The sequence below is a fragment of the Kogia breviceps genome, chromosome 3 (assembly GCF_026419965.1).
Source record: "Kogia breviceps isolate mKogBre1 chromosome 3, mKogBre1 haplotype 1, whole genome shotgun sequence".
Taxonomy (NCBI): Eukaryota; Metazoa; Chordata; class Mammalia; order Artiodactyla; family Physeteridae; genus Kogia; species Kogia breviceps.
This window is the reverse complement of record NC_081312.1, coordinates 65,185,882-65,248,763: the sequence shown is the minus strand read 5'-3', so window position 1 is coordinate 65,248,763 and position 62,882 is coordinate 65,185,882. Positions and strand designations below refer to the sequence as shown.

Here is a 62,882-nt window from a genome sequence, read left to right as displayed (position 1 = left end):
TCATTCACTATTTCACATGCATATATGTTGACTAATCAACTAGATTGGACAGCCCTCCAGGGAATCTACTTTTTCTGTATGTTCAATAGTGTCTAGAGTGGTACAATTGCATATTGGTCATGCTCAAAAAATCCTGGTTGAGCGATTAACCAATAAAGATGTGGCAAGATTCCCAAGTCATTGCTTAAAGAGAGGAAACGCCTTCATTCTCTACGTGATAAGAGTGACTGTAAGTGAAAGTAGAATCTATTAATTTGATCATACTATCTTCCGTTATTATTGGGGGCAATAGCCTGCGGGCACCCAAGACCTTTGACAGAGTTAAACTAGAAATAAAAACTATCTGAGACAAATGGTCGATGCAACAGAATGATCTTTGGACCTATAAGATTGAGGTAGGAAATAGATGGGCACCTGGGCCACACAGCTGGTGCTTGTCACATGTAGTAAAATAGAAACTCTGTTCTCCCCCAGACACTCCAAGGACAAAGTTAGTGGCGGAAGATGAGCTCTGCTAAAGTAAAGAGATAAGCTGCCCGCTCCTGAGGTCAAGGAAAACTTCCCTGTCTGCACATGCACAAGAAGGCTCCTTGGGGGTCAGAAAGGGAGGGGGCACCACCCCATAATGTGTGTGGACATGTACCCACAGGCCTCTACTGTGGGATCCACCTTAGCAAAAAGTTGCACACGCATCTTGGGGAGCATTCTAGGACCAGTCAGGTGTGAAAAAAGAAACAAGATAATTAGCCAAATGTAAACAAAGACCAGGAAGGACTGTCCTGTGCAAGTGATTTAAATCACCTCTTTATTGAGATCCTCATTCAAGATGCCTGCATTCCTCTCTGGGTGTGCATCTCTGCCTAGCTTCTAGCTTCTAACTTACTGCACTCCTCATTAGACCGAACACCCGTACTCTTTCTCTCTGGATGTGTATTTCTGCTTTGCTTCTGTCTTTTTATTATTATTTATTTATTTATTTATTTATTCATTCATTCATTTATTTAGGCTGCTTTGGGTCTCTGTTGCTGGGTGTGGACTTTCTCTAGTTGAGGTGAGTGGGGTCTACTCTGTTGTGGTGCGGGCTTCTCATTGCGGTGGCTTCTCTTGTTGTGGAGCATGTGCTGTAGGCTCACAGGCTTCAGTAGTTGTGGAACCCGGGATTAGTTGCTCCGCGGCATGTGGGATCTTCCCGGACCAGGGATCAAACCCGTGTCCCCTGCATTGGCAGGCACATTCTTAACCACTGTAACACCAAGGAAGTCCCTTGCTTCTGTCTTAAATAAATAAACTGTTTCTCTGTGTGCTCTCCCATACATTGTGCTGTGTCTCTAATAATAACTTTTGTACCTGTTTTTATAGCTTTTGCCTCCTTGAAACATTCTTGCTTTCAAATGGGGGAGAGAGCCAGGGCCACTTTCCTTCTAGCTTCTAGCCCCTGGTGGTCTAGTGACTAGGATTCCTGGTTTTCATCCAGGCTGCCCAGGTTCGATTCCTGAGCAGGGAACTAAGGTCTCTCTTTAGGGCTGCTCACTGCTGTCCCTCCGAGATCAAGATTATACACTGTGGTTAGATATTTGCAACCTAACATGAAAATGAAACTAAGTCCTCCTAAAACTGAGTTCCTCTGCCGAGTTTATGATTAACCTCTCTATCCAAAACATTATTCCCCAGAATGTTATTCCTCTTCTTATCCAACACCTCTTCTCCTCAAGATGGAGGAGTATCAAAGAAAAGGGGGAAGTGTAACCCAGCAGGACACTATGGGGCCTTCCCAGGACAGACCCCTCCCCCATATCCTCTGCTGTAGCTCCTCTCTGGAGTACCAGATAACAGTATCTGATGCACATTTCCTGAATTGCTTTACAGATGATAAAACTCTCACCAAAAGGGAGACTAACTACTTGATGACCCTGGCACATATACATAGCCCCCAAGCCTACTGGAACCTAAGAATTGATAATGTAACCCCTATGACACAGCCCTGTTACCTCACCATCAACCAATCAGAGAATTGTGCATGAGGTGATCACACACCCTTCCATCTCCCTCCCTCAGCTGGCCTTCAAAAATGCTTTCCTGAAACCCATTGGGGAGTTGAGGCTTTTTGAGCACTAGCTGTCCCAGATTCCTTGTGTGGTGCCTTACAGTAAATGCCATTCTTTCATTCACCACAATCCAGTGTCGGTAGATTGGCTTTACTGTGTGCTCGAGCAGACCCAAGTTTGGTTCAGTAACAAATCAAAAGAGAGTAAGCCAGGACTTCCCTGGTGGCACAGTGGTTAAGAATCTGCCTACCAATGCAGGGGACATGAGTTCGAGCCCTGGTCCAGGAAGATCCCACATGCCACAGAGCAACTAAGCCCAGGCACCACAACTACTGAGCCTGCGCTCTAGAGCCCGAGCCACAACTATCAAGCCCATGTGCCACAACTACCGAGCCCACATGCCACAACTACTGAGCCTGCGCACCTAGATCCCGTGCTCCACAACAAGAGAAGCCACCTCAATGAAGAGTATTCTCCGCTCACTGCAACTAGAGAGAGCCCGCATGCAGCGAGCAACACCCAACGCAGCCATAAATTAATTAATTAATTAATTGAGTGGGCCATGGGAAATAGAAAAGGGAAAGTTGCAGAGATGAATGTTGGCAGCACCCACTTCCAGCCCTCAGACACTAGGGAAAGGTACCCCAAATCATGTTTTAAAACATAAGAAAATTTCTCTGTGTACACACAAGCCCTAAGAGGGAAGTTAATGGAAATACGCTTTTTTTTTCCAGTGGCTGGTCCAGTAGCTCAGATGGTGGCAGCACGTTGTGGAATGGTAACAACACTTCAGATTCATCACTTTGATAATTGTGATTTATAAAAATAAATTTCTATTTGTCTTCCTCCTGTTCCTGGCACAGAGTTCCTAAAACCCTTGGAATTTCCAGGTAGGAGAGCAATCAAGGTAACTGTTGTTATGGTAATGAGGTCACTCAGAAAGCACCTAAGGATGAGGGCTGGTAGCCAATAGAACCAACCAGGGGATTAGAGGGTTGAACTTTTAGTCCTACTGTCCTCACCACCCATCGCCCAACTTCCTGGGAAGAGAGGGGCTAGAGATTGAGCTCAATCATCAATAGCCGATGATTTAATCAATTGTGCCTATGTAATGAAACCTCCGTAAAAACCCAAAAGAAGAGGGTTCAGAGAGCTTCTTTGATGGGCTCACACATGGAGATGTTGGGAGAGAGCAGGGAAACTCAACGCCCCTTCCCCCACACATTGCCCTGTGCCCCTCATCCATCTGGCTATTTCTGAGTTATATCTTTTTATAATAAACCAGTAATCTAATAAGTAAACCGTTTCCCTTCCATGAACTACTGACGCCAATTAATCAAATCCAAGGAGAGGGTTGTTGGATCTTCCCATCTATAGCTGATGGGTCAGGAGCCCAAGTGACAGCCCAGACTTGTAACTGGTTGACTGAATTGGAAGATGAGGGGAGACAGTCTTGTAAGACTGAGCCCTTAACCGGTGGGATCTGATGCTATCTCCAAGTAGACAGTGTCAGAATTAAGTTATAGGACACCCAGCTGGTATCAGAGAATTGCTTGGCCATGTGTTTAAAAAACACACACACATTGGAATTGGTGGCAGAATCATAGCTGCTGATGAAATCGAGCAGGATCCTGTGGGGCTCCTGGGTCCAAAGCCTTTCCGTGTCCCCCGTTTCTTGTTTGTAGGAAATAGGCTTTATTCAGCCTCCAGTGACCTTCCCTGAGTTCCAAAGGACAGGTTCAAACAGTTGCTAATCAGGGAAGGGAGGGGATGCAGAGGCAAGGGAGGAGCAGTCAAGAAACAATAGTGCATCTTGGGGCAGGGTCTTGGGTCCTCCTCAAGGAATATACATAACAATATCTTTGAGCTCTTCTGCAGAACTAAGGCCCACACCCAGGTGGAGGGTGGCCACTTCCGGCTGAGCACAAGGTTCCTGGAACACCACCCTGTTACCTCACCACCAACCTATCAGAAGGAAATCACACACCCTGCAGCCCTCACCCTCAATTTTGCCTATAAAAACTTTTTTCAGAAAACCAATGGGGAGTTCAAGGTTTTTAAGCTCTCCTTCCTCCTTTCTTGGCCTTGCAATAAACCTTTCTCTGCTCCAAACTCCGACGATGTTTTAGTTCATTTGGCCTCACTCTTCAACAGGCACACAAACTTTGTTCCATAACAATGATCAGAAATGGAATCAGAATCATAAGCACTCACGCGACTGCTATTAAGTGACTACTTGATAAAAGGTATTCAGCCAGGTTCTTTGCTTCCCCCAAAGATATATACAAAACCAAGCAAAATAAAACATGCTCACTAACAGCTACAAAGGTAGTTTGTGATGAATTCCTTGAAATTCATAACATAATGGGAAATTAAGGCAAAGGGTAAAATTGAAGTAGCCCTGAATTTTGTCTCGAACAGATAAGGTTTGGGTATAGGTAAAAGGACAGGAGAGTCAAGGTTTTTCCTCCTAAACCAGCTATATCTGTTTTTCAGATATACTGTAGCTGCTAGGTTAAGAGTCTGTAAAAGCAAACCTATCATCACCACAGGACTGACCATTCAAAAAGACAAATCCAGCTGATGGTGGACCAAAGATACCATTGTGATACAAAAAAGTTATACAAAAGAAAGCAGACCAAAAAACTGTGGGAATAAACATTCAGAGCTGCTCAAGACAAAGTCTGGCAGCAAATCCACTCCTTCCACTGGTGTAGCACCAAACCCTGCATTGAGCCACCTCGGAAGTCCTTCGATTGAAGGGGAAGGCATTCAAGGCAGGAGGTTCGCACAGGCAGTTAAATGCAGAGGTTGTGCTCCCTTGATTTTGCAGCCTTAGAAAACTGGGCCATTCCATCACTACTAACAATGTAGGCAGAGGAGCAAAGACAAGAATGCTTTGCTTTTGAAGTTAAATCCCCACAGGAAAGCTGCTTTGCTCTATGTGGGTAGAAACAAAGAGTTGCAAGAAAATGGTCACATCCTCTAGCACTTTTATCTCCTTGCTGCCTAGACATTTTCACGTGGAGAGGGAAAATTCTCATGGAAGCCTGAGAATAAGCAGGCACCATGTCTTATGAGCTTGAATAACACTACCTCTGTGAGGTTTAGTAACATGACCTCTGAAGAGCTGCCCCCAACCAAGAAGTTCTGGAGAGTGCTCTTACCTCTTCAGGTCTTTTCATGTAGAAGTGTATATCCGGTTGGTTCTTGGGGCTTTCTCCTCAGGCTGCCAGGAGGAAGAGGAAAGTTGTATTATTGGAAGCCAAAGGAATATTGTGGTTTAAAAATAAGCATGATTAAGCTTAATAGCATCAGTTTCCATAGCCTTCTCACTCCAGCATCTCGACAGGACAGTCCCTGTTTCTGCTGGTGCCAATCCAGTGACGGCAGCACAGCTGGCTCCCACCATCATGGGTTCCTCCAGCTTCCAGAAGGAACTTCCTAACCTTAAGCCAAAATTTGACTCTCAGGGATTCTGAGAAAACAGCAATAAGAGAAAGGAGAGGAAAAGGGACAGTTGAATAGAAAAATATTTCACTGAGCAGAAATGAGAAGAATTCACTAACTACCTAACATCAGAGAAGTACTTAAAAAAAAGGGGGGGGAGGCAGTCACAGGGGAGCCTAAATCCAAAATACATGTATCTGGAGATACTGTGGAGAATTTCTGATTTTCACATCAGGTAGACTTGAAACCAAGCAGGACCCTGTGGGGCTCCTGGACATGGAAGCCTTTCCATGTCCCCCATTCCTTGTTTGTAGGGAACAGACTCCAGCCTCTATGACCTTCCCTGAGTCCCAAAGGGGAGATTCAAACAGTTGCTAATCAGGGAAGGGAGCGGATGCAGAGCCAAGGGAGGAGCAGCCAAGAAAAAAGAGCGCAGCCTTGGGGCAGGGTCCTGGTTCTGCCTCAAGGGATGCACATAACATTGTCTTTGAGCTCTTTACAGAACTAAAACCCCCAACAAATGGAGTTAGCATTTTTCATTCCAGAGAAGACCACCAGAGGCCATTATTAAGAAACCAGAGAAGCTCATTAGGAGATTACCTGAGACCAGAATAAAGGAGTGCAGGCCCTGCGCACACCCTAATCTTATCAGTGACCTTGCCCTTGAACTATTGCTATAAAAACTCCACCAAATCCTCCCAGGTGGGGACACACAGTTATCGAGGGCAGGAGCCTGCTGTGTCCCCTTTTGCCTGGCAAAGCAATAAAGCTATTCTTTTCTGCTTCACCCAAAACAGTCTCTGAGATGAGATTTGGCTCGGCACCAGTGCATAGAGGCTGGGTTTTCAGCACCAGACTAAAAAGTATAGAAAATTAACATTAACAAATACGGTTTAATAGACATCTATAGGTACACAAATAACATTGTATTCTTTAGAAAATAGAAATTTTCGAATGCATCTGGGACAAAATTTGTTTAGGCATTAGATTACTAAAATACTTTTAAGATTATAATATGCAATAAAAACTGAAAATAAGTTAAAAAACATAGTGTATATATACACACAAATAGTGTGTGTATATATATATATATATAATATATATGTACACACACACACTCTAAAAACTTGAAAATTTTAACAAATTTTCAAAAAAAACAACTGAAAGTTAGAGGTTATTCAGCAATAATGAAAAACTTACTAAGCATAAGCATTTAATTGTAACTTGTGTGTCAAACACTAACCACTTTACACTTAATCTTCATAATAACTCTAAGAGGTAGATGCCCTGATCTCCATTTTCCAGGTGAGGAAACTGAGGCACATAGATGCCAAAAAGCTTGCCTAAGATTATATAGTTAGTGGCAGAAGCAGAATTTGAACCCAGGCTGCCTGGTTCTAAAGCATACATCCTTAACCACTATACTGTGTAATTTCATATAAAAACCCATGGGCATGCCCAAAGCCATAAAGAAGAAAATTCATACCTTTTATTTATTTCATACCTTAATAGCTTTTCTTTTGAATTTTTGAATTTTATTTTTTATACAGCATGTTCTTATTAGCTATCTATTTTATATGTATTAGTGTACACATGTCAATCCCAATCTCCCAATTCATCCCACCACCACCACTTCCCCCACCAGTTTCCCCCCTTGATGTCCATACATTTGTTCTCTACATCTGTGTTTCTATTTCTGCCCTGCAAACTGGTTCATCTATACCATTTTTCTAGGTTCCACATATATGCATTAATATACGATATTTGTTTTTCTGTTTCTGACTTACTTCACTCTGTATGACAGTCTCTAGATGCATCCACCTCTCTACAAATGACCCAGTTTCGTTCTTTATTATGGCTGAGTAATATTCCATTGTATAAATGTACCACATCTTCTTTATCCATTTTTCTGTCAATGGGCATGTAGGTTGCTTCCATGACCTGGCTATTGTAAATAGTGCTGCAATGAACATTGTCATACCCTTAATAGCTTTTTATATTTAAAAAAATAGGTTATTTAACACAAGACTGCAACATGGTGGCAGACTTTAGTAAATGATCCTGTTGTCTCCTCCTGCTCTAAAAACTAGGGCACAGAGTGGGTGAAGGAAAAAAAAATGGAAATGATATTACATTGGCCAAGGATTTACCAGTGTCATGTGGATGATTAGGTAAGACATGCAGACCCGTGTATATACATTGACACAAGCTAAGGATTGGTGTGAATCATGGCTCTGACTAGCAATGCCACAAGTATTACAACATCTGTGAATATTGAGTTAAAATTAGTTCTGCGCATATTGAGTCAAAATTGAGTTCTAAGTGATTACATCTCTAATGACTTTGATTACAGTAACCTGCTAAATTGCTATAAATGGGGGCCTCTAGGATAAAGTGTTTAAGAGCCCAGGCTGTGGCATCAGATCTCAGCTTCAGGCTATGGCTTGGCCACCTGATAGCTTTACGACCTTGGTGGGAAAACAATAGCCCCACTGACTCTACCATTTCCTGGGGTTACTGTAAGAACTAATTTTAAAACACTTGATATGGTGCCTGGCACAGAATGGCTGGAAAACAAGAAACGGTTATTCGCAGACCAAAAACTGACAAACACCCACCTTCCAAAAGTTAAAGTAGGCAGAAATACTTTGTCAGAAGAAATCATAAGACTTAAGATTCTCTGTAATAATAGGCTAGGATATTTGGACAAGCCCTCTTGAAAACAACACACACACACACACACACACACACACACACACACACACACACACACACTAAGGGAATTACCTGGCAGTCCAGTGGTTAGGACTTGGTGTTTTCATTGCCCAGGGTCCCAGGTTCCATCCCTGGCTGGGGAACTAGGATCCCACAAGCCATGCAGTACAGCCAAACCTCACCCCCAAAACAACAAACAAACAAAAACAACAAACAAACACTAAAATCTATGGGTAAAGTGTTAAAAAAGAAAAGAAAAGCAGACATATTTCTTAAAAGTAAGAGGAGCTAACACCATAGTTAGAAATAACCAGAACAAAAGGAACTCCAGAGATAAATGAGTGCAGAATCCACTTTTGTCCTAAGGGGATCTGCTGCTCCCACTAGACTTGAACTTGCATGTGAATGACTTTTGGCTGCAAATGGGACACAAATCAAAGCTCACACTCATACCAGGTGGGATGTCTAGTGGGAGACTCTCCCCTCAGTAGCCTGGGGCCCAAAGGTGAGGATGAACCAAAGGAAGGAGGTTTTCTGTGAGATCTTGCATCCTAAATGGACCCAGACATAAATTCTTAAACTAAGATTAGGGTGGTCCTGGTTTAGAATTGCTTTCTGGTGCCAAGCAGAAGCAAACTCAAATGCTCTCTGGAGGACCTGTAGCTGTGTTCTAGTTCTACACTTCTTCCTAGAGACAGTTCCAAGTACAATAGTCCAGAATCAATGATGAAGATGCATGTTAAAGATGTTACCATGAAGGAGAAAAGCAGAATCAGGCATGTGTGCATGTGCACACATGGACACAAACAGATCTACAAAGGATTCAGACTGATGATAAAAGCATTCTGCTTATTATGCTTAGTGAAATATATAAGATATGCTCCATCTGCAGGGAACAGGAGACTTTTACCAAATGATCTTGCAAGTGAGAAAGAGAACCAAATAAAACTTCTAGAATTAAAAAATGTGCTAACTAAAGTTAACTCAGTGGATAAGTTAATAGCAAATCAAGCACGTTCATGAATAGGGATAAAAATCAAAAGAAATTATCCAGAATGTAGCCCGAAGAGACAAACAGAAAATGCAGAAAAGCTGGTAGGAAATAGGAAGTACAGATGTGAGATCAAGGGTATTCAGTTGGGATCCCCAAGGAAGAAGAGAGTGGGACAACCACATTTGAAGAGATGGTGGCTGAGAATTTACCAAACCAATCCAGATTCAAGAAGGTCAATGAACTCCAATTGGAATAAATAAAAATAAGTCCACACTTACACACATCATAGTAAAACTGCTGATAACCAAAGACAAGGAAGATAACCCTTAAATGAAGTCCAAGAAAAAGCAACAGATTTTCTTAAAAGGAGTGTCAAACTAACAGTAACAAGAGAGAAAACAGTAGAATGATCTTTCCTTTTTGCATGTTGAAAATTGCTGTTAAGCTAGAATTCTATTTTCAGTTGAAATATTTCTAGAATGAAGGTGAAATAAAGACACTTTTAGAAAACAAAAATGGAATTTATCACCTAAATAAAGGAAAATCTAACAGATGCTCTTTAGGTAGCAAATATGACCCAAAGTGAAGATCAGAGATGTGAGAAGGATTTGTGAATTAATCTAAATAAACACTGAATGCATAAACTAGGTTGTGCAGGTTTTAAATATAGAAAAGTCATTGCATTTTCCAGAAGAAGGGTAGTTACCAATTAACTTTAAACATTGATAAGTGTTGTAATTTTCAGGATAAGATCTAAAAGGGATTTTTAAAAGAATGTATAGTATCTAATCTCATAGAGGAAAAATGGAATTATAAAATAATTTAAGAGATGCATGAAAGAAAGGAGTGCAACAAGATAGGATAAGTACAAAGCACAAAATAAGATGTCAGATTTAAGCCCAAATAAACCAATTAAATTCATATTTTAATCGATTTGAAATGTAAGAATAAAAGAATAAAGAAAATCCCTATGAGGTGACATAGGGTGATTTTCAGGATATATTCTTAAGTGAAAAAGCAAGATGCAAAAGTTATGTCACATTTTGTGTGAGAAAAAATAAGAATACACACATTATTGCAAAATTAAACAGAAAGGACAAATGAGAAATAAAATCAGTGGCCTACAAGGGTGTGGAGGTTGGTATCCACAGGGTGGGAGGGATAGAGAAGGGTATGAGACTTTTAAGCAGAACTTTTTACAGAATTTTGACTTCTGAACCATGTTAATCTTTTTTTTTTTTTTTTTTTTTTTGCGGTATGCGGGCCTCTCACTGTTGTGGCCTCTCCCGTTGCGGAGCACAGGCTCTGGACGCGCAGGCCTAGCGGCCATGGCTCACGGGCTTAGTTGCTCCGCGGCATGTGGGATCTTCCCGGACCAGGGCACGAACCCGTGTCTCCTGCATAGGCAGGCGGATTCTCAACCACTGCGCCACCAGGGAAGCCCCCATGTTAATCTTTTATATATTCAAAAAATAAATTGAAACAAGAAATGAGGAAAACCGTAACATTGAAGGCAGATAGAAATAAAACCATATCACTCTGATACATAATTACCCAGAAGGAAAAAAATTTCTGACCACAGTACTCTTGACAATACACACCCAATGTAATATAGTTCAGCCTTAGAACAAAAAGAAATCTTAAACTTAAGTAAGTTTGTTGTTGATTAATCAATTATGAAATATTTTTAGTTTACTGCATGACTGAGCAAATATACTGTTGGGAACCCAGGTTCTCATTGTGGGAGGAGAGAAGTACAAATAGCCAGTGTGGGCAGGACAGAAAAAACCCTGTGGTGTTAGGATGAAAATGGAGACATCGTCAGTATAAACTTGAGATTTCTTAAGTTCTTTCCACGGAAAGGGCCTGGAAGCAATCACATCTCTGTACCAAGGAGCACACCTAGCATCCAGATCTTAGTTTTGAATACTATTCCCCAGTACAAAAGAAAAGCAGGATGTCTTGGAGAAATGCCTGACTTCAGGATGGAGACAGGGAAAGTAAAAAGGAAGCCTGGAAGATCTGGTAGCAGAGAGTTAAAAAGTGCTCAAAACTTATGGGAACTATCAAAAACACACAGGATCCTGTGACTCAGAAACTTAAAAGGAGCTCACAATGGCCAATATGGGAGAATTTAAACTTCAAAATAAATAGTGACAGGAATAGATTGTAATGTTGAATAAAAATAATTCATAAATCCACACTGATTCTAAAATCCCTTTCCTTTAAAAAGGATGGGGTGAGAGGAGCAAAGGGAAAGTTTTCCTTAGAGCAGGTACCAACTAACAGGTGTAGGAGGAATAAGAGAAATAGAAAATCATTATTTTACATTAGTAGAAATCACCAGTGGATGATAAAATATGGGGCAAGAGATTGTTAGGGAGCAGAAATGTGGAGAAATTTGACAGACACCCACCTTAACCAAGTGTTCAAACTTAGTATCAGTAAAAACGGAACTGTGTCATGCACCCCTCACACACCACACTGAGGGGAACACGGCATGGGGCACCCCTGACAAAAAATATGTTTACCTGGGCCTGATTGTGAGGAGGGGAAGAGTCAGACAGATGCAAATATGCAGAAGGATGTCCTGCAAAATAACTTTAAAAAGGAAAAAAGAGAGAAGAAAAGGAAAAAGGAAAGAGAAAAAAAAGAAAAAAACCTAAAAGGCTGGGGACCTGTTCTACCGACAGAGAAAACTAAGTGTGGTTCATGACCCTTAACTGGGTCCTGGATGGAAGAAAAATTGTTAAATACTTTACTGGGACACCTGGGCATACCTGAATGTGGACTGTATATTAAATGATAATATTGCATTAATGTTAAATTTTGGAGAGGATAATTACACTGTGGTAGGAGAATGTCCCTGTTCTTAAGAGATAAAGGCTCAACTCTCATCCAGTTAGAAGTACGTGTGTGTGTATGTATACATATATAAATACATACATGTAAAAATGAATGATATACATATGCATTTGTATATACACATATTCACAGAGTGTAGCAAAGTGTTAATAACTGGTGAATCAAATTGATGTTTATTATTCTTGTAACTTTCCTGTAGACTTGAACTTTTTAAAAATAAAGGTTGGGGAAAATTTAACTAAGATTTTTTTTATCTAAAAGACAAATATTGTTATACTAAGTAAAGGGAGAAAATCCAACTAGTATATGCAGTGTAAAAGCTACATTTAAACCTAAAGATACTAAAAGATTGAAAATAAAGAAGATTAAAAAAAGAAAGCTCAGGTGGCTCTATAAATATCAGACAAAACCAATTTTAAACAAAAAGCATTAACAGAAAGAGTTGTCTCATAATGATTTTTCAAAAAGTTCAATTCACAAAGAAGTGATTAAAAAACCCCTAAAACGTTTACATCGAATGAAGTTTTCAATATATAAACCAAAATTGATACAACTACAAGAAGAAATAGAAAAATCTACATTCATAGTGAAAGATTTTAACCTAAATCTCTGTAATTGATAGACTAAGTGGCCAAAGTAGAATTCAAACGAGAGAGGAAAGAAATCCACACATGCAAGGACCCAAAGTTTAGCAGCCACAACCACCTTCTGAAATACTAAAGGATATCTCTTGCTAAAGAAAAAAGAAAAGAATCCAAAAGGAAGACATGGATACAAAAAACAATGGCAATCAAGAAAGCAATTAGGGCTTCCCTGGTAGCACAGTGGTTGAGAGTCCACCTGCTGATGAAGGGGACGTGGGTTTGTGCCTCGGTCCGGGAGGATACCACATGCCGGGCAGCAGCTGGGCCCGTGGGCCATGGCCACTGAGCCTGTGTGTCCGGAGTCTGTGCTCCGCAACGGGAGACAGCACAACAGTGAGAGGCCTGTGTACCACAAAAACAAAACAAAACAAAACAAAAAAGAAAGCAATTAAACAGATTGATTCAAGATGGCAGACTAGAAGGATGTGCTCTCAGTTCCTCTTGCAAGAGCACCAGAATCACAACTAACTGGTGAACAATCACTGACAGGAAGACACTGGAACTCACCAAAAAGCATACCCCACAACCAAAGACAAAGGAGAAGCCTCAATGAGATGGTAGGCGGGGCACAATCACAATAAAATCAAATCCTATAACTCCTGAGGGGTGACTCACAAACTGGAGAACACCAATACTACAGAAGTTCACGCACTGGAGTGAAGGTTCTGAGCCCCACATCAGGCTTCCCAACCTGGGGGTCTGGCAAGGGGAGAAGGAAATCCTAGAGAATCAGTTTGAAGTCTAGCAGGATTTGATTGCAGGACTTCTACAGGACTGGGGGAAACAGAAACTCGATTCCTGGAGGGAACACACAAAGTAGTGTGTGCATCGGGACCCAGGGGAAGGAGCAGTGACCCCAGGGGAGATTGAACCAGACCTACCTGTTAATGTTGGAGGGTCTCCTGCAGAGGTGTGGGGGGGTAGCTGTGTCTCACTGTGAGGCCAAGGACACTGGCAGCAGAAGTTCTGGGAAGTACTCCTTGGTTTGAGCCCTCCCAGAGTTGGCCATTAGCCCCACAAAAGAGCCTGGGTAGGCTCCAGTGTTGGGTAATCTCAGGCCAAACAACCAACAGGGAGGGAACCCAGACCCATCCATCATCAGACAAGTGGATTAAAGTTTTACTGAGCTCTGCCCACCAGAGCAACAGCCAGCTTTACCCACCACCAGTCCCTCACATCAGGAAACTTACTCAACCCTCTTAGATAGCCTCATCCACCAGAGGGCAGACAGCAGAAGCAAGAAGAACTACAATCCTGCAGCCTGTGAAACAGAAAGCACATTCACAGAAAGATAGACAAGATGAAAAGGCAGAGAGCTATGTACCAGATGAAGGAACAAGATAAAACCCCAGAAAAACAACCAAACAAAGTGGAGCTATGCAACCTTCCAGAAAAAGAATTCAGAATGATAGTGATGATGATCCAGGACCTTGGAAAAAGAATGGAGGCAAAGATCGAGAAGATGCAAGAAATGTTTAACAAAGACCTAGAAGAATTAAAGAACAAACAAACAGAGATGAACAATATAATAACAGAAATGAAAAATACACTAGAAGGAATCAATAGCAGAATAACTGAGGCAGAAGAACAGATAAGTGACCTGGAAGACAGAATGGTGGAATTCACTGCTGCAGAAAAGAATAAAGAACAAAGAATGAAAAGAACTGAAGACAGCCTAAGAGACCTCTGGGACAACATTAAACACACCAACATTCACATTATAGAGGTCCTAGAAGGAGAAGAGAGAGAGAAAGAATGCAAGAAGATATTTGAGGAGATCATAGTCGAAAACTTCCCTAACACGGGAAAGGAAATAGTCACACAAGTCCAGGAAGCACAGAGAGTCCCAGGCAGGATAAACCCCAGGAGAAACATGCCAAGACACATAATAATCAAACTATCAAAAATTAAAAACAAAGAAAAATTATTGAACGCAGCAAGGGAAAAAAGACAAATAACATACAAGGGAACTCCCATAAGGTTAACAGCTGATTTCTCAGCAGAAACTCTACAAGCCAGAAGGGAGTGGCATGACATATTTAAAGTGATGAACTGGAAGAAACTACAACCAAGATTACTCTACCCAGCAAGGATCTCATTCAGATTTGATGGAGAAATCAAAAGCTTTACAGACAAGCAAAAGCTAAGAGAATTCGCCACCACCAAACCAGCTCTACAACAAATGCTAAAGGAACTTCTCTAAGTGGGAAACACAAGAGAAGAAAAGGACCTGGAAAAACAAACCCAAAACGATTAAGAAAATGGTAATAGGAATATACATCTCAATAATTACCTTAAACATGAATGGATTAAATGCTCCAACCAAAAGACACAGGCTCACTGGATACAAAAACAAAACATGTATATATGCTGTCTACAAGAGACCCACTTCAGACCTAGGGACACATACAGATTGAAAGTGAGTGGATGGAAAAAGATATTCCATGCAAATGGAAATCAAAAGAAAGCTGGAGTAGCAATACTCATATCAGATAAAATAGACTTTAAAATAAAGAATGTTACCAGAGACAAGGAAGGACACTACATAATGATCAAGGGATCAATCCAAGATGAAGATATAAGAATTATAATATATATGTGCCCCACATAGGAGCACCTCAATACATAAGGCAACTGCTAACAGCTATAAGAAAGGAAATCGACAGTAACACAATAATAGTGGGGGACTTTAACACCTCACTTACACCAATGGACAGATCATCAAAACAGAAAATTACTAAGAAAACATAAGCTCTAAATGACACAACAGACTAGATACATTTAATTGATATTTATAGGACATTCCATCCAAAAAGAGCAGATTACACTTTCTTCTCAAGTGTGCACGGAACATTCTCCAGGATAGATCACATCTTCGGTCACAAATCAAGCCTCAGTAAATTTAAGAAAATTGAAACCATATCAAGCATCTTTTCTGATCACAATGCTATGAGATTAGAAATCAATCACAGGGAAAAAATGCAAAAAACATAAACACATGGAGTCTAAACAATATGTTACTAAATAACAAAGAGATCACTGTGGAAATCAAAGAGGAAATCAAAAAATACATAGAGACAAATGACAACAAAAACATGATGATCCAGAACCTATGGGAAGCAGCAAAAGCAGTTCTAAGAGGGAAGTTTATAACAATACAAGCCTACCTCAACAAACAAGAAAAACTTTAAATAAAGAATCTAACCTTATACTTAAAGGAACTAGAGAAAGAAGAACAAACAAAACCCAAAGTTAGTAGAAGGAAAGAAATCATAAAGGTCACAACAGAAATAAATGAAATAGAAACAAAGAAAACAATAGCAAAGATCAATAAAACTAAAAGCTGGTTCTTTGAGAAGATAAACAAAATTGATAAACCATTAGCCAGACTCATCAAGAAAAAGAGGGAGAGGACTCAATCAATACAATTAGAAATGAAAAAGGAGAGGTTAAAACAGACATCACAGAAAAACAAAGCATCCCAAGAGACTACTACAAGCAACTCTATGCCAATAAAATGGACAACCTGGAAGAAATGGACAAATTCTTAGAAAGGTATAACTTTCTAAGACTGAACCAGGAAGAAACAGAAAATATGAACAAACAAATAACAAGCACTGAAATTGAGACTGTGATTAAAAATCTTCCAACAAATGAAAGTCCAGGACCAGATGGCTTCACAGGGGAATTCTATCAAACATGTAGAGAAGCACTAACACCCATCCTTCTCAAACACTTGCAAAACTTGCAGTGGAAGGAACACTCCCAAACTCATTCTATGAGGCCACCATCACCCTGATACCAAAACCAGACAAAGATACTACAAAAAAAGAAAATTACAGACCAATATCACTGATGAATATAGATGCAAAAATCCTCAACAAAATACTAGCAAATAGAATCCAACCATACATTAAAATCCAACCATGATCAAGTGGGATTTAACCCAGGGATGCAAGGATTCTTCAATATATGCAAATCAATCAATGTGATACACCATATTAACAAACTGAAGAAGAAAAATATGATCATCTCAATAGATGCAGAAAAAGGTTTTGACAAAATTCAACACCCATTTATGATAAAAACTCTCCAGAAAGTGGGCAAAGAGGGAACCTACCTCAACATAATAAAGGTCATATACGACAAACCCACAGCCAATATCATTCTCAATTGTGAAAAACTGAAAGCATTTCCTCTAAGATCAGGAACAAGACAAGGATGTCCACTCTCACCACGATTATTCAACATAGTTTTGGAAGTCCTAGCCACGGCAATCAGAGAAGAAAAAGAAATAAAAGGAATACAAATTATAAAAGAAGAAGCAAAACTGTCACTGTTAGCAGATGACATGATACTATACATAGAGAATCCTAAAGATGCCACCAGAAAACTACTAGAGTTATCACTGAATTTGGTAAAGTTGCAGGATACAAAATTAATGCACAGAAATCTGTTGCATTCCTATACACTAATGATGAAAAATCTGAAAGAGAAATTAAGGAAACACTCCCATTTACCACTGCAACAAAAAGAATAAAACACCTAGGAATTAACCTACCTAGGGAGACCAAAGACCTGTATGCAGAAAACCGTAAGACACTGATGAAAGAAATTAAAGATTATACAAACAGATAGAGAGATATACCATGTTCTTGGATTGGAAGAATCAACATTGTAAAAATGACTATACTACCCAAAGCAATCTACAGATTCAATGAAATCCCTATCAAATTACCAATGGCATTTTTTACAGAACTAGAACAAAAAATCTTAAAATTTGTATGGAGACACTAAGGACCCCAAATAGCCAAAGCAGTTTTGAGGGAAAAAAACGGAGCTGGAGGAATCAGACTGCCGGACTTCAGACGATACTACAAAGCTACAGTGATCAAGACAATATGGTACTGGCACAAAAACAGAAATATAGATCAATGGAACAGGATAGAAAGCCCAGAGATAAACCCACACACATATGGTCAACCAATCTATGACAAAGCAGGCAAGAATATATGATGGAGAAAAGAAAGTCTCTTCAATAAGTGGTGCTGGGAAAACTGGACAGCTACATGAAAAATAATGAAATTAGAACAGTCCCTAACACCATACACAAAAATAAACTGAAAATGGATTAGAGACCTAAATGTAAGACCGGACACTATAAAACTCTTGAGGAAAACATAGGAAGAACACTCTGTGACATAAATCACAGCAAGATGTTTTTTGATCCACCTCCTAGAGTAATGGAAATAAAAACAAAAATAAACAAATGGGACCTAATGAAACTGAAAATCTTTTGCAAAGCAAAGGAAACTACAAACAAGATGAAGACAACCCTCAGAATGGGAGAAAATATTTGCAAATGAATCAACAAAGGATTAATCTCCATAATATATAAACAGCTCATGCAGCTCAATATCAAAAAAACAAACAACTCAATCCAAAAATGGGCAGAAGACCTTAGACATTTCTCCAAAGAAGACATACAGATGGCCAAGAAGCACATGAAAATCTGCTCCAGGGGCTTTCCTGGTGGCGCAGTGGTTGAGAGTCCGCCTGCTGATGCAGGGGACACAGGTTCGTGCCCCGGTCCGGGAAGATCCCACATGCCACAGAGCGGCTGGGCCCATGAGCCATGGCCACTGAGCCTGCACATCCAGAGCCTGTGCTCTGCAATGGGAGAGGCCACAACAGTGAGAGGCCCGTGTATCTCACACACACACACACACACAAAAGCTGCTCAACATCACTAAGTATTAGAGAAATGCAAATCAAAACTACAATGAGGTATCACCTCACACCAGTTAGAATGGCCATCATCAGAAAATCTACAAACAACAAAATGCTGGAGAGGGTGTGGAGAAAAGGGAACCCTCTTGCACTGTTGGTGGGAATGTAAATTGATACAGCCACTATGGAGAACAGCATGGAGGTTCCTTAAAAAACTAAAAATAGAATTACCATATGACCCAGCAATCCCATTACTGGGCATATACCCAGAGAAAACCATAATTCAAAAGGACACATGCACCTCAATGTTCACTGCAGCACTATTTACAATAGCCAGGTCATGGAAGCAACCTAAATGCCCATGGACAGACAAATGGATAAAGAAGATGTGGTGTATATGTATATATACAATGGAATACTACTCAGCCATAAAAAGGAACGAAATTGGGTCATTTGTAGAGACGTGGATGGAGCTACAGACTGTCACTGAAGTAAGTCAGAAAGAGAAAAACAAATATTGTATATTAACGCATATATGTTGAACCTAGAAAAATGGTACAGATGAACCAGTTTGCAGGGCAGAAACTGAGACACAGATGCAGAGAACAAATGTATGGACACCAAGGGGGGAAAGCGGCAGAGGGTGGGGGTGGTGGGGTGGGGTGGTGGTGGGATGAATTGGGAGACTGGGATTGACATATATACACTAATATGTATAAAATGGATAACTAATAAGAACCTGCTGTATAAAAAAATAACATAAAATTTTTTAAAAATCAATTAAACAAAAATGAAAAAGAAATTCTCCAGAAACTCTTTATTACAGGGAAAAATAATAACCCTAGAAATATTATGAGACTATCTTAATATGAGAGACAGATGGAATAGAGGAAGGAGGAAGTGAAAGCATGCAAACATTATTTTGTGCAAGAGGAAGCTATAGATTCTGGTTAACTCTAGAACGTAGAAAAATATTTATATACACATCAAAAATTTAAGGTTAGCTAGTAGAAAAACACTTTGTTGTTTCTAAACCACCAGAGTAAAAAACAAGAACAAAAGCAAACAAGAAATTGATCAAAAACAGGAAAGGAACAAAACAAAGAAACAACAAGAAGCATGGTAAAACAACATGTCAATCCAACACGTGACAGTAACAGATGCCTTGCATGAGGGGAAGCAAAGCTATGGCTATGAGCTATTTACAAGAGATACTCCTAAAATAAAATGACGGCAAAAAATTGAACATAAAGGGATGAAAAAAACATATCAGAAAATGCTAACTAAAAGAAAATGTGTAGCATAGTATTAATCTGACAAAATAGCGTACAAGGAAATAATTGCTAAGAGACAACAATGAGGGATGTTTTTATTTAAAAAAAATTACAATCCACAGAAATCATAAGAGTGACAAACAGTTGTCCATTATCCCCAGAATTTCAAAGTACATAAAGCAAAAAAGCTTTGTAAAAATATAAGAAGAGGAAAATCCATAACCACAGTAGGTCTAACACCCTTAAAATCCACTCCTATATATTCTGCAGGTTTCTCCTGATAGATTAGCAAAGTCTTACAGTGTGTGTAGTGTGTAAGCTGTTTCTTCCCAGATGTTGGTACATCCCTATCCCTGGAGCATGCAGAGAATTGACCCTAGTTACAGGGCTAATGGTAACAAGGGCTGGTTTTGGTGGGTCTTGAGGAGAACAAGCATCCCCTTTCAAAGCATCTGCCCCAGATGAGGTTAGCATGGGGTTTTCAAGCAAAGGCAGGCTAGTCTCTTCAGATACCAGAAGGCAAGATAGTTCCACTGGCAAGGGAATCCTGGGGTGACTTGGGGTTTCAAGATTGTTAGTTTTATCAGAATCTAACAAGATGTTTCTCTTCCGAGTTTCAGAATCCCATTCTTTCCTAGTCAATGCCCTAAACTTTAACATAAGAAACTTGGCATCACTGTGAATTTAGCAATCATAATTCAACAACCCACACAATTAAATTTTGTATAACATTTCAGCAATTATCAGCCCTGTGGCTATAAGAAATAATCCTTGTAAGGGCTTAAGAGAAGCTCTGTGACATTCTGTAGTCAGACCATGACTTGAGCTGAGAGTTAAAGGACCTGACCTTGTCATTTTCTCTCCTTAAATACTCTAGTACCCTCAGGACAACCCACCCACATCGCAGTCCTCAGTCGTTATCATGACTGCCATTAACAGTCAGTCCAGCAGTTGCTTGGGATTCCAAGGCATTTGCTTCCACTGATATTGCATCATAATGAACCACAGGTGATAGCCTGATTAACTGTGGTGCCGCTACATTACCAGCAGCCCATTTCCCACTGGCAAGGAGCTGAGCACTGCACTTAAGCCCAGACAAATCCCCCAATACTATTTGTGTGTGTGGTTGGAGGGGGGAGGGGGACATCTGTCTACCGGGACCACTTCCGCTATCAATTCTTTGATAGTCAGGGTCCAGACAGAGACAGAAACTGCATAGGAATTTGAACATTTGCAACCATATGGGGATGGTTAATATAACGAACTATTTACAGGGAGTACACACTAAGAAAGAAAGAATACCTTAGGACTGAGGAAGAATAGCCAAGGAAAGAACAAACTTTCCTAGGCTGAGATTCAGATCTCCTTCCAGAGACAAGGCTGCAGCCCACTGCATGGTGGAGAAGCTCTAGATGCCCGCCGGGGGCCAAAGCTGGTCCAGAATGAGTGAGCTGAGGCTGGCGGTCAGGTGTCACAGGCAGAGCACACGGGCTGGGGACTAGCATTACAGCTTGCTAGAGGGCAAGCACCACTCAGTGTCCTACACTTAACGCTGGCAACCATGGGGTACGCTGAAAACTGGAAGGCACTCCTTTCCTCCTACAATGTCCCTCCAGCACCCTCTACTGACAAATTTAGCACTGTTCCAGATGGCAGAGAGTCTGGCTCCATTATCAAGGCAGTGAAGGGTGGCATGGAGCTGATAGTAAATTGGTAACCATCTAACTTACTTGCTGTCCATGGCACCTCCTTTTCCTTCAACCAGTCCCACAGTTGCGGGGGCTCTTTACCTGGCACAGTGCCCTGAACCCTCATTCCCAAAGGGGCTGACAGCATTCCCTGCCCATTTGTGCTGTCTTTTTCACCCCAAAAGCAACACCATTGACCCAAGAATGTCAAACCCGAGCGGCTCACCTTTGTAGCTAGAGTCTCCTTCCCTGATCTCAGGGCGGTACATTTTCCGAGCTTGGAAACACTACAGCAAGAACTAGTCGTGGGTCCAGACCTTGGGCGAGTGTAGAACCACACTTCCTACCCTGTGGGCAGTGGACACTGAGTCTGGCTCAAGCGTGGTGACGGTGGTTTTGCAGGAAAAAAAGGCAGAACTGGTGATGAGCGGGGAGAAATCCAAGCGTCTGAGGGAGGATCAGCTGATCTTTAAGGATGCCTCCAAGCCTGAGCTTGGCTGTTTGTTTAGAAAAGGAACAGCTGCTGTGAAGGAACTCAGCCCTTATGGGTGGTTAAAGGTCACGGATGCTGCTCCTTTAAGAGATGGCAGGGCGTGGCTAACGCAGCCTCCAAATACCTGTTTATGGCTCCCTCACCTGCACGCACACTAATGGGAGTAGGAGAAACACGTGGCTGAGGTTCAGGGCAAATAGTACTGGGACCCACAGTAAACACAGACTCTTCTTTTTTTTAAGAGGCAGATAGACGTAATCTAATAGGGAAAGAAATGACCGTGCTGTGGCTATTCTCCGTGAGGATGAAACTTCAGAATATTGTGACTTTCATTTGTCTAGGTCTCCCCCAAGACCAGGCTCCTTTGTGGGTTTAGAGATGTGATCTAACTTGTCCAGCTCTAAGTGCTCAGGCAGGGTCAGCTGTTACTCACCCACTGCTTCTCTCTTCCCAATGAGTCAAGTGAAGCAGGAGGCAGAGCCCCCCTTGGGGGACGTTGTAAAATGAGGAGAAGTGCCTCCAGCTGCTGCCACCTAGCAGACGCCACACTTGCACCCCTCCTCCACGCTCCCCGAGCCGGGCCTCTCCTCCTTGGCCTGACTGAACCCTGGTTCCTGCAGCCCTGGCTCTCAGAGCCTGGATGGCAAACGGGGAATCTGCTTCACAAGTCAGTGCACGTGTGAAGAGGCCAATCAACAGCCTACCACCATTTTGGTATATTTTTAGTAAAACATAGCTTTCACCTTTTGTTTAAGTGTCAGCTGGAATTACTTCACTTGTTTTTCACAAAACCCGAAAGAGCCCACATGGCTCTGTGTGATCTGGAGGGGCCTGCCCTGCCCAAGTGCCCCTTCTGAGAGAAACAGCCCTAAGCAGCCCTATAGGGATTCTACCCCATCCCCTCCATCCATAATCCTAGTGAACACCTGCCCCCAGGGCAGTCAGTCCAGATTTCTGGTCTGGCCCCAAAAGATGAGCTTTGCAAATCATATTCTTTCCTTGGGAACTGGAAAACTGAAAGCAGCTGGAATGTTCCGTAAGTGGAAAGTCACATAGCAGGAAAGTTGTGTAACTAGGGTGTCAGGAAACGCTTCAGCTGAGGGAGAGTGGAAGAGAGAAAGAAAGAGAGAGAGAGTTTCCTCACTCCTGACTGCTCTCATGGCTCCTGCGCTAGTCCAGTGAGCCTTGCCCTGTTTGTGGGCTGTTCTTGGACGCCCACGACATTTCCTCTGGAATCCAGGCCCCACCAGAGCACTTCCTGGCGGATGAGCATGGGGGCCCTCAATTAGCAACAGAACTTGGAACAAAATCCCGGCCTCCAGACCAAACTGATGAATCTGCCCTCAAAAGCAGGGGTGGCCCTGAAAATTCTTGACGGTTGTGTGGCCGAGGTCCCACTCGTCAGAAGGGAGGTCTGCCCCTTCAGACGGCAGCAGGTGTGTGCCAGTTGCCAGCCGAGGTCAGGCGAGTCATGGGAGTTGGAGGGAGGCCATCGAGAATGGCTTCACGCCCTTCCCCAAATGAAATAATGTCTTAAAATCTCACTGTAAATTATCAGGATGGCACAGTCTTCAAATTGCTCCCATCCAGGCTTGGCTCTGCAAGCCTCACTCCCTGTTCGATGGGGCCAGAGAGGAGTGGAGTGGGGCCCTTAGGAAAGACAAGGGAATCGCCCCTGGTCTGGCATGCAAACCAAATCCGCAGGTGGTGCTAAAACAGTCACTTCAAATTTTGGTTGCTCTCCATGCACATGAGTTAGCATGAGTAAGGACGTGGCCATCAGAGAAGGGAGAAAATCTCTCTCTGAAGCTCTCGGGGGAGATTTTGTAGGTCCCTGTAAATAAAGAAATATAGTGCTGGTGGCCATGGTAAAAAGCACAAGCACACAGCCTCCCAGTAGAGGAGGAGGGCAACTCACTCCTTCAAACGGCCCTTGGGGAGCACTCAGGCTTTCTCAGTGATGTCCAAACATTTTTACACACCCCCAGCGAAATTCATAAAAATAAGTACCCCCTGCATATTTGAAAGCTGATATCTGGTTTTCATCTTAAGCTTAAACAGTTGCAAAGAATACAACTTCCAGTAAAGATTGACATTTTTACATAAAACTGTTCCGTTACTCTCTTAAATGTAAAAATAAAACTAGACCATGAGATAGAATGACTGGAAGGTGAGGTGGAGGAACACTGAGAGTGGAGATCCTCTTTTTAGGGAACCAGGATCTAAATGACCCATCATCATCCACACAAAACGGTGGGAGCAGACCACTCTAGGCAGAAGGAACAAGTGCAAAGGCCCTGAGGCAGAGACAAACTTGACTTGTTTGAAAAACAGAAAAATGCTAGTGTAGTGAGAGATAGGCTATGAGGGGGGAGGTGGGGCTGGATCATGTAGAACTCCGGATACTATTGTGTTGATCTCTTCCTTTTGCCTCTCCACACTTTCTACTGTTATGTCCCTGTTCTGAGCCACAAAAGCCTGACCTGACCTGTGTCTCTGTCAGTGGGCAGTTGACTGGTGGCTTCTAGATGTGCTTAGCCAAGAGTGCACCCCAGCATTTCTGACGAGGGAAAAGCAACAGGGTGGGATGTTTACTACCCCCGCCCCCTTCTTGCACGGTCCCATGGGCCGACTGGGTTCCTTCAGCAAAGGTCTCAGCTCCTGTCAGGGAGCCTCTCTGTTTCTGGTTACTGTTTCCTTCCCTTTCCTTCCTGCAAGTCTTGGTGCCTGGGGTGGTATCACCTGCTTTGGAATGTTGGGTACTGTGCTGTCTCTTATGGTTTCCCAACCTGCTCCCCACCTTGGTGAAAAGTCCTTTTTATTTAATTCTCCTCCAATTACCCTAATTTGTAGGTGTCATCCATATCTTCCTGGGACCCTGGCTGGTATTCCATGATTAAGTGGTCACATTTTATTAGTAGTATTCTTAAGTCTTTTGATAATTGTCTTCCAACCTGTGAAGCTACATCACAGACCTTTTGGGGTTTTTTTTTAGCTTTTGTTTCCAAGCACCTATTACAGTGTTATAGGAAAAGCATAGTGACCGTATACATAATGCACAACAGAGCCAAGAGATACTTGAGAGACAACTGGTCCATGGAGAACAAAATGCAGTTGGAGGCCATGAAGTTCAAGTCTGGAACAGCATTCCCATGCACAACCCTCTCTGGGGAACGCAAACTCCACTGCCCTCCCCAGGTTCAAAACTTCCACTTCCCCCTAGTGTTAGTTGGAAAACTTTTAGCCATAACCATATTTAGTCATATCTGGGGAGGGGGGTCAAAAGTCAAAAAGAAGAAAAAGAATGTATATATGCTTACGTAGCTAAGGTCACAGTTACTGACACACTTGTCTGGGAAAGCCTCAGTCAGAGGGCTCAGGACAAAAAAACAAACCAAGCCAAACAAAACCTTTCCCTTCAATTGGGTGGACACTAGCTGCTTTCATTCATCCAAGAATCACCCTGTCAAGTCATGGCTTTATAACACTGTGGAAGCCTTAGGTAGGCCACTACCGATGGGAGACTCCACGCTAATCACTGCAAGTCACAGATGTCTTCTTTTTCTTTTTTATAGATTTATTTATTTTATTATTTATTTTTGCCTGCGTCGGGTCTTCATTGCTGTGCGCGGGCTTTCTCTAGTTGCGGCGTGCTGGGGCTACTCTTCATTGTGGTGCATGGGCTTCTCATTGCGGTGGCCTCTCCTGTTGCGGAGCACGGGCTCTAGGCTCACAGGCCCCAGCAGTTGTGGTACGCGGGCTCTAGGCACCCGGGCTTCAGTAGTTGTGGCACGCGGGCTTCAGTAGTTGTGACACGTGAGCTCAGTAGTTGTGGCTCGCGGGCTCTAGAGCGCAGGCTCAGTAGTTGTGGCGCACGGGGCTTAGTTGCTCCACGGCATGTGGGATCCTCCCAGACCAGGGCTCGAAACCGGGTCCCCTGCATTGGCAGGCAGATTCTTAACCACTGCGCCACCAGGGAAGCCCTGTCTTGTTTTTTAAAGCATGTTTCCTTCATCAAGATCATATTAATTTACTGACAAAAGGAAATTAATTTACAGACAGCCCAGAGAGGAAGCAGGAGGTAAAAGTGGATTGTCCAGTTGAAAAACAGGACCCTGTGCCGAGGAAAAGTTTCCCTGACGTTGGTAGCTAAGCCAAAAAACTTTGGTGCAATACATTGTACCCAGACATTTTGCTCCCACCTTCTGAGAAAGCCAGAAAAGGCCAAGAAGTGTAGGGGGCTCATGAAAATAAGAAGCAAAGAAGAAAGGATGTAGAGGTTGGTTAAAAATAAAATTTATCAGATGAGAATTAAGTACTGAGAATGTTATCTCTTCCCACAGGAGGATGGAAAAAAAAAATCTGCATGTCAAGGAGAACATAGGCCACAGGATGAATAAGCATAAAAATAGGAGGAAATGACCAAGCAAACGTGCCAATCCTGCGGGAGGAGGGCTTTTCAGGAGGTGCTGACCTTCCAGGACAGGCGTCACCCTCCAGGGATACAGACGAAACTGGCGGAGGGGCTGATTCTGGTGGAGAGACATTTTTTTCCCTCTATACCTTTTTCAAACTGTTTGTTTTCCATCCCCACCCCCATGTGCATTTGTTACCTTTTCAGAGAAATAATAGGTCTTTGGAAAACACTCTAGGGGAATTCCTACTTTTCAGATTTTTTATGGCAGGTAACCTTGTCCCAGTGAATTTTTCAAAATCCAGAGTTAGCAAATGGTTAAACTGGGTTGAGGATGAAGGAAGCTGGCAGCAAGCAGCCAGCCCTTGGCCGCTAGGAACCCACCCCCATCCAAACCCCCACCCCACCCTCAATAGCTTATCTTGAGATCTGCCATGAATTTGGGCTGCTCCCAAAGCTCTCTTTGAAACAGGCCTACCACAGCCAGACCTCATTCCCATTTAACTCCCATTACAAATGATAAATGAAGTCCCAAATCTTCTACCTTATGACGGATCCATCATAAGGAATATGCCGTTTTTCCTTCAAGAAATAGGCACAAAACAAAGACTACCTGTTGAATTAATTTTTAATAACCCAATGTAAATAACGAATTTTGTTCCACAACTGATCTTAAATCTGTATGCAAAATTGTGACAATAAAACACAACTGCCATTCCCTATCTGAGATGTTTCTCTAACCTTAAAAAAAGACTCGTAGGGCTTCCCTGGTGGCTCAGTGGTTGAGAGTCCGCCTGCCGATGCAGGGGACGCGGGTTCGTGCCCCAGTCCAGGAGGATCCCACGTGCCGCGGAGCGGCTGGGCCCGTGAGCCATGGCCGCTGAGCCTGCGCGTCCAGAGCCTGTGCTCCGCAACGGGAGAGGCCACAGCGGTGAGAGGCCTGCGTACTGCAAAAAAAAAAAAAAAGAATTGCAGAACAGTCTTCTAAAATTTCTGAAAAATCTCAGCACTTAGCAGCATGAGCAGCAACTTCTTCCAAAAAAGACGACTCCTCTAAGTACCTAAGTTTATCAAAGGTCAAACAAACAGAATTCAAGAAAGAAATCTGGTGTTTTTTCAACACTCATAGTCTTTCAGGGTATTTAAGTAAGCAAAAGAGCTGTGTGTTTAAAGAAATTAAAATGACATCCTTCTACAAGCCACCTTAAAATGATTAGATAAGAGATTGTCCAAGTGCTTTGGAGAATTAAAAATGTTTCTAAATCTCCACTCAATGTCACTTAGAGGTGATGACAAGAATTCCCCAAGATGACAGAGCCTTGCCTAGCCTCCTCTCTTGGTTTCCATGTATCAGATGGAGAATTGTCAGTAATAGAACCACACGGACATCTCAGCCTTAAGCCCAAACTGGAAAGTTAGGTGTATTAAAAAAAAAAAAGTTTTCTTTCCTCCCCTCAGAGAGCATCAACATAGGGACATGAGAGCAGCAGCTTGGACGCTGTCCAAATGTCCCCATGCACTGTGGCCTGCTGGGAGCCCTCCAAACCACACCCAGGAAGTCCCAATCTGTTTTTCTTCCAGATGGTCCACAAAGCTTAACTCTGCTCTATGGGGAACGGCACGCTTCATACAGCTCATGCCCAGGGTTAGCTGGGAGGCCGTTGCCCATACTTCCTCCACGATCCTGGGAGGCATGCAGCAAAGATCCCATTGCAAAGACAAGGGAGAATTCAACTATGACATTGATGTTTTCTGCTCATGTGGTTTCTACTGAATAACTGACATTCCTTTAGGATGCTGGGCATGAGACCCTTGTTGATAACCCAAACCTCATGTAAAGGTATCAGGCGGCAAGCACTTAAAGATTCCCCTCTTCCAACTCGACTCATTCCTGCTTTTGTGTGGCATCTCCTCTGCAGGAAGGAGACACCAAAGACAGCAAATACCGAGGAGCTGGAAGTCTTGAGTGTGCTACTCCTTCACCATGTAACGTCTGACAAGCCATCTAATTGCTCTGAGTCCATTCCCTCATCTGAAAAGAGGAAGAGCTGTCTCAAAGCTGCAAAGAATAAACAAGTGAGGGCACATAGCACAGGCCTGGCATAGAGCTATTCTCTGAGTATGCAGAGTCATCTTACCAACTGCACTACATCAGGACTCGAACCCTCTGACCTTGGCCTTGCAAATGTAAAGAAGATAAGCCACAGTAAGCCCAGGATCTCAAAGGATCTCACCTATCAACAAAGAAAGACAGCAACATATTAAAAAATCACTTTTGGATGGGAGTAGAGTCGATCTGAAGCCAGACTGGGTCTTAAACATAAACCAGCATATATTAGCCAAGAGTTCAACTATAACCAGCTTCATCTTGAAAAGAACGATTTATTTCCATTCTGTTTTGACAATAGTCTCTAAGCACCTGGCTAACCAGTATTTTTTTCATGCCATTCAAAAGAGTCAAGACTGAAGCTAAGTCAATTTTGTATAACTTTTATTTAAAATAACTTTACTAAGTATATTCCTTGGGCTTGTCCTCATAGTTGATCAAATATAAAAGTACCTGACATGTCCAAACCCCTATTTTATATAAACTGCTGACCCAGCATGGCATTTCCCATCACTGCTTCCTAAATCACAGAAAATTTCAAGACCGTAGGGCCAAAAGAAATTAGGATGACCCAGCCTCTAAAAAACCTGAATTATTTAAAGAAGAAAACCAAAATCATATCTGAATGGATAATTCATGATCCAGACAGCCCAGCATTTAATTGGTATTAACTACTCTACTAAAGACCTATTTAATGCACTTAGGTAACACTTTTTATTTCCATGAAATTGGATCTTTGGTTCAAAATTTAATCTCCTGCCAAGGACTCTGCACTATGTAGGTGACGTAACACTGAGGTAGGCTCTTAACATGTAATTGCCAGGAATATAAAAGAAATTGATCCGATTATTTGCTAAATAATGTTTCTTCATCAGGGCTAAGTCCTCCCCTAAGTATGCTGTCACAGAGAGGAGCAAAAAGCAGTCACTATTAGTTGTATTTTTCAGGCCTCAAATTCAGCCATGAAAAAAACCAGTGCATTAAAAATTGATTTGATATATAGTTTATTAGGTTATAGGACCTTTGTCTGGAAGGAATAAGCAAGGCCTACGAGGTCTGATCTTCTGGCAAGTCAAAGTATTGACTAAAATGAAAGATACAAGACATACTATTGGAATAACATGATATTCCTTCAGAATATCATTATCATTCTCATGACATTAGTAATCATGAAAAAAACTTAGCTACCATTTTAGGGAATATAAAATCCCTAATAAATAACCTTCTTTCATTCTCTCTTGCTGAAGTTTTTCGAAATTGTTCTGAAGGAGGAACGTAGTCTGTCCTATCTGAAGCTACTCTTATGTTACTCCCACGGTCCCTGGACACAGAGGGCAGAATCCCCTTGGTTCAATCTTCAGATTCATCGTGGTCAATGATCTCTTCAAACAGGCAAACAGATAGGAGAGGACACTGTGACCAAAGCTTTCTAGCTTTCTTAGACTAAATTTACAAGTCAACAATAAGAGAAAGACGTGTGTGCAAAAATTCTAGCGAGCCCTTCCTGCCCAAGATGGAGGAAATTAATCAAACCATTAAAACGCGGAGACAGGGGCTTCCCTGGTGGCACAGTGGTTGGGAGTCCACCTGCCAATGCAGGGGACACGGGTTCAAGCCCTGGTCCGGGAAGATCCCATATACTGCAAAGCAACTAAGCCCGTGTGTCACAACTACTGAGCCTGCGCTCTAGAGCCCGTGAGCCACAACTACTGAGCCCGTGTGCCACAACTACTGAAGCCTGGGTGCCTAGAGCCCGTGCTCCGCAACAAGAGAAGCCACTGCAATGAGAAGCCCTCGCACTGCAATGACGAGCAGCCCCCGCTTGCCGCCACTAGAGAAAAGCCCGCACGCAGCAACAGAGACCTAACGCAGCCAAAAAAAATAAATTAATTAAAAAACAAAAAAATGCTACAGCAGGAGAGTGAGTTTATTCAACAAGTATTTACTGAGCCCTTACTATGTGCCAGGCAATATTTTAGGTGCTGGGAATACATTCCATTGATTAAAAACATACAAAAATCCCTGTCTTCATTTTGCTTACACTCTAGAGGAAGGATACCAGACAATGAACATAATAAATAAGTAAATTACATAGTAAGTTAGGAGGTGATGACTACTACAGAAAAAAAAAAACAGAGCAGTCGTGAGAATGAAGACAAGTCTTTTCTGGAACTTTTCCAAACCAGACACACACACACAAAAATATGCTTCTTTCTTGGAAAGTCTATGTATCTGCCAGTGACCAAAGAAAATATTTCTGGCCCCTTAATGTTCATGGGATTTTCAAGCAAGAAATTACAGGGATTTAAAAAATATGAAAATGGAGTTGAAAACTAAGAAAAGTAACTTGCATAAAACAGGAGCTCAATAGAGAGTTCTTGAGGCAGCAGAATCTGTGCTTACTGTAGGAGCAGAGCTTCCCACAGTTCTAGCAAATTCCATGATTCTGGCCACACTGCCAACCACAGTGGATCTGAAGAGTCAAATCTGTTGAAAAGAGGCTACTCGGATCAGAAAATGTGGAAGAACTCAAGCAGCTTTTCAGGATTTTTTGTTTTATTTCCATTTCCTTTTTAAAATACAGTGCCCTAGTTTTTGTGATTTTCTTATTTTGTTAAAGAAAGGTGAGCTCATTAGAAAGGAAAACTGAAAAACAGGAATGCCCACATTTCCAACTCCATCTCCAATCTCAAATCGTTCAAGATGCACACGTTTATTGTATATCAGTAGACCCAGGTCTTTTGACACCATTATCAGAGGTTGTTGGCTCTAAACTATCAGGAGGATTTTTTCCCCTTTGATTTAAATTCAAATTTCATTTCAACAAAGCAACCGGAACAATTAATGAATTAGGTTCTCTAAGTCAGAAGTGAAAATAGAAAATAAAAGGTGTTGTCATCTTTGATCAGAAAGTCATATTTTCAGCAAAATGGGGCAGAGGCAGCAAGTCCAGTTTGCAGGACCAGAAAAAAGGAGTGTCCACCCACAGGATACTTAGAAATTGATGACTATGACAGCAGCCCTTTCTAGAGGTAATAACGTCATTAGGTTGTGATAATCCTCCAGAAACCCCAACAGCCCCGGATTTAGAACATCTGGAAATTGTTCAGATGACACAAATTTCTGTTTCCTGCTGTTAAGGCTTCAGTGATGCCTCTCTGTGACATCTGTCACCGTCTAACTTCTTTGCAAACCTCCTCCTTTCAAATCAGGAAGTGTACATAAAGTGCAAATAAGATTCAGTCCCTCGCCTGTGCTTCCAGGTTCTTGCTTTGATACCCAGGATTACCAAATCTGACAATTAAACCGCTGGCCAGCTAGGTCGTCTGCAGGTATTTCTGGAGTTAGCAAATGAGTTCATCTGGCAAAAAGAGTGTCTGAAGGTAGGTGCAGTCTTGGCAAGAAAACACAAAGTACCGTACGCAAGACAGGGATGTGAATGATGCAAGCAATAGGGGGGTTCTCATCACCGAGTCACTAAAGAAGTGGCTTTCTTTGGATCTCAACTCTTAAAAGTGAATTCAGGAACTGTTACTAAAATGAATGAGGCCAGCGGATTTCAGATCAGGGTCAGTCCTCAGTGAGGGCAGGTTCAGTTTTCCCTGGGTTGGGAAGAGAAAAGAAAATGAAGAGGGTAAGAAACCAGATCTGATGACTTTCATGTCACAAACGTCACCCCAAACGCCTCCAGCAAATGCTTCCCATCTTACAGAACAAAGTTGAGCAGAGTGCCTCCTGACGGGGCTTAGCAAAATGTGTTTTCTTTGGGATTTGCTAGATATACAGTCCAAATGGATCATGGGTTAGGCAATGTTATATACATCTTTAAGATTTCTTAGATTAATTTTTCTTGATTAATATGCCCATAAGTAATTTTTCTTGATTAATATGCCCATAAGCAATGTGACTCTTCAAGAAAGAGATACAGTATGTAACATTTCCCACATTTGGGGACCAGGAATTTTACCTTCCCGCAAACTAACTTGGCTTTCAATACAATGTATTTTGGGAAACGCTACCTTACAATACTGGTTGGAGGGGACAGGAGTGATCTTACGTCATATTCAGTTTATATTACATGAGCCCAGTTTTTTTAATGAGAGTCACAGTCCCGTACCAATATAATAAATTAACCATTGTTGTTGGGATCCACTGTATTTCCTTTGCAATGTGCCAAAATCATGGGCAAAATTTAACATTATGTTTGATGGACAAACATTAATGATCAAAAGTTAACTATTTCCCATCTATTATAAACTGTCACACAATCAGTGGACAGTCACAGGGGATGTTCTTTGCATTTTTTCTGATTTTTCCAGCAGAGCTAAGGCCAAGGTTTCAGAATTAAGCCCACCAGGCTGTCATCATATATATATGCATATATACTGCATATATATATGGCTGAGACCGAACATAAAAATCTCAAATAAAAGTCAAGGATTGACTTGATCAAAATTCACAGAAAATTATCAAACACATACTAGTTAAATTCCTGAATTTCTTTTTGGCTTCTGCCCTTTCTTCAGCATCAAAGTACCAAACAGTCATGGCATATCTGTGAAAGATAAGTAGATATTAGAAAAGAGGTTTAAAAATACTACCAAAAAAAAAAAAAATACTATAAATTTCACATAACAGTCATTTGTAAAGCCAACATTTAAAATTTTTCCTATTATCAGAGGTCCATCCCAATTTTAATTTAAAATAAACTTCTCTGGTTTCAAGTCTATTTAAATGTAATAAAACATTTAAGGAATTCCATGTATGCTCCAGGCATTATCCTGGGCGATGGGAATTCAAATGGTCATGTGAATACATCAGCCTCTTTCTCAAGGAGCTCAGGCTCTAGCAGGCAGGAAAGGCAATTTGACAAATAATGTAACAGGTCAAGATGATCTACACAGAAAGGGCTAGAAGGGAGTCATTCTGCTAAAGACTGAGAGACCTAAGTTGATGGGGAGAGCACAAAGGAGTGAAGCTTTGAAGAATAACTTATCAAATGACAGGACACTTAAAACTCCTGGCTTTTTTCTTTAGTTTTGGACATTGAGGCAAAGATGCAATGGAATACTAATGGCCTCAAGCTTTCTACTGTGTCCCATCTATGGGACAGACTATAATAGGAGTAATTTCATGCATGAGTTTTCAAAAAGTTTCATTTTATTATTATTATTAGTTAATGGAATTTCTATAGCACTTGATTTTTTCCAAAGGCTTCCCATCAACATGTACTAATGTTTCCCCTGTGAGCCTGATCATAAAGGAACTGGGGAAGAACGAGGGAATTCTGCACAAATGACAGGGTCCAATTATCGTACAACATTAAACAAGCCACAAGCAGGCTTTGGTGGTAGAATCAGTTACCTGCTCACCTAGGGCACATCCCAATTTGATATTTCATATGCAACTCTATGTGGGGCTCAGATCTGTGATTTCTGGAAGGGGCCACATAAACCTTAAGCTCTTAACACCTGTGATTTTAATTTAATCAGTCTTGTTAAGGTTTAGTCATTATCTTTCTACCCAACCTCTCTCCTCCCTGCCCCCAACTGCTATTCCCAATTCAGGCTGCACCCCACAGAGCTCCAATACCACCTGGTTTACAGCTTTGGCCATAAAACAAAGGCAGAATGAGAGGCAGAATCTGAAATTAAGATTAAATCAAGAGTTTCCAGATTAATACTAAACAATACTAAATTGTTCAGTTGCTCTGAAAATCTCCCCATGCATGATCTAAAGAAAGAAGTCTGAAAAATCCAATTGTTGGGACATGATGGGTACAGTAAGCCCAATCCAATTTTAACCTCAGGAAAGGGTAAAAAGGAAAAGAAATCAGAACAAATTCCTCTTTCTTTTTCTTTTAAATTTTTATTGGACTATAGGTGATTTATAATGTTGTGTTACAAATTCCTCTTTCTTTTCTCGAGGTTCTTTCTGCTTGAAACTGGCAACTTGTAAAGTCATCCAGAGCTAACCAGACAGAATTCCTGTTATGTGGCAGTGAACATTCTCTAGGGGTGGTTCAACATTAGGTTTTTTTTAAAGGGGGAGGGGGAGGGGGAAGAAAGGAGAGAAGAGAAAAATGCTCTGGGAAATTTGGAATCCAAGATGCTCACCTAATGGAAAACAATTTGTTAATAGTTCAAACTGATGTTAGATTTGTGTACTAAAGAACCCAAAATTTCTCCTTTAATTTTTATTGACTTCAAACAGGTTTGCTATCAGCTTTGGGGGGTGGTTGGTCCCTCATTTGTATAGAATACAAGTTTAGAGAATTCTCTGGGGGTTTGTACATGGAGCTTCTCAAGAGGAATCGTGGCCCTGGCTGTTACCTGGTTGCATAGGAAGGCTGGACTTCATGTGGGTTCCTGCGGTCTGACCAGAAGAACAAGAGTCTGTCAAAAATGGGCTCCACATCCGCTATGAACGATTTCCCTTCTGGAAATATCCGCAGGACCCCACCATGTAGCTGAGGGCCACAAAGAAGGTAGTTTATTTCCTCACACATAGTTCATTATCAATGATATTTAAGCCTCATCTAGAAACAAAGCCATCTTCCAACCACCACTCCAAGCGTATATTACTCCCAAATTTTTACTTCAGCCTCATCCTTTGTATTAAATGTTATTTCAAATTTGGCTAGACATATCTCCTTATTCACCTCCCACCAAATGAAGCCTTCCCACCCTCACAATCACGGAGTCCATGGATACAACATGGAGTACTACTAGGTCAAATCATACAGAATTGCCAATATTCGGCTGTTTCTGACCTATAACCCCCTCCCACCCCTCCCCTGGCAATTTCATATAGTTCAATCTAATATTAACAGCTCCCTAGGATAGTGACCACACATAACCTCCCCTTCAATTAGAATTTACAGCTTTCTTTTGAGCTCCCCTATCTCCTATCCGATTTCATCAGTTGGAAGTTACATGCTCTTTTTCTGAACTCTCAGATGACCTTATCTTTCATGACATATATCACTTTCTTCCTTGAATTACTTTTTTTTTACATGTACACCCAAGCTGTCCTACTAGAATAACCATGTCAAGGTAGAATTCAGACCTCACAGCACAATGCCCGGCACTAGCAGGCACTCAAATATTTTTTGAATGATTTCATACTTTGTGATTTATCATCACTGATCTGACAACTTTACCCTCTTGCCTATAACACTACCTTTCAAGATTTTAAAGGACAACTAAGGGATATGTTTCAGTCACGTTACCAATAGGGAGCTGACACAAACCTTGTCACTAATTCACTGGTTTCCCAGGTTTAGTTTTTCTGACCCCCGATAAAATATCCTTGCTTTATGACAGCAAGAACCTGGCCTATTGGATAGTGAAAGGAGATGCAGAAGGTTCAAAAGCCAAATAAGCCTGAAAAGTTCTCCAACTTCTCAGACTCCTAAATCATCCCTAGCTTTCAGAAAGCATACAAATTCCAGACAAATGTTTGTCAGTGTGGAACCAGACTTCATATCTCTATCTATATATATGTTCAAAAATATAAAAATAAGCCATAAAACCTCTGGCATTCACAAACCATAGTAAACCATGGCAAGAGGCCACCAGGGAGACATTTTACTCCAAGAGGGAGGACTGTGTGGGAAACCTCACTTGGGGATAGTTTAATATCCTACAGTTCTATTTTTGTGCAATTCTCTCAGTGTTGCTCCTGGCAGGGAAAAGTATATATCTTATTCCACATTGAGAATCGAGAATCCTATCAGCTCTGGATTAGACTAAAGAAATTGATCCCCATTCCTAAAATTATAAATTATTTTCTCTTCATCAACCATCAAATTATAACCTATAACCTAATAATGGCCCTACCCACCCGCCCCCATCAAATTAACTTCATATCTATTATTTTCATCTCATCAACTTTAGTACTAACACCGTAAGAGGAAAAAAGAAAAAATACGAAATAGAAAGGATTCATCAGTGGGGATTATGAACTGCAAACTTTCCTCTAAGTCATCTAAATTCCCTTCCTATAGTTCCTAACCCCTCACTCTACTCCCATTATTCCGAGTACCTTGGCATCCCAGTTCTTGTTCAGATAGTAGATGCAGGTGATGCAGCGGCCGTCACCACTGGGGTTGTCCACATGTCGAACATAACCTGTTCCATTTCCTGGGTAGCAAGCCACCATCGCCTATGGAGAAATCCCAAGGAAGCTGGTTAACAAAGCTGAACCAATCTTCTCCCACCAGTAAACAGCTGAGTAACACAGTCTCCTTGGGTGCCACATGACATAGGTGACTGTTGGCTTCTTAACTTCAGGTACAGTACATGAATTTGGACTCTTCAGCATATATGATTAACGGCCAAGTTATACCTTATGGCTCAGCCCAGTGGAAAGTAGTTCAACAATATTCCCACAATTCTAGAACATTTTGGACAGTATCTATGGTTATCATTAGGATGCCCCGCCTTTCTTCAATCTTTTTTTTTTGAAAAAGCAGGTTCTGGGTTCCCACCCTAGAGCCACAAAATCATAATCACTAGGTTTGGAGTTTAGGGATTATGCATTATGGACAAGCGCCCCTGAATCACCAAATCACCCACTGTCTCAATCAATGGCTAAAGATACTTGCATTTACAAAGAGACAGGAACCAATGATGAAGGAGAAAAAGGTTAGCCTTGCTCAATAAAATTCTTAAGACAGAAAGAAGAGGGGAGGGTCAATAGAAGCTGTGCCCCAACCTGTCAGCATAGATGACAGTCAGATCCAGTTCATAGAAAAAGCCACAGACACATCTTAATGCATTTTTCAATGCTTGTCTTCTTCCTACTGACAATTATCAAATTAAATGATAACCTGACATTCTCTTCCTTTTGCCCAAGCGCTACCTGTATCAGTCAGGTGGAGAAATAAAGCAGGAAGCCAAACTAAAAATCCTACTAAAAATTACTATTAGGGAATTACTATGAAGACAGTAACAAATCTCTAATTGTTCCCTGGAAAATTTATAGCAAAGAGTAGAAAAAATTAGACAAAGTGTAAAAAGCCAGTTCTTTTCACAGGAGACTGCCTTATTTCTAAAATATCTTTGTAGGGGTGAGATACATGCAGGGAAGCTATTGGCAACACAAGGTGAGAAAAAGGATATTTTTTCTGTTTTGTTTGCTGATGTATTCTTAGCGTCTAGAACAGTTCCTGATGCACAGAAGGTATCTGTTTAAATTTGATTTTTTTCTTGGAGGGGAGGGGGTTACCGTGGGGCTTGTGGGATCTTAATTCCCCAACCAGGGATTGAACCCAGGCCCTCAGCAGCGACAGCGCAGAGTCCTAACCACTGGACCGCCAGGGAATTCCCTTTTTTCGTTTTGTTTTGTTTTAAAATTTGATAAATAAATGAATGAATAGCAAACAGCTCTTTCCTCTAAACAGTAAGTTTACTTTCTACCTAGATCGATAGATTTTTGTCATTTTAAAGCATATCTTCAAACATACATGTAGCAATCCATTTCACATTTTCCTTCATAAATGGCAAGACTGTTTCATTGGAAAAATAACCAGTCAGGGTGAGCCCAAACTAATAACACTAGTGGCTCAATGAATCAGCTTCAAAACCATGGGTGCCAAGTCACTCCCAGTGGTAACACGAAGACATGAACTAGGCATGTACTTGAAAGGCTTCTTGCATACTAGAACAAAAATAAGGCTGAATAGTAACTTGGCTTTACACTGATCTTAAGGCTTAAATCACCATATCTCTCAAACGTTATATCCCTATGCGGCTAGCAATCCCCATATCCTGCCTTTGAATGTCTAAAATGTCAATGCAATGTCATCTGAGAGCTGAAGTTAGGCTGTTAGCTTGAACATCCTTCAGAGGTGGAATTCTGAGGCTACTGCAATCGCGATTTAACAAATGTTGGTACCACCAAGCAAAGGATGGCTTGGGGAAAGGTGATTGGTAGCAGACAGAAATGATGTGTCTAGCTGGGGAAGAAGAGATAAATGAAGTCGCCTATAATGACTAGGGAATTACCCATCCCTGGAAGCAGCTATTAGGCTTATAAGAGCCACCACTGAGCCAATAATGAAAGTCACTTAAGCCACAAACAATTATAGGCTGAATTCCCTACCAACTCAGCCTCTCCCCACTGTGAAGCTCTGAGAAGAAGAAAAAGTACTCCATCAATGCTGCATAATCGAGCAGAAACAGAGACACAGATGTAGAGAACAAACGTATGGGCACCAAGGGGGGAAAGTGGTGGGGGGAGGTGGTGGTGGTGGGCTGGATTGGGATTGACATGTATATACTAAAATGCATAAAATAGATAACTAATAAGAACCTGCTGTATAAAAAAATAAAATACAATTCAAAGAAAAATGCTACATAATCTTATATTCTTAAACAGCTCTACTCTAAGGAAAAGGTCAGTGGTCTGGATGTCTGCCATCTAGTTTACTCTACAACTAATCATGTGATCTCAGGCTTGGTTTCTTTCCTGTAGAAAATGGCTTGGGTTACCCTCTGATGGTCCAAGAAGATCTCAGACTCTATCTAAGCATCAACCCCAGAAGCAGCAACAGAGTCTTCAGGGCATTAGGAAGTGCTTAACTGCCTCAGGACTCAGCTTAGATTAAATACTGATAAAAAGAGATACAAAATCACAAAAGTACATCCTTTTGTATGTACTGCTGCATCTATAAAACGCATGCATAGAGAAGGAGCTAGCACATTCCAGGGAACTTATCATTAGGACAAAACTCCTAAGTGTCAGCAAAGTATCTGATTGCTTAAGGGAGAGAAATATAGAGAATTTTTCTGGGCAGAGTGAATCTTCACCTTCTCTCCTGGTTCCTGAAACCATAGTATCAAGTTCAAAACAATGCAAGCAAATCACTGTGAGCCTCAGTGGGCCTGTTGAAACTACACAGGCCAATTTTATCAATGTTTTCTGGACAAGAGCCACAGGAGATGGCTCTTGGCTTGGGCACATTCCCAGTATCTGTTGGATTTTGACACAGTCTAAAACCAGGCTAAGGATGCACTGAGAAGCAAGGCTCAACTTCAATAACATCAGGCGTTTCTGTGCCAAATCGTGCACGGGGCAGAAACAAACCCCGGAAACTGATCAGTTAGTTCTACAGAGCTGCTATCCAAACCTCATCAAGCCAGGAAGGGATTTAGAGTGTACAGAGGAGGAGAACGCTCCAGGACAATAAGAACATCACCAGAGTACTTAATAACATGTTAGTGTGACCTGCAATAGCACATACAATTTAGTCCTATACTTCTATTCTTGGATGGGCAGTTGAATCCACATATCCCCTTATGTATTCACCATCCCTTCCTATGGCCCCATCGTGGACACCCTCCACCCCCTGCACCATCCCCAGAGGCTTCTCCATAGCTCTGTAGCAAAAGGAAATGAGTGGAGAGGGGTGAACCCCTCCCAGGCTCCCAAACTGGCTCTAGACCAGAGATATGTGCTCTGGATGCCTAGGCAGACACGTTCAGGCAGTAAATGTGTAAGGATTCTTTGAAAATGTACACAGACATATAGAACTTTGACAGCCAAACCCAAGTAACAAAATCTGCTCCCCAAATGCCACAGGTGGAAAAGAAAACAGTTTCTGTTAAGGGGTATTACTGAGTTGGCTTCATAAAAAGCCTTATCTTATCAATCCCAAAGGTAAAGTTGAAAAAAGAAAGTCCAGGATTTCCATCCCAATGCCTCAACAGAATGTCCTTAACTGAAACCAGTTTGATCGCATATATACACCATTTCAAAAAACTGGCATCATTGACCTCCACTGTCCATTCATGGGTGGGAAGGGGATACATCTGTCCCATCCCAGCCTCCACTCAGATTCACCACTTCTCTAAAAACCATCAACAACATAGATGTTTTATAGAAACGTATTTTACATCACTCATGATTTCACGTATTTTACGTCACTCATGACTTCAGCGTCAGTCACTAGTATGACTTGATCTTAAAAAAGAGAGTGACGTTTCACATAAAGTTTAACTCAGCAAATTAAAATAGTAATCGTCTTACTTTATTTACTGAATTTGCAATAAATATGAATCCATTAAAAAAAATTTGTCAAGAATAGCATAACTTCGGGCTTCCCTGGTGGCGCAGTGGTTGGGAGTCCGCCTGCCGGTGCTGGGGTCGCGGGTTCGTGCCCCGGTCCGGGGGGATCCCGCGTGCCGCGGGGCGGCTGGGCCCGTGGGCCATGGCCGCTGGGCCTGTGCGTCCGGAGCCTGTGCTCCGCAGCGGGAGAGGCCGCGGCGGTGAGAGGCCCGCGTACCGCAAAAAAAAAAAAAAAAAAAAAAGAATAGCATAACTTCAAAGCTGCCAGGTTGAGTGACCTTTAAACTGGTATTCTGGTTCACGGCCAAATGCTAGGCCCCTCTAACTGTGAAGCAGAAATACCAGCCAATCTTGGTGAGGATTTGTTTTGAATTACCAACAGTCCCTAGCAGAGCATATTTTAATAAAATGTAACCTAAACACAGAATAACCTGTACTTAACCTCTTCACACCTCAGTTTTCTCATCTGAAAAATGTGTTTATGAGGATTGAAGGTGATAATCCATGTAAAACAGCTCAAGTCCTGGCACACACTAAATGCTGCTTAATGTCAGCTTTTTTTTTTTTTTTTTTTTTTTTTTTTGCGGTGCGCGGGCCTCTCACCGCTGCGGCCCCTCCCGCTGCAGAGCACAGGCTCTGGACGCGCAGGCTCAGCGGCCATGGCCCACGGGCCCAGCCGCTCCACGGCACGTGGGATCCTCCCGGACCGGGCACGAACTCGCGTCCCCCGCATCGGCAGGCGGACTCCCAACCACTGCGCCACCAGGGAAGCCCAATGTCAGCTATTTTTAAAACTGATGATGTGCCTGTTTTTGTCTTCCCCTCCACTGGGGCTTCAGAATGTCTCCCCTTCAGGGATCTGATCCTACCTAAGTGCTTTGTAGCTTCGAACCCAGGGCCGGCAAACTCATATAGCCTGTGGCACTTGCAAGTAACATAAAAAATTGAAGCCAACCAGGTATATATGTGTCAAAACTCTAGAGTGTGTACTATGCTACCTACAACTTGGGAATTTTCTAACCTTGGCAATGAGGGGCCGGTGTTACAAAATCCTCAGATTTTAGGACACTAGCAGGGAACTGAACTGTATTTGTATGTAAACTCTCCTGTATATTTTTAATCCCGATTGTTAAATCAGGGCCACAAAAAAACATACCAGGCTGGATTTTGAGACCACTGTCTGAGGCTCTCCTAAGAGATCAAGCTACTCTGTGTTACTTCCTGAGCTACAAGGAGGCACCTTTCCCATTTCTCTTTACCAGGCTCAGATGTATCCTTCATCCTTCAGTGCCATCCACATAGCACAGGCCTCCACCAAACCTCTCTCCCCTCAAGTCCTTCCCCCATGTCCGCTCTGGATATAGCAATGGGGGCCCAGGATCCCTCCTCTCTTTACCATAAGACACTAACCACATAGAGTATTAGATGTGTAAAGACTTGAGAAGAAATACACAATGCCATGCACCTTGTTTAGCTTGGAAAAACACCGAAGCAAATGTAATAGTTGAAGTTTTCTGGCCAGAAATGGGTCCAATTTATATTACCTAAATCGGACAAAAATGATATGATATCACTTACATGTGGAATCTTAAAAAAATGATACAAATGAACTTATTTACCAAACAGAGATAGACTCATAGACATAGAAAACAAACTTATGGTTACCAAAGGGGAAGGAGTGGGGGATAAATTAGGAGTTTAGGATTAAAATATACACATGACTATATATAAAATAGATAACCATCAAGGACGCACTGCATAGCACAGGGAAATATACTCAATATCTTGTAAGAACCTATAATGGAAAAGAATCTAAAAAAGAATACGTATGTGTGTGTGTATCAAAGGGAATCACTTTGCTATAGACCTGAAACTAACATAATATTGTAAATCAACTATACTTCAATAAAAATTTAAAAAATATATATATTACCTAAATCACTTAAATTCCTACAATACAATATTTACAATGTATCTTTACAACATAGATGCAACTATGCAAAGCTTTCTTCAACAGTTTCAAGAAAATGTCACTAAACAAGAGTTCATGTTGCGGCCAGTCTTACAAAAAAGCAAGCTCTCAGTGTGATGATGAACAGCTCATAAGCAGAAAAAGTGCTTTAGAGTCTTTATATTCATTCTCACGTCATCTAGATTGACATAAAGAAATTAGCTGGAGATAATGTAGGCACTTTAAGGAAACAAGTGTGCAAACTGTCACTAGTTACCTTGGCATCTTGCTTGTTATCTGTCTTGTTAGTTAAGAGTAAGCCTAGCTAGTTCCTTCCTCCTAGTGCCCTAGTTAAAGACTGATGTAACAAAATGAGGGAGAAATGGGAAATATGCTTTTGGTGGGCAACAGCAAGAGCTGTGTCCAGCTACCACGTTCCCCTTCCTAAAGTTTCAGCATCTGACCATACAATTCAGAAGATTCAGAACATCAGACAGTCAATATCCATCAGGTAAGTAATCTTGAAAACGAACCCCAAGTTATTCACTAAAATGACTTCTACTATTCTATTTCTATCCTGGGAACTTCTGCCTTTCTCATGTGCCCTAAATCCACACTAAAAATTCCTCTCCCTGAATCCACGTACCCAGAACTCGGCTACATACAACCTCACCTCCAATTTAGAACAATAATCATTATGCCCTCATACCTGAACTTTGCTGAAATGCAGGAGCTTCAGTAATTCTGAAAGTGAAAAAGCAGAAGTTATTGATATAAGCAACTCTCAGTTGCTCTGGTGAAGTAGGCCTGCTGGTTCCTCCTGATCAGGCAAAAGCATCCTGCCTAGAAGGTCAGGGAATTTACCATATTCACTTGAAAACCTGTCCTCGGGGAGACCTTGTTCATCAATGCCCCTCTTTACTATGAACTTAGTCCTAACTTTGGGATCATTCAAACAACTATCAACAACTATCAAGACTCTGAAACCTTCTACTCAGTTCTCTTAGCTCCTTGAGATTCTTACATTAAAGAGTTGGGCTCCCACACCCACCCTCAGAAATATGCACACACACACACACACACACACACACACACACACACACACACACACACACACACACACACAAGCATGCATAAGGTCACAAAGGATTCACGGGCTTGCAAGGTCTAACTGAACTAGATCAAGATTCTATTTCAGGGGATCCTGTACCTCGTTCGAGAACCTGAGTAAATCACCCTGAACTTGAATGAATCACCCTTCCCCAGAAGCCACTGAAACTCAGAGGCCAGGAATTTAAGAGACTATTGTCATTCCTTTTCGAATTCTGCTTAATTCCTCTCCTTGGAGGGGATTCAAGCAGAGTCCTGCAATTAAGCCCAGTAAACAGGCCCCGGAACATCGACACAGCAATACAGGCTGTTTGGGTTTGGGAAGGCGGCCCTTCCCGCAGAGGCCTGGCTCCCGGCCAGCGGGGTGACGGCTGAGTGACAGGGCTACGTGCGCTGCGTGAGGGTGGCAGCCAGCCCACACCCGAGCACACAGCCCGGCAGCCCGCAGAGGGAACCGGCACGGGAAAGCCCTCCCCCATCACTACCCCAGTCACCAGAGAAATGTACTCAGTAAGGGCTTCCTTGCAATTATGAAATCCGCAGAAGTCAGCCAGGCCCTGGGTTGAGGACATTAACACAGGCATTTAACCGTATCCATTCCGCTACCTTTCCTCCAATCAAATGGTTAACAACTGCCATTTCCTGAAGACCCATGAAGCCAGGGAGCACTTTAGGGTGGCAATTTACACATATTCTCTCATTTAATTTCCAGGTTAAGGGGAAGGTGAGCAGCGGTCACCTGCCCTGAGTCACCCTGCCCACAAGTCTTCCGTAGAAGTCATTAACCCTGAAAGCTATCATATTGACCTAGAAGTTACCTTATTCCTATAGAAAAACAAATTCATGAGTAATCCTTAAGGCAATATGGGGGTAGGAACTTTTAACTTCCTTTGATGTGAGAAACAGACTTATCAGTAAATAAAACTTAGCTCTCTAAAGGCTTGAGCCGAATAGAAAAAAAGAATGTCTGTGACTGCAGGATTGTCAGAGAATTAAATACGGTCGGCTTTAAATTCTCATCTGGAATGAATCCTAAAATACTTGAGGGAAGCCATGATAACTTAAATACAGTTGGTAAGACAAGATTTTATTGAGTAATATACAAAAATATATAGTTACCAATCAAAACATGTCAAGAAAAATGCCTTGAAGCAATGTTCTTAAGAGAAAGCAGGAAACACTTTACTTGCAATTCCCAGTGGCTCTGAGGAGTCTTAGCCTGGGACAATGTAACTATGTTGGAAAAAGAAAAAGTTAAAGAGCTTTCTAGGAAACCAGATCTTATATTCACATTTGGATTTCAGCACTTGGAAAAATATATCTGCTGAATGGAAGGAATGACACACAGCAAGTCAGAACTAGAACTCATGAAACTTGGGAGGCACATTTATTTACCGAACAAACATGTGTACGTGCCTGACACTATGTGCCTCCCAAATATTAGCTCATTCAATATTCATAACAGCTCCACGAGGCAGGAACCATTATTATCTCCATTTTACAAATGAGGAGACCAAGGCACGAGGAGTTCAGGTAACCCGACTTTTCGAAGCCAGTTAGTCTGGCTGCAGAGGGTGAGCTCACGCTTTACCGGCGCAGCTTATCCTTTGTCTAACATTAACCAGTTCACCTCTTTTTTGAGAGAACTGAGATCTTCGCTTCTTCTTGAAGTATTTGACGACTTCTCACCCTCACCTATCACCCTTGCCATAATGATAGAAAATCACAAAATGCAAAAAGAAAGAAAGAAAAAAAGAGTGTCCTTGGTATTGAGACTGTGAACTAAAAGCTCCAGGGCAGTGAAGGGGGTAGGCGGTAGGGTGCAGGTGGGGTTGTATTTCAACAAAAGTCGAGAGCAAAAGAAACTGACTCAGTCCCGCAGCAAAACACTAGCTGTCCAAGTTGCCTTTGATTGGTTATTCCCGCTGCAGGACAAACTCAACCCAACTCTAAGCTCTGTAGCCCCATATCTGACTGGGATACAGTTGGCCAGCAATTAGTCTTCTCCCCAGGCTGCGAAGTCAGCATCTCCAGGACCTCTCCTTTTAGCTCAGGTGAACACCAGCCAAGTTTTTCAGACTTTTTCAAAGTCAGAAAGCAAATGACTTTGCTTTTTGTATTTCCCTTGGGAAGGCACCTGGTAAACGCCAAGGAATCCCAGGCATGAGACAAATTTTCCTTACTCAGGTGCAAAGCTTATTCAGGAGACTCTTAACTCCACTACTACCACATTAACTGGAATTCACTGAGTACAGAACTTTCTAATATCAAGTGAATTAGAGTATGCTGGATACAGACCCACTATGGCTTACAGGAGTGGTGAGATCTAGAGGACCACTCAGACATGTGAAAAGTAAAAGGCTCTTCTGAGAGAAATGTATAAACTACTTTGGGGAGCAGTAAAGGGACTAGAAATAAAAGAGTTGCCTGGCTCTGAGTTTAGGGGGCAGCGATGGTGAATATAATTGTACCTATGTCCCTTCAAGACGGGGCTCCAAGAGAAGCCTCATTTTACAAACGTGGAAACTGAGAGAGACAAAAAGTGACTTACGGGACATTATAGAACTAAGCATGGTTTTCCCACTGCTAAACACTACTTCTAAAATATCAGGAAAAAGTTGTTCACTGAAAACAGGTGCAATTATTTCCAGAGTGACCACGAATGAAATTGTCTTCCTTCAAGATAACACAACAAAGGATTCTCAGATGATTATCACGGCTTATCAAATACAGGCTCAAACTATATGAACTGGGAAATCAAAGCCCTCCATGCAGAAGTAGGAAAAGGCAAGTGCCAGCTACTCTCCAATCTCTACCTAGTAAAATCTCTGATTACAGTCAAGCTGGATTCATTTTTCGGCTTTGCTTCCCCAAAGAGTCCCACACCTCAGCCATCTTACCCTAGAGGGTCGGAAACAACCCTCGGCTTCTGTGTGGTGTTCAGTTAGCTCATAATAGATACTCAATACTGACAGAATCATCCGCTCTTTCCCAGTTTGTTCTCACCCCCAAATCACTACGATGCTTTCTTGTTCTCCTGGTGCCTTGAGCTTGCACTCCTTGCCAGGCTGTAGGATACAGGGAGCAATACTGTGCAGATATTAACCAAGATTGTTCCCCTCCATTCAACGCAACAGGAGAGAATCAGTTCCAAATTATACTCCAATTCTGGTTCTGGAAAATTAACTTTTATTGGAAAAAATAATAGAAAAATTGTGTGTGGTATGTGTGTGTGGGGGTGTGTGTGTGTAATTAACATGTTAATGTGTTTTTCTCAAAAATTTCCCAAATGAAACAAAAACACTTGATTTTTTAGTTTTAGCGATGAATAAGCTCAGATCTGATCAACTGATTGAACGCCGATTTTCTCACTGATAGAGAAACTCCAGGAAGATAGAGCACCATCCCCATTTAGCCTCCTCATATTCATTTTATTCAGTGGTTCTCAAACTTCAGCCTGTATGAGAATTGCCTGGAGGACTTGTGAGCTTCTGATTGATTCACTAGCTTTGGGGAGAAGCTCAAGAACATGCATTTGCAGCACGTTCCCAGGTGATGCTGCTGCTGCCGTGGCAAAGCAAGAGTTTTTGTGCAATGCCTCACGCTAAATAATAAAAGGTCAAGGGGAATTAGAATTAGTCACCTGCACTAGTTAACTTGGAGAACAGGAGGTGGTGGGTAGAGCCGGAAGTGAGAGGAATTCCCATAGGGCAGTTTCTGGCACAGCCTTTGCATCGGGATTCCTGACACTGGCAGGAAACATTCCAATTGCAACTCTGTAGCATTGTTGATTACTGTCCTGTCAGCGCTGGGGTGTGACTGTGGACAGAGTCAGATCTCTTCCTCAGGAATCCAATCAGAGGCACTGAAAGCACCTATTTGCCCTCTCAAATAAAATTACAGTCTCAATTTTCATTGAATTCCTTATCATATGGAGGTAGATTTATATATTATTGTACCCATGTTATAGATGAGGAGAGTGAGGCTCAGAGAACTGACTTGCCAAAGATCACAGTGAGACAAAATAAAATGTAAAATGTCCACCCCAGTGCCTAATAAGGTACTGACCAAATTAAGTTCAAATATAAAAATAAAAATCGACCTTGCTCCTAAAGAAGTGGAGATTAAGGTCCTGAGATGCTGCCTGCCAGGGTCTGAGCGAGGACCAGAAGCCAGGGTCCTAGCCTCGTGGTCCCGGGCTTCTGTGAGGCAGACCTCTAACTATGAGCTGCCAGGATCTGATGTGACTTGGTACTTTCTAGGGCCCAGCATAGAGTATCAGAACTAAGGGAAAGAAAACCTTACAAAGCCAAAGTCCCTCCTTTGAGATAGTCCCTCACAGCCTGTTAATGTAATAAAATAGTAAAACCCTTTAGCATCAAATTAGGGACCAAGTTGTAAAACCTTTCTTTCTCTTTTTTTTCTTTTTTGGCCTAACAAAATATTTATAGCACGAATGGATAAAGAAGTTGTGGTACATATATACTCAGCCATGAAAAGGAATGAAATTGAGTCATTTGTTGAGACGTGGATGGATCTAGACACTGTCATACAGAGTGAAGTAAGTCAGAAAGAGAAAAACAAATATCGTATATTAACGCATGTATGTGGAACCTAGAAAAACGGTACAGATGAACTGGTTTGCAGGGCAGAAGTTGAGACACAGATGTAGAGAACAAATGTATGGACACCAAGGGGGGAAAACCACGGTGGGATGGTGGTGGTGGTGTGCTGAATTGGGAGACTGGGATTGACGTGTGTACACTGATGTGTATAAAATTGATGACTAATAAGAACCGGCTGTATAAAAAACCAAACCAACGAACAAAAAAACAACTAATACTAAACTTTCTTTGGGTTATTCGTATGGAAATACGTTAATATAAATGTTTCAGACATTACATGAAATTTCTAAATATATTAGAGAGATTTATAGCTTTTTTTTTTTAGACACACTGACATCCTTAAAATCGAAGTTCCTTTTAAAGATGAAATTTAGTCAACAGTAAAGGACTATTGGAGGCACTAAAAATATATATCAAGCTTAATAGACTCTGCCTTCAAAGAATGTATAGGTAAATGAGGGGCAGGCAGGGTAAGCAGCAAAGAAATAAATGTATTGGGGTGGCCCGGGTTGAGCCACCCACAGAGTTTTAGGAAGCAGAAGGGAACTTCACGGAGAAGGCAGGAGGATGGATTTTTTGAGGAAAAGACAATGGGGAAGCTTGGTTTGGCAAGTAGGTATCTCTACAATACTTCCCTCCTCAAGGATTTCTACTGTGAAAGAGAAACAAAATTTAGTTTTTTAAAAAAAGACAAAACTTAAGGTTCCACAGGGAGCCAAAAAAAACCCCTCAAAAAAGCCAAAACAGCACAAAATAGCCAAATTTTGACCAAAAACATTGCACATTCCTGAATGAACCTTCAACGTTTAAAACAGTTTTGTTTACCTACTCCAAACAATCAAATTAAACTGCAAAACAATATAAATAGGAAAGAAGCCATCCAAAAAAAAAAAAGACTCACTGCCAACTTTGTGTGGGGTATTGGGATTTCTAAGTAATAGTCCCTCAGGTTTGACTAGACAGATAAGTAGAACTGGGAGGGGATGTGGAGGGAGGGGCACAGGCAGAATCTGTGATCTATTTGTCTGGAGAACACAGAGCAAGCTCCCCCAAAATGTTCAGACTGTTTAAAACAGTGTATCTTTACTTCCAAGCAATGCTCAGAAAGAAGAGTATTATCCTGAATACTTCAAAACAACTTCAAGTTGCCCTAAGAGAACCAAAACTAGATGTCACTGACACCTGGAATTGTGTTTTTCCATTTGTCTTCTTCCCACTGGCAAATAATCAGGACTACTATCATATTCTTTGCATCTCTGTATTTTGGAATTATTTTTATATGGTGATATTATTTTGGCTTCATTTTGGAAACAAAAGTAAGAGTTAATATGAGATAGGTACATTTACTCCAGAACTTGAGAAACAGTGATCATTGCATCTCCTAAAGAATGAAAAATTGGTTTGACTAAAAATAGAACTACCATATGACCCAGCAATTCCACTCCTGGGTATATGTCCAAAGAAAATGAAATCACTGCTTTGAAAAGACACATGAACCTCAATGTTCATAGCAGCATTCTTTACAACAGCCAATATATGGAAGCAACCCAACTGTCCATCCACAGATGAATGGATAAAGAAGATGTGGTATATATACAACAGAATACTGCTCGGCCATAACAATGAACGAAATTTTGCCATTTGCAACAACATGGATGGACTTGGAGGGGATTATGCTAAGTGAGATAAGTCAGATAGAAAAAGACAAATACCGTATGAATCACTTGTATGTGAAATCTAAAAAATACAACAAATGGACAAATTTAACAAAACAGAAGCAGACTCACAGATACAGAGAACAAACTAGTGGTCACCAGCGGGGAGGGGGGCAGGGCCAAAATGGGAGAGGGGGAGTAGGAAGTACAAACTATTGGGTGTAAGACAGGTTCAAGAACATATTGTACAGGGGCTTCCCTGGTGGCGCAGCGGTTGAGAGTCCGCCTGCCGATTCAGGGGACACGGGTTCATGGCCCGGTCCGGGAAGATCCCACATGCCGCGGAGCAGCTGGGCCCGTGAGCCATGGCCGCTGAGCCTGCGCGTCCAGAGCCTGTGCTCCGCAACGGGAGAGGCCACAACAGTGAGAGGCCCGCGTACCACAAAAAAAAAAAAAAAAAAAAAAAAAAAAGAACATATTGTACAACACGAGGAATATAAATATAGCCAATATTTCGTAGTAACTGTAAATGGAAAGTAACCTTTAAAAATTGTATAAAAATAAAAAATTAAAATTAAATCGGTTTGACTTAAGGAGGTATTAACATTGTACTGAACATGGAGGACACTCAGTAAGTAGGAACCAAATGAATCCAACACAAGATGGGAAAGCCTGCATTACACAGCTGCAAACCCATGGGTCTGTAAGGCTGGGACTGGGCAGAGGCAGGGGGTAAAAAATAATGACACTCAGTCACTACCAGCTCACTAAAAACAAGAATAGGGACTCACCTACAAATCAATATCAAAAGAAGATACAAAATTAAGTTAAGAGCCATATTGGTTTAAGATTGAAATAATGGAGGGAAACAAGGTACAAATTTCTATGTATAAAGAACCAAGCTAACTAATCTTGCTTGGCAAACAGACACATAGTTCTGAATCTGAGCCAAATCAACGGCTCCTGGCAATCTGCCAAAGCCAAATTCCTTGGTCTGGCATCATAAAATGATTTGTCTGTCGAATTTACAATTCCAGTGTCTCTGGATTCAGCTACCCACTGGGCACCCCTGGCAGCTGCCCAGCAGAATACATCTGAACTATCATTACTGTCAGAACATGTGCATTTGACAAACATTGGAGAAAAATGACACTCATTTCTTAGAGCAATATTAGTTAACAGCTACAAAGTGCTGCTACAAAGGAATTATCAAGTCTGTAGCTATAATAATTAACGAAGAGTTAATAACCTTCTCCGTAGTGCTAACCTGCAAGCTGCTCCTTGGTGTTCAGTAGACATGGGTCAAACTGTCATTTAATTTACTGGAGGCCACAAAGGTGAGTCAAAATCAGAGGTCTTGCCAAACTGAGCAAACATGGTCCAAAGGCAAGATGCCCTCTGAACTTTATCCTCAAGTGCTAGGATGCTTCTCAGATGCGCTCTGCTTATCATGGGTTAAACTCCACCCCCAATTTTAAGCTCATCAGAGAAGTCTCCCAGACACGGTGCATTTTCAGGATAGAGTTGCAACACGCAACTCCAAGACTGCTTGTTATTTATAAAATCTGAAATTTTTCTAGCCAGAGTTGGGAATCAGGGAAGAATTTACAAATTTTGCTTGAGCTGAGTAAGGTCAGAAAGGGAAATAATTCATGACACCCACAAGTCGAATGCACAGATTGGCTACTTAATTCCCACCTAAGGATGGGTGCTAATCAATTTTAAGTCAGAATTATATTTAAAAATGATAAACCACTACCCATCTGAATTTGAATGCCTATTTTCCACATAAATAATTCTGAAAACGGTGAACATATTCTAATTTCTTCAAAAAAAGAGGCAGATGGACAAATGAGATAAGCAACTGTTTTAAGATATTCCTGGTAAATTAAAGACCATGATTGATTTTAAGAGGCTACATCCTAGCCCTAGTTTTCTTGAGTTTAAGATAGTTAATAAAGTAGAGCAACTTTTTTCTTTTCCTTAAAAAAAAAAAAATTCCCAAATAAGACACTGATGCAGCTGACTTAACCTACCACCCGTGTCTCCCAGTCCACTTAACTTGTGAAGCAACCCCAACCAGGGTAGCCCCTTTTCTATTAAAGCACTTTGCTCAAGCCCAAGACCTACTCCAACCTCTTCTCAAGGGCCTATGCAAGACCTCATTTCTCCAAATACAAAAACCACCTAACTGCTGAATGATTGAGGAATTGGACAAATGTAATTTCTGATACCTCCCTAGCTCCGAAAACCTTTATTATTAAAGTCCCAATAATTTTGGTCACTTACTTTAGTCACTTCATGTTAAGTAAATAGAGAAATTGGACAAAGCCCAAAGAAGAGAAACAAAAATGACTAATCAGTGTAAAACTGGTCTATTTAACCAGAAAAAGAGAAAACAAAGTTGGTGACAACCATTTCACACCACTCAACTTTCAGCTTACTTCTTTAGGTGCTTTTATCATCCCTTTCCACCTCCTTTCTCCCATCCATGTACAGATCTACCGCAGTGCAAGGCATTTAATGATTTGTGAATGAATAAATTAAATTGATACCCCCTGATTTCCCGCTTCACTGCAAGCAGACAAGGTCGTGGTGGAGGGGCCAGTGGCCCAAAATTGAACAAAAGAAATTATAAAGGAAACACACATACACACCTTCTTTTCTTTGTTCCCAAGTGTCATTCAACAAAATAGACAAAGTACACTATGAAAACTCACCCTATGGAGAAATTTGCTTCACTGTCACTGAGGCTGTATTCTGTAAATTATTTCCTTCCTCCAAGAGCTAAAATACAAAACCTTTTATTAAGAATCCTCACATCCTTATAGAAAGATGTTCCCGTGCTTCAAACTCAGTGCCTCCTCCCCCTAAAATACCTTATTTTTTAAAATAAATTAATTTAGTTTTGGCTGCGTTGGGTCTTCGTTGCTGTGCGTGGGCTTTCTCTAGTTGCAGTGAGCGGGGGCTACTCTTGGTTGTGGTGCGCAGGCTTCTCATTACGGTGGCTTCTCTTGTTGCAGAGCACGGGCTCTAGAGCATACGGGTTTCAGTAGATGCAGCGTGTGGGCTTCAGTAGATGCGGCGTGTGGGTTTAGTTGCTACGCGGCATGTGGGATCTTCCCGAAGCAGGGCTCGAACCCACGTCGCCTGCATTGGCAGGTGGATTCTTAACCACTGTGCCACCAGGGAAGCCCTAAAATACCTTATTCACAGATAAATTTTTAAGATTTTAATTGCAGAGACACCATGTATGATGCCTAGTCCCCAAACCCCATGCTCTAAGAACTGCACCTCTCATGTGCCCTGGCAACTGTATTTGTGATACATGATTCCACAGGCCCTCTCAAACCATCCCCACCCAAGGCTGACAGGTCCTCTCTCAGGGGATGAAGACAGGGATTCTAGAATGTTAGTCAAGTCTCTGTTGAACTCAAACTGAGGCTGAAGTGGCCACTGTGGGGTAGCCATCTTGAGCCGTGCGCATGGGAAAGCAGCAAAAGCTGGACGGAAGGTGCAGAGGGCTAGAAATAAAGAGTACAAGCAGAGAAGCAAAGATGGAGGCCATAGAGCACCAAAGAAAAGAACGAACACACCAGCTCTCCTGGACGTTAAGGACTTTCTAGTTCCTAGTTCAGGGCTTCAGGCTTCTGTGAACCCCAGTTGCATTTCCTGCACTTGGGTCCTGAGAGAGATCCTGATCTTTGAAATTCATGACCCCAGGTTTGTCTAAAGTAGTTTACAACCATGCTAAGCTCCACCGAGTCGTGAATATTCCTGACACCACAGGAGAAGGAAGGGCAAAACTGTTCTTGCTGTAGCAGCAAAGGAACAAACCCACCATTTGTAACATATTTTCTATTATCTACAACTTACTGCTGTTTCATCATTTCTCTGTACAGTTTCCACGGGAGGACTGACCTGTTGATTCATAATACAACCCCCATAACCCTATCATCCACAGCTACTCCAGTTGGGGATCCTAACAACCAAGTTGGTTAACAAATGCTTTTCCTGCAAATAACAGTAGGAAAACATTAGCACAGCATTCCATTCTCTTCTTCAAGTGTACTTAACGGACCCACTTCAATGTTTGGGTTTTGTCTTTTTTCTTTTTTAAGCTTGAGAATAATCAAGTGTGAGCTAGAGGATCCTACAGTTCAAAAGTACATGTGAATGTAAGCTCTAGGGGGCAGGGATGATGCCTGTCCACCTTTGTATCCCCACCCCTGCACAGTACCCCATGCTGAGTGAACATTTGCTGAGGGAATGAAAGGAGGGTCAGTAGGAGCCTAAGAGTCAAAAACACAAACTCTGGGCTCAGACAGACCTGGGTTAGATTCCCATATCTCCCCTTAGAACATTTATGAAGGCTCAGAATTCTGCTAAGAATTTTATGTACACTGTCTTATTTCATGCTCCTTCCCCTGCCAAAGCTTTAAGGTATTCTCTCTCATTTCACACTTGGTGGAAACTGTGCAACTTACCTGTGGCCACAAGGTTAGTCACCCCAAGTCCAAGACCTTAACCCCTATGACAAACTGCATTTACTGCTGACTTCGTGTCTTTGGGCAAATGATTTAATTACTCAATTTGCCGAAGATTATGGTCCTGAAGACTGTCAGACTGTGTCTGAAAAGTGCTTAGCACGGTACCAGACGGAGCCAACAGTTCATTAAAAGGTAGTTATTATTATTAGAGTTACTAACTTCTGCTGCAAGCAGAGGCACTCTGGGTTCTATAAATTACACATTCTCTGGAAAACAGCCATGTCCAAGATCTAGGCAGCCAAAGCAAAAGGAGCAAATTAGGACCAATATTTATCTTGGATATGATCTAAGTTCTCCAACAGGGAGTAACAGATAAGAAATCTTTTCATAGCCTGAAAGCAATGATTGTGCTTGAAGTTAGGGGGCACCATACTGCTGTATATCATAGAAACATCTGCCCCAGAGTCTTCAGCACCCTTGGATTTTTCTCCAACAAAGCGGAGGTAGATAAATTCTGATCAGTTAGCACCTTTTGTGGCAGGGAGGGGAACACTTTAATATTTCTTTCCATACCCTTCCACAATTTCAATTTTAGGTCCACTATATTCCTATTCTATTTCCAATGCCTCTGCAATTGTTTCATTGAGATAAAGAGCATTATTACCTTCTTCAATGACCTTTAAAAGTTCAGGGAAAAAAGTATTTCATTAGGAATAACAAGCATAACACCAAGAAATGTAAAGTACCTAAAAAAAAACTGGTCTAAAATATGTAAATGTATATATCGGCAATTGTTGAAAATGGGTGATAGGAGCTCATTATACTAGCCTCTCTACATTTATATATGTTTGAAAATTTCCATAATAAAAAGTTACAAATAAATGTTTAAAATAAATGTACAAATTCTACCTTTTAATAATTTAGTTTTTACTGAATACCTGCTTCGAGGATGGAGCAGGAAACTGGGTCTGTATCACTACTTTGGGAAACAGCACAGAGTAAGGCACTCAGTTGAGGGAAGAGAAGTAAATAAGGTTAAATTAAGGTGGAACTAATATAAATCATATAGAAATGGAATGTGTTTCTACAATGCTTTAATAATGAACTTCAAGTAAGAGACCCAGGGCTACAAGACATTACTAACTAAGGAGACTTCTTTATACAAACAAACCAAACTGTTTTTTTTTTTTTTTTTTTTTTGAGTACATATAATAATAGTTTGCTCAAGCCTGGTTTACATTTGGTTTTAGCTGGCCGAGGAATATCCCAATTTAGAGGTGATTTTTCTAAAGTGCAGAAATAAAGAACTGTGCCAAACCCCTAAAGGAAAGCTGGAAATCAAGGTATGGGCAGATGTCTCTTCAGTGGACAAAAGATGAGTCTTCTCTTTTCAATTCACAGTCACCTTCTGAAAGGGTTAACTGAGAAGTTATTTGTTCTACCCAGATGATAATCCATAATTCAAAAATCATATCTAGAGATCTTTTATTTTTCCTTACCCAGACGTACACAGTGCTTTTCATTCAATTTGTGGAGTTAAATTCTAGCCTAAAACCCTACCATTGCCCATTAAGTCAAAGCTAAAATAAGAACAAAAACCAAAAAAACTTAACTTTCAAATATGTTAGTGACCTCTTTCTATCAACGAATTCTGATCTCCCTCCCACAGAGCAAATTCTGTTCCTAGAATGCTAGGGGTGAATTTCCTAACACCAAAATTTAAAAGAAACTCTAAAAAACTGATAAGAAGCCACCTGCTGTTCTAGGTTGAAGCTATGTACACCTCTTCAACACTGAGGATAGCTGGTCCCCTCCTGACCCCATCCCAAAGGCACGGTCATTTACAAAACAAGTGCAAAACCAAAACTAATCAAGACAAATGGCTTTCTACTCCATCACCAAAATGATGCAACAAGAGTAAAGAAACACTTTACCATCAATCTTCTACAGAGTCCGGCTAACTGATTTTTCCACTAATCAAAGTAAAATTTAGGAAGCAGCATTTTCTTCTAAGATTTACTTTATTTGCATTCTATTAAAAACAGTGCTTTCAGATATTCTAACCATGTCCTCCTGGCTTGAAAGGTATACAGCAATCTCTTCTCTATTCCACTTGCCCAATCCAACCCCTTCATTTCTATACACTTCCAGTCTTTACCACTTGCCCTTTATTAAAACCATTCCTCTTAGTTTATGGGACAAATGAGACAACAATGGTATGTTTTATCACAGGATCAATCTTAAATTGAGGAATACTACATACAGTGTGACAGAGTAGTACATAGGTGAATGTTCACCTTCCTTCTCATGCTAGTATGTTTTGCCTCACTGTGTTAAAGTAAAACTTGTCTACAGTTCTGAGTGCCCCTTCACCAGTCCACAATAAAAGAGGTACAAAATCACTCTCAGAACTGCCCTGGAAAACTGGCTGGATTATCATTTGTAGAAAAGACTGAGTAGCTCGACTATCCCAACGATACGTACATCAACCAACATCATGGTACTCCGCGTTCCCATATTTCTACCAATCTACCTGTAAATGTTTCCGAGAAAAATTACCACCCAGGGAGTGACTGCTGGCCATTTGAACAAAAACATGGTTTCTTTCCAGAGGTACTTGACTAACTACCCTCTTCTGATCACTTAACTGTTGTTGTCAGTGGATTTTCCCCAGCAACTGATAGTTAGGAAAGTGGGCTGGGGCTCAGCACCAGGAGAGAATTTTCAACTCAAGTGGATGATCAAATAATGTCCTGGGCACAGAAAGCCAAGGGCAGCACTAGAAAGTGATGATAATGAGCCTTACTCCTTCACAGGTCAAACTCTTCCCACACCTGCCAAACTCCACAAGCCAAATGCCACACTGTGAAATCACACTGTCTCTAGAATTCTCTAAAAGTGCTTTCGTTGGAATCTCCTCTGAACACAATGAAGGGCTGACGGGCAATATTAGGTGACTTGAAAGTAGACATTTAAGATCATGAGTTCGCGAGTCTCCGACCACACATAATGTTTCTAATAACCTGTCCCAACGTGGGGCGGGGGAGTGGGAGGTGTAGGGGGAACCAGGCGGACTTCTTGCTTCTTGGTTAAAAACTAAAGTTCTCTTGCAGCCCTGCGAAGGCGACAGACAACGGACTCCGAACGTCCCCAGTACCCGCGGGCTGCAGCAGCGGCCGGGCACCCGCGCACGTCCTACCTTGGACCTTTCCTTGACGTAGTATTTGCCCAGCCGGCTCCCGCAATACAGGACCAGCCTGTCGATGAGGGACAAGAGGAAGCTGATGGCCTCGCAGCCTTCCTCGTTGCCCCCGATCCACGTGATCTGGTCGCCCCGCAGGTGCCGCTTGGAGACGCCGGCGCGGGGCCCGGCCAGCTGGCCGTCCCGCAGGGCCCCGTTGCAGTGCAGCTGCTTGACTCGCTCCAGGACACAGTCGCCCACCACCTCGCCCAGGAAGTTGTCCAGGTAGCAGAAGCCGACCTCGTGCAGACAGGGCACGATGTACTCCAGGGCGATCTTCTCCAGATCCAGCCTCATGATATGTCCTAGGGGCATCTCGCCCGCAGAGCCGAGCTCGGGGACCCCCAGCGTGCACCCGGAGAGAGAGCGACCTGCGAGCGCGCTCAGCCGAGGCGCAGGGAGAGTGGCCCGGAGTTCAGCTACCTGCGGCGGCCACGGTCCCCGAGCCACCGCGGCGCCAGGGAGAGGGGAAAGTTGCTCGCAACTCTGGGGAGGAGGAACCCCGTTCAGGGACCAGCGGGAGTTGTGCGGGGCTCCACGACTCAGCGCCGGACTGGCCCAGCGAGGAGTCGGAGGGCCCCTTTTGGAAACGCGGAGCCACCACTGGCGCGGCGGCGGCCCCAGGCGGGGAGAGGCTGAGGTCCAGCCCCTGAGCAGGCCGACTCCGCGCGTCACGGGCCCCGCCCAGGCTCCGCCCCAGGACCGCCTCCGGGACAGCCCTCCCCCCCGGCCCGTCACCCCGCAGGGTTTACCCCTTGCCCAAGGAGCCCGGCGAGCCCGGCGCCAGCCTCCCTTGTTTGTGACCAGGAGAGGGGCTGGAGAACAGACGGCATTTTTAGAATGCTATCGATTTGCATATCGTTTTGCATAAAATCCCATAACAAACTTGAAAACCTGGATCCCAACTCTGAAAATGCAAATAGATTAACAGCACAGTTTACTGTCACATTCTCGGCTGGTCACCTCCCAGGCTTTTGAATAAAATAATAAACTCAGGAACAAACAAATATTTTAGCAATGATCTCGTTTTAGCTTTCCCTGGTACCTTATTCCCCTTTCCTCTGCTGTTTGACCCAGGTCGGGAGGTGCAAAGACACTGAGAGACTGGGAGGAGTCCAATTTTAAATAAAATTAACAAGCATCTCCGTGACCCCTACTATGCTCAAGGTACCATGTGCTCAATGAAGGGGGGTGTGAACAATGAAGAAATACTGGGTCATAAATCACTGAATCCTAAAAATACTGTATTTTTCTTTGCTGAATGTTTTCATCCACTTATCTTTCAAGCTTCTTACTAAAATATGATGTTCTGAAAGTCTGTCTTCAAAATTCACCACATGCTCATGTAACAGCTAACACAGGTATGTCCCGCAAGACTTTTTACTTATCCAAAGGTAAGCTGATTGCTTAATGAATTTTTTTTTCATTCCCTTTCCTACCGAACACCAGAGAATAGACTCCGGAGAAAAAGATTCATAAATTGCGTGCAAAGCCGTTTCTACATTTTTAATTTTACATCAGTTTGCACTTGGGTTCTTCATGTAGGTTGAACAAAAGAATGTACAGTTCTCACACTGTTGTAAGTTACAATGCATTAGGTCTTATATAAAGTTGAACAACAAAAAAATGGGTGAGCTGTTTCTGTTTTTTAGTTTAAATAAACTGAGTAAAAGATAAAAGTACAATTAACATTTATGAAGAAGAAGAAAAAGAAGAAGGAGAATGTACGGGTTTTTCAGGTATCATTTTGTACACAATCCCCTACAGCGTTTACACTTTTATTCTCCTGCCCGCAGCCCTCTCTTTTCTTCATCTGAGAGGAGAAATATGAAAGGAGAAATGGAGTGAAATCTGGGCCAAGAACAAAGAGCAGAACAGGAAAGGCATGCTGCCGCTACTGATGGAAAGAAGCAGACAGAGGCACATAGTCATCAAGTAAGAACCTGAAGAAGTGGTCCATGAGAAACTTGGTGAAACTCCTAGTTATACAGGGAGGAGGACCTCTGCCGAGATGGCGATAGTGGGCACCCTTGGATGACCTTTCGGCAGGAGGTGCACCAACTGGGGTAATGGCTTGATTGGTCAGCCTCGAGGAGCTGCCGTCTAAACTCCCACAGCAGCTCCCGGATGACAGAAGCCCATCATCCTTGGACCCCCAGCACGTCGTAGCACATAGTAAGTGCCTAATAAATAGGTACCGGGAACCTGGTGTCTGACCCTGAGCCATGGCAACCTCCATGTGGGAATGGGGCATGTCTGGGCTTGTAAGAAGCCTGCCCAAGGGTCTATTTGCATGAAGGGACGGGGAGCCTCCCCAGAGAGAAGTCACTGGGAGAGTGTCAGGCAGAGCATCCTGGCTCAGAGCAAAACCTCAGGGGCCAGTCAGGCATTCTGTAGGATACTTGTCTCCTGGCTTTACCTCCCTATCCAGCCATGGTGGATGTTCAGGGACTGGGGACTGGGTTTGAAACCTGGGGACTGTTCATTTGCTGCAAGGAGTAAAATGGAGCTGCAATATCAAAAGAGAGGAAGGCCCTTCCCCAACTTGTGCTGGAACCCTGCATAGCCACAATACCTTGGCCCATCCAGTGATCTCCTTCAAGGGCATCATGGATAACAAGTAACCAGGAGAAGAGCCGTCTGAGACCGCCTGAATGTGGGCCCTGGTAGGCAGTGGCTTGTGTTTTTTGCAGCTTCGGGCTTTGTTGTAGACTTCAGAAGTAGATATCCTTGAATTTAAAAGGGGGGAAACAACAGACGTGGTAGCTGGCTGAAAATTTTCTGAAGGTTCTTTGGAAATACACCTGACACTCCTAGGAATAATTAGGGGATTTACAGAGGACCAGAAATCCGTAGTAGAAGGTGGAGGAGGTAGTGGTCAATAAAATACACAAAATTACATCCCTACCTCCCAGAATGAACAAGTGGACCCAGGACTTTAAATCCCAGGACTGGTAAATTTGGCTCACTATTCAAATAATATTTTCATAATTCTAGAATAAAGTTACAACTAGTTTAGATGTAACCAGAGCAATAGTCTTTGAGCAAGTTTTAGTGACTGTAATCTTTAAATTGGTTTAGATTACTTTGGTTGCAAAGCATGGGCAGCTTAGAAAGGTATTCTAAGTAAGAACCATCCCTTAGAAGAACCAGGGACTGGTTCTTGCCTACTTGGCAAGGGCACCTATTAATCAATCAAGGGCCTCCTAATCAACTCGGGGCTGCCAGCACTGCATTTGGCAGAGCAGCCTTAGATACAGTGACTGGCAAAAAGCACAGTGTGTGATTACACCGAGGGGTGCAGACAGGCTGGAGCCATGCACGGGCTCAGAGGAGTCTGAACATCAGGGTGGCAAACACCAAGATAATGGTTCAAGTGCATCTGTTCTAGTTATTTGCCCATTAATTTGCATCATTATCACAATAAATATTAAAATACTTTTCCTGTTAATAACTAAAATTAATTTCCCTGTAATTTAATTTCAATAAATTGTCTTCCAATGTAATATCTGCAATACAGACACAGTCATTTTTCAAGCATGTGGATGAGAGAGGGTAAAAGAAGGAAGCTGAATTTCTTTGCCTTGGAATTTGAATCGGAAGGGATCCTGGTGGTCCAACTTCATTTTCCTACTGATGAGGAAACCAGGGCCCAGAGGGGCTGGACATTAGGTAACTTCTCTAGGAAAGGAATCTCTGGTCAGTGGAAGAGGAAGCCTGGAATGCTTTTGTGTTCTCAACCACAACAAAAGAGCACTCAACTCTTGTCCTGTTTATGTATATATGTGGGTTTTTTTGTTGTTTTTGTTTTGGATGAGGTAAAATTCACCAAAAATAGTGTGCAATTCAGTGGCATTTAGTACATTCACAATATTGTGCAACCACCACCACTCTCCAGTTCGAAAACATTTTCACCATTCCAAAAGAAAACCCTGTATCCAGTAAGCAGTTACTCCCCACTTCCCCAGCCCCTGGCAACCACCAATCTGCTTTTAGTATCTATGGATTCACCTTTTCTGGATATTCCCTATAAGTGGAATCATAGGATATGTAACCTTGTATGTCTGGCTTATTTCACTTAGTATAATGTTTTCCAGGTCCATTCATGTTGTACCATGTATCATTCCTTTTTATGGCTAATGTTCCATTGCATGGATGTATGACATTTATCTATCCATCATAAGCCAATGGACATTTGGGTTGTTTCCACCTTTTGGTTATTGTGAGTAATGCTGTTATGAGCATGTATGTGTAACTACCTGAGTGCCTGCTTTCAATTCTCTTGGGTATATACCTAGCAGTGGAATTGCTGGGTCATATAGTAATTTTACATTTAATTTTTTGAGGAACTGCCACACTGTTTTACACAGCAGCTGCACCATTTTACATTTTTACTGGTAATTTGGGAGACTTCCATCACATCCTTTTTTATTTCTGAGGAAAACCATCTACATTTCTTTCACCCCTTCAACATCTTTCTGTGCCAGAGTTTCCCTCCCTCCAAGCTGACATCTGAATATTCTTTTCTGTGTTTTTGCCATGCCATATTATCAAGAGGTTTATCATTACATTCAATGGCTTTAATGTGGGCAAGGATGATCTTATTTTTTGATTTATCAAACACTTTTTTTAAACACCATATATTCCAGGCACTGTGCTAAAAGTATTACAAACACTATTTCTATGAATTCTTCCAACACCACCAAGGAATTATTATTTTCAGTATTGTGAAGATGACAAAAATGAGGAGTAGAGAGGCTAAGGTACTTGTCCAAGTTCACACAGTGAGAGAGTAGAACAATGCTGGACAAAATCTAAGAGATTCCAAATAAGATAAGATTGGGGGGGGGATCATTTTGAGCCACTTGCAAGTACTCTTTTTTATTATAACCCTTAATTATAGCACGTTCACCTGCAATGACAATTTTAACTCTTGGTTTCCTTACTGACGCTTAGTGTAGAAGGACAATAAGCAAAATTTACCACGAATTATTTAGTTGACTACATTAGGAGTAACCTTCCAAGCTACAAATTGGGATTTGCTCCTTGCTCCATTCCAATTATGGCGCAGTGTTTCCAGGAATCCCACATAAATTCAGTGACATACAGTCTGTTGAGAGTAGTCGTCAGTAAGGAGCCACACCTCAGTCCACCGCATTGGATTGCAAGACTCACCCCTCAGGACACAAGATGTCCATTTCATTTAAATGGAGCTGGTGAAACAAGAGGAGAGTGCCTGAAGGGAACTTATGCTTGAGCTCACTGCTATGAATTGGGTTGAGAGAGAGATGCATCGGATTATGTCCCATTCCCTGTGGA

At 42.0% G+C, this 62,882-nt stretch overlaps 1 protein-coding gene across 1 annotated transcript; it reads right to left on the bottom strand.

The window, feature by feature from the left end:
- Positions 1–30,328: 30,328 nt before the first annotated feature.
- Positions 30,329–58,201, bottom strand: EGLN3 (egl-9 family hypoxia inducible factor 3). Its single transcript, XM_059056540.2, has 5 exons — positions 57,522–58,201; positions 36,466–36,585; positions 34,752–34,888; positions 32,901–32,974; positions 30,329–32,021 (listed from the first exon to the last, which is right to left on the bottom strand). The coding sequence occupies exons 1-5, from the start codon at positions 57,876–57,878 to the stop codon at positions 31,990–31,992; spliced, it is 720 nt and encodes a 239-aa protein (XP_058912523.1). The 5' UTR covers positions 57,879–58,201; the 3' UTR covers positions 30,329–31,989.
- Between the last annotated feature and the right edge of the window lie 4,681 nt (positions 58,202–62,882).

Coding starts and splice junctions, on each gene's coding strand:
- EGLN3 (XM_059056540.2), bottom strand. CDS start 57,878: ATGCCCCTAGGACATATCATGAGGCTGGATCTGGAGAAGATCGCCCTG. Junction 32,975..34,751: donor CAGCCTTCCTATGCAACCAG/GTAACAGCCAGG, acceptor TATCTTTCACAG/ATATGCCATGACTGTTTGGT. Junction 32,022..32,900: donor GAAATTCAGGAATTTAACTA/GTATGTGTTTGA, acceptor TTCCCAACCCAG/GGAAAACTGAACCTGCCCTC.